The following is a 72,089-nucleotide window of genomic DNA, read 5'->3' on the forward strand; positions in this document are numbered from 1 at the left end:
AACTAAAGAGTCATAAGTCAATTTACTTGTGTTGAATACTTGCCTAGTATTCTTCCTGAGTCAGTCTAGTGAATGTGTTTTAGGAAATCGAGTTGTAATCAAGTGTTATAAACAATTAGTGAGTTGGAGTGAGTTTTTTATTTTACATGTTAGAGTAACTTGTGAATCAAATGAGAGTAGTAGGAGTACTGGAGAGTATTTTAACTACAGTCTTGTAATTGATATATTTTGGCTTATTGTTCTAGTGGAGTTGGAGTTAAAAATCCTACATGGTTGGTCGTAGTTTTTGCACCTTTTGAGCCGGGTAATTTTCCACGTAAAATTGTTGTGTTTATTTTATTGCTTGTTTACTTTACGCTTAAGGAACACGGTAAAGAACCAAGTTCTTTAGTGATCCATACGAGCACTCATATATATATATATATATAAAAAAAAAATTCCCTTTGACCAAAAACAAAACTATACCAAGATTATTTTATATATTCAATACAAAAATATTTTTTCTCTACTTGGTCCGTTCAATATACACTAAGTATACTAGCACAAGAAGTTGGAATAAAACCACTCCCATAATCAAGATAAATTATATTTTAATTTTATGCTACAATCATCAAGATATTTTGCCCAATAATATATTTGATTGTGAACATAATTTTGTTAATTATGAGAACCGACAATTTAATCTTTTGTGTATGACCTAAGACTCCATACACTAAATTGTCTACTACTTAATTAAAGGACACATATGTAACAAATCATCTATTTAACATAATATTTTATTGAATTGAATAAATTAAATAAATAATTATTCCATGAAGAATAAAATATAATACTATAGCTAAACTGTATGGTTAATAGTATATCTTAACAGTAATAAAAGTATAAGTGAAGACACGAATCATCTGTTCATATGGTGCAACACCTAGTGTAGATAATTTTTTTCAATCACCAATTTTTTGATTAATGCCCTAACTTTAAGAAGCATACCAAGAACCTTCTCTCATGGCAATTATGAATAAATGATGTCCTGGGGTCATGTGGAAACAAGCTATGGATTGCCTCAAATCTCAGATCATGCTCCTATACTATTAACCGTGACATCCTCTACATGGAAAGGTAGAGTGCCTTTCAGATTCTTTAACATATGGGCTGGACATGAGGACTTTTCTCAAATAGTTGCTAGCATGTGGAGTTCACATAGTCCACATAGTACTTTGAAATCAGTTTGGGCAAGATTAAAAGACCTTAAGCTTGCTTTGAAAGCCTTAAACTCTAAGGAATTTAGGGGCATCACTCAGAGAATTGAGAAGGCTAGAATAGAACTGAGGGACATCTAAGGGAAAATCTCACAAGGGTGCACTGATGCTTTACTGGATATGGAGAAAAAACACTACTGAACCTTGAGAAGTGATCTTTAATTGAAGAGAGTGTCCTGCAGCAGAAAGTTAGAGAAAAATGGATACAACTTGGAGATTCAAACTCTAAGTACTTCACAGCAGTAATGAAGGATCGAACTCAAAATAAGCAAATCACAGAAATTATAACTTTGCTTGGAGACAAGTTGACGGGCCCTGATGCTATCAAAAGAGAGATTGTTGATTTTTATAAAAGCCTAATGGGATCAGGTGTCACTTCCTTACCTGCCATCAACAGAATGTACATGAGGAATGGCCCTACACTATCTCATCAACAAAGAGTTGATCTCTATGCATAAGTAACTACTCAAGAGATTGTTGAGAGCCTTAAAGCAATTGGTGATGATAAAGCTCCAGGTATTGATGGCTTTAATACAGTTTTCTTCAAAAAACATGGGACATTATCAACACTCGGATCATAGATGCTATAAAAGAGTTTTTCTCAACTGGAAAGATCTATAAGGCCATAAACTGCACCACTGTTACATTAGTTCCTGAAGTGACTAAACCTACCACAGTCAAAGAATTTAAACCAATAGCCTGTTGTTCAATCTTATACAAGATGATCTCTAAAATCACGGCTTCCAGATTACAGAAAGTCATGACTTACATCATTTGTGAAGCTCAAGCAGGCTTCATCCCTGGTAGAAAGATTGCTGACAATGTTATCCTAGCTCGTGAGCGAGTTAAATCTTACACTAGAGCCCAGATATCTCATAGATGTATGATAAAGATTGATCTCCAAAAAGCTTATGACTCAGTAGAATGGATCTTCTTACAACAGGTGATGGAGGAGCTTAGATTTCCTGACAGGTTTATCAGATGGATAATGGAATGCATTAAGACTGTTAAATATACTATCCTTGTGAATGGAGAAACCACAGAACCTTTCAATGCTGCCAAGGGTCTTCGACAAGGAGATCACATCTCTCATTTTCTTTTTGCGATAGTAATGGAGTACTTGAGTAGATCACTACATAAGATTAAGAAGGAGTCTAGCTTCCAATATCACCCCGGATGTAGGAAGCTGGACATTACTCATATGAGTTTTGTTGATGATCTCCTGTTATTTGCTAAGGGTAACCTATCCTAAATGTCCACACTATATAAATGCTTCTCTCAGTTCTCTCAAGCATCATGCTTATATGCTAATCTAGGAAAAAGTTCAGTTTATTTTGGTGGGGGTGAAGCAGGATGTGAAGGAATAGATATTGACTCACCTGGGATTTGAAAATGGATCCTTACCCTTAAAGTACCTAGGAATTCCATTGTCTACAAAGAAAATAGCTCTCACACAGTGGCAACCTTTGATTGAAAAGATCACAACTAAGATTTCTTCCTGGATTACTAAAAAGCTCTGTTATCCTGGTCGTGTGCAACTGGTCCAATCTGTAATCTTTGGCATTCAAGCATACTGGGCTCAATTGTTTATCTTACCTGCTAAGGTATTGAAAATGATAGAGGCACTCTGTAGAAGTTACATCTGGTCTGGAACTAACACAATAACCAAGAAGTCCTTAGTAGCATGGGAAAAGATATGTACTCCCAAGTCAACTGGTGGACTTAACCTCATCAACTTGACTTTGTGGAACAAAGCACCAATTGCCAAAACTTGTTGGGACTTAGCATACAAACAGGACAAACTATGGATAAGATGGATCAATACATACTATATCAAACAACAATAGCTACAACAAATGCCAATACAACAACAAGCCAGTTGGATGGTGAGAAGAATAATTGGTTCTAGAGCAACTATACTGCAGACACAGAATATAAATGATAGCAGCAAGAGCATTATTAGACAAATATACCTACAACTTCTAGGAGACTTACCAAGAGTTAGTTGGAAATGTCTAATCTTCCAAAATACTGCTAGACCAAAGGCAGTCTTCACTATGTGATCGCTGCTTCATGGACGATTGCCAACTAAAGATAGACTAGCCAGGTGAGGTTTAACTGTTACCCCTCAATGTGTTATATGTCAAGATCAAGATGAATCAAGGGAGCACATATTTGTTAAATGTCCGTACACTAAAGAATTGTGGGAGAAAGTCATGAATTGGGTTCAAAGATCTCATATGTCTACCACTTGCTGGGATCAGCACCTTCAGTGGATCATCAAGCAAGGAAAAGGGAGTCCAAGAAAGCTAGCATCTTCAAAATGACATATGTTGAGATTTCACATGCAATATGGATTTAAAGAAACACACGTATATTTGAGCAAAGGTATCGACGCAGTGATGTTCTTGCGCGGGAGATAGCATATATTTGCAATGTTAGACTAGCTACTCGAGCTAAGAGTTACATACGGCAATTTTACCTAGGAACAGAGTAGATTCATTAGTTTTATCCGTAAATAGGTATGATTTGTTTGTCTCTTTTAAGCCTTGAGATAGTCAGCTAAGTTAGCTTGACTAAGGATTTGTACAGCTCTTCTTTGGTGATTATTACAAAAGAAAGTTAATTACCAAAGAAAAAAAAAACTCCTCTCAAATATTTGTGGAGAAATTTAAGGACTCTTTCAAACTTCAGTATCGCCCTCTCCTTTTCGTTTCAGCACTTGAAAGTCAAGTATCCAGACCTTATGTTGACTCTTGAATTTGGATGATGGCATAACAATTTCACCTTAGTTTACGGGATTGAACTAGTTCTTATAGTATGATTTAAAGAGTTACGAATGATATGTGCCACAAATTAACCCAAACTTGTATTTATTTTGGTCAACATGCCCTCCTGTGTGGGACAGATCGCGAACAGTTAAACTCGAAAGGGGTTCACTATGAAGTTTAACTTCGAGCAAATTTTACATTGTAAGATGAAAGTTAGAGATCTTAATAAAGGCAATTATAGATGCGCTTTTTGGATTATACCCAAGAAGGCACAAAAACAAATACAACTGGATTGCAGTAAGGATGAGTTAAATCCAAAACTTTAACTTTATTAGGACTATTTATTTGGGTACATGCTAAATTAATGTTCACTTACTCAAAAAAGTAAAGCTTTCCAATATAGTACCCCCAAAGAAAAGTAACACGAGACTCACGTTTAGTGTTATTATTATGCAACTTTTTCTAAAAAATATATTCATCACAATGTTATCTCTTATTAGAATATACTACAACAAATACTCCCCAAAAGTGAAATCGCCACATAATTTGGTGATGCAACTTTTGCTTTTTAGATAAAAAGCACCTAAAAACAAAGGTTTTTTTTTTTTTTTTTTGGCTGTATAAGATGCAAATTTTCTTGAAAGCAATAAAGAGGAGTTTAAGTAGTATTATTACAAACGGGAAAGTAACCAAATCATGTAAAACTTTTTAAATTGTATAACTTTTTGACCACTGAACTGTTCACGCAAAGACAACAATGTCTTGCTTGACAAAACAAAGAATTTTATTTTAGAACCTCAAAGTTTATGCCAATGAGACGTACGTTGCTAAACAGGTAGGAATTAAGGTGCCAAAATTTTCAAAAAATCTTATGTTCTAATCTTCGTGAGAGCAGGATATTGTTTCTATACAAACATACGGACAAACTTGTGAACGTCTAGTGAATCATCTGATTAATTATAATATCGATGAAGAATATACTAATCATGAGATAATATCAGATATCAGATTAAATCTATTTTTTCTTGTACTCCTAACCATATAACAAGAAGATAAGAAACTATAAATCTAAATTTTCAATCTAGAGTACCCTTCAACATAGAAGCCTAACAGAAGAATGGCTTCTTCTTTTCTAGGTGGAGATGAAATGGCGAAGCTAGAAATTTCGATAAGAATATTAAAAATTTAATATATATATATATATATATACAAAAAGTAACTTTTGAATGGGAAGAGACTTACAACAACCTGCATTGACATGGAACAAGAAGCCAATGTCTCGCCTTATGCAACTTTCAATGCAATTGTATTACTGTTTCACACCATTCATAAACTAAAGCAAGATTAATGTGCTATATAAAATACTAATAATGACTGAGTGGCCGGGAATAAACTTGTTTAAATGCACCATTAAATATGGATATTTTATACATCTTTCACACCATTTCTAACCCCAAGTAATATCTCGACTCAATTAATTTCCACATTAATGAAGACTTTCTTCATATATCCATATCCAACTGATAGATAAGGGAAAAAGAGAATGAAAAAAAGTAGACACTATAAGCTAAAAACTTTGCCTGAAATTAAGCCAACAATCTATGGGAAGGTGTTCAAGTATTCAAACATCACTAAGCAATGGGAAGCTTGACAAATTACTAAATATATTCTTTAATTACATTTACTAACAATATAATAGGTGTAAAATAACTTTTTATAGTAGATTACTTGTATTATTTTGAGAAAACTAATTTCACTTCTTATAGATAGACGTTACTTGTTATTGATCCTTTTATAGAGTAATAAAATTTAGATTGTCATTGCATAGAAGTTGAACTTTTAGATTGAATAAAAGTCATATATACTATATGAAAGCCTTTTTCTTCATTTACGACTTGTTAACAACGGACAAAGCTACGGTGGATAGGCTTTACACCATAGTCCATAGTGACTTCATATTTAACCTATTGTGAATTATTTTTCCTTTCTTCTACTTTTAGCACAAGGAAAATGTTCACCAACTGGCATACTTTAATTTAGAATTTTATAAAGAAGGTTAACATGATTCCAACTTGGTATATTGTCTCACTTCGAATACGCAAATGTCGGGGTATTTGCACAAATATTTATTTTTAGGGTTGTCATTGAAGTTATACCCGCGTTGCATTTAAATTTGCAAAAAGTACCTATCGGGGTTTGATATAGTTCAATCTTTTCAATGCACTTCAGAAATAGTTCAATCTTTTCAATGCACTTCAGAAATCAAATCTTAAGTTTTTTTATCTTTCAAATGCAGCTTCAGAAAATTCAGTTCAATCTCTTCAATGCAACTTCAGATTTCGAATCTTAAGTTCTGAAACATAAACTTGTTCTTCGAATTTTAACAATTCAACACACGGATTCAACACCAAAATATACTCCAAATGGGCTCAAATTTGAAACATAACTTTTAAATATTATTTTAAACAAAAAATCAATCATCAAATTGTCAAAATAACAATAAATTTAATAAACTAATTTTGCAACTTAGAAGAAGAAGAAACCAAACGTCTCTTGGATACATGGAACATAAATACAGAGAAAAAGAAAGCAACAACAAATCTCCCGGATTCATGTGACATGAATACAAAGAAGAAGAAAACATCAACGAAGAAGAAGAGAAAAGTGTATGTGTGTGTATCTGAAGTTAAATTACCCAAAAATTGGATATCAGTTGAACTTCTTTGAAAACATTGGTACATGTTAAATAGGGTGACCAAATAGGGCGTCTCATGATATTTTTACGCAAATGTCCCTTTTGTTGATTTATGCATAAGACTCCCCCCCCCCCCCAAAACCCCCCAACCCGAAGTTACTATTTAGATGTTGTCCCTATTTTTAAAAATTGTACAAATATAACCCTTGGATAATTATCCTTAAGGACAATGTTGGACTTGGGTATGAACTTTTGCTCATATAACTTTTAGTTTGCTTAACCTTACAACCAAAATATTAGACTGTGTTAACATTTGTAGTAATTTATAAATTTTAGACATGATTTAATATTTTTTTCATAAGATTTTATGTTTGCTCTAAAGTGATCCTTAGACCATTGTTTAAAACGTCTATACACTGCAGCAGCATCATCATCAACAACAACAACGACGACGATGACGACGACGACGACCAAAAAAAAAAAAAAAAAAAAGGATAATTTACTAAATGACAACTTGCGAAAATTTCTACATAATGCATTGATTCACTTAATCTGCTTGAATATAGAACTTTAGATAGGTAAATTTATTACTCAATTGCATATACGAACACCGGACTTGGTAATAGGTTACACAAGAAAATGACTTTCTATACATAAGATAGTGAATCCACTTTTACTCTTATGTTTTTTTAGAAAATATTTTCTTGTAATCAAATATTAGAAAATATTTTTTTTGAAAATATTTTCCGGACCAAAAACCCTTGAGAAAGTTTTAGGATATTTATACAAATTGTCGGATAGATTCACTATTTGTTTTTCCTAACTGCTATACATAGATTATAACACAGTTTATACATGGCTATACACATGTGTATGGATAATACATATATGAAGTATGCGCCAGCTATTTTTAGTTTAAGCGTTTGGGAGAGTGACTGTTTAGATTAAATCTTCCAGAATTTCAATATATTTTATTTTTTATTATTCTTCTCAATAAGTCTAATTGCAATTTTATTTTGATTTCTTAAATGGTTTTGCATGTAAGTTAATAAATTGGGTAGTTATATCGATACTCATGTCATAGGGTGTGCTATGTTTTCCAGTACAAAACAACACCAGAGGCCCAAACTAAGAACCCATATCCACTGATCTTCCACTACTGGACTACACAAAATGAAGAATTAACACAAATAGCCGCTTATCCAATCACTAAAATAAAAAATAGCCGGTGAAGATATAATATATACATAATTTATGTATTATATGTGTATATTGTGTTTGATTTATATTTGACTAGAGAAAATAAAGAGTGAATATGACCGGCTATTTATGTAAAAACAAAACCTACAAAATTGATGATCTTTATCTATTTAGGTTGTTGGGCTCTATTTCATTTTTTTTGGGTAAAGGTTGGGCTATATTTCGACTTCAATCATCAGGAGTGGTGCACAAACAATCTTTCTTATGGCTGCTATTTAGAGATTAGGTAACATTCATTTTTGTCCTGAAATTTTGAGCTAAATTTTTTAATTTCAAGACAATTCGAAGCATTTATGTCCTAGAAAATTGAATTGAAAAATTGAATTCAGGATACATTAGCTCATTCCTATATAACAGCCCTTTTCGGGGCGGAGCTAGAGTGTCTGGAGCAGGTTCGGCCGAATCCAGTAATTTTAGTTCAAATCCTATACTTGTCTTAAAAATTATATTGAATATGTATAGATTATTAATATAGAACCAAGTAAATTCGAAAGATTAAAGTTTCGAACCCATAAGCTTAAAATTCTGGCTTCACCTCCTCTTTAAAGTGGCTACTTGATGTCATTTCTACTACAATCATCGCCTCAATAAACTAGAAAGAAAAAAAAAAAAGAAATTTGGATGCCTTCATTTTGATACTACTCAATTTTCAAATCCAAGGACGGTACTAACGGCTAGTTTTTGTAATATGATATTTAAGGAAATATTTCATTAAATATTCTATGTATTGGTACTTTTAAAGTTGACTGGGGATATGTCTCATATAAATAGAAAGAGAGATAAGGGGAAAGGGCATGTAACACTTTCTGATAAGAGCATTTTTTGAGAAGAAAACTCTCTGAAGAAAAAATACAAACACTACCTTTCTAATAAGATTCTACCATCCATTATTCCATACTTTTCCATCAAATCCGAGAATAGTTTCGATATTCTAAGATTTGTCTGTCACTCATCAGTGTCAGAAAGAAGAATCATCCACCTCATTCAATATTGGGTGAATCATTCCCATTATTTACGTTAGTGCCATTTATTGTTATTTATTATTTGATATTCTTCCATCATTACTCCTCTTGAAATATTAAATACACACTGCATTAAATCCCTCACCTACATTATCCTGCATTATTGGTGTTAACTAGTTATAAAATTCAGGGATATTATTGTTAACTAAGCTTAATCCTTTATCACATAAAATTAATTAATTTTACAAAAGATTTACACATTTTGGTCAAACAATTTGGCGCCGTCTGTGAGGATTTTCTAGTTAAATTTTTAGTTTCCTCTAGATCTATAACTAGCACAGTTTACAAAAAAAAAATCATTTTTCGTCGTACACACAGATCTTACATGGCAGGTAATGGAGAAGAAAGAATGAAGGCAATGGCCGATCTCACCACCATCCTCTTGAACACCATCAATGAGATTTCTGAAACAGAAGGCGATGACGTAATGCCTAACGCCTCCCCTAAGAGAGGTGGATCGCCCCTCCCTCAAGGCAGTATCACAACATCCCGCGGTAAGAGAGCTTCCACATCCACGATGGAAGAAACGCCACCGGTAGTGAAAAAACTACTTGAAGCTTGGCTAACAAATACGCTAACCAGCATCCTCGACAAGCTCGCCCAGGAGGCAGCTAGAGAAAATGTAAGGACTTGCACTACATCGACAACGGTCGAGAAGCACGGCCCTCTCCCTCCAGTAATAGGTATCACTCACAATGTTAATAATGCAGGTGATGACACCATCACAACCATTTTGAGGAAAATGAAAGAAATGGAAAATGAGAACAAAATGTTTCGGGGCCAAATAAGGGAGCACCAAGAAAGAGTCGATAAAATATCGGGTGCCCCAAAACTCTTGCCGAAAAGAGACATTGGTCGGTTCGTGGAGCAACCCTACAGTGATGAAGTCACCTCGCATGCCATACCCAAGACCTTCAAGATGCCGCCTTACCTGAAAATATATGATGGTACGACCGACCCCAAAGATTATATGACTCACTATGTCACTGCTGTAAAAGGCAATGATCTCGCCAAAGAACAAGTATCCTCCATCTTATTGAAGAAGATCGCTGAGACCCTCACCAGATGAGCACTAAATTGGTATTCACAACTGCATGCGCGCTTCATCGAAACATTCGAAAAGATGGCTGACAAGTTCGTCACGGCCTATGTTGAGGCCAAAGAGGCGGAGGCGAGAGTGAACGATATATTTGCCATTAAATAATCGCCCGGAGAGGGACTGAGGGACTTCCTCGCTCTATTCAACCGGGTGAGGATGACCTTACCAAATGTATCGGAAGGAATGGTTGTAGCATCTTTCCAGAACGGGCTGAACATGAATGGTTCGAGGGCGACCAGGAAATTATTAAGTCGGCTTATGAAATATCCTCCAACCACTTGGGATGAAATACACAACGCCTAGTGTGCCGAGGTCCGTGCAGACAAAGACGACCTGAATGGGCCAACTCATTAGTTGACCTCGGTACAGGCTGAATCCAGGAAGGATCGAAGAAATGATGCTATAAGGGATCTTGCAGCTCCACGACCTAACCGAGAAAGGCATCAACCATATATCAGAAGCGCCATCATGCCCCCTCCCCCCCTCCCCCGCCAAGACTAGGGCCCATCTATACAAAGGACAGGGACTCACCGGTACGAGAGAGGTATGCCCTTTTTATTATCCACTCACAATTTTTGTGTCTCACCCTCAAAAATAGTCTACGCATTGGAGAAGCTCGGACCAAAAGTAAAATGGCCACAAAAGATGAGGTTAGACCCGAGCACTAGAAAGTCAAATGCCCTCTGCGAGTTCCACCAAGAGAGAGGTTAAAAAACTGAGGATTACATTTCCCTAAGGTAGGAAGTCGTTAACATGCTTCAACAAGGACACCTCAAAGAATTGTTGAGCGACCGAGGGAGGACCAACTTTCCCCGAGGACGTGAACAGCACCAGGGACCGTCGAAACTACCCTCACCGACCCGCACCATTCAAATGATCATCGGGGGCGGCGATAACGCTTCGATCAACGGCGTAAAGTTCACCACAACCCAAAAGCTCAAACGGTCGATCACTCACAAATGGTATGACGAACTCGAAAAAAGTATCATCTTCGATAAGTCAGATACCCACGGTTTGGTTTTCCCTCACTATGATGCCCTTGTTATCACCTTACGAATATTAGATACAGATGTAAGACGCATTATGGTGGATGATGGGAGTGGCGCGTGCATTATCCATCCTCGAGTACTTGCACAAATAAAACTCGAGGATAAGATAGTCTCGCGCTGCATCACACTAACAGGTTTTAACAATGCAGTTGAACGAACGCCTGGAGAAATCACACTCCCCGTCCTGGCCGGCGACATTTCTCTGGAAACCACATTCCACATAATGGACCAAGATATAGTATACAATGCCATAATTGGCCGACCCTAGATACACGCCATGAGGGCCATCCTCTCCAGCTTGTACTAAGTTATCAAATTTCCAACCCCATGGGGAATATTCAGTATACGGGGAGAACAACGCATATCTAAAGAATGCTACCGCATCGCCCTGGATTGTATGACCACCCAATAAATGAAGGGCAAAGCAAAAGAGGCATAGCAGTTAAGAGGGTCGAGGCCAAGATGTGACGAAAGAAAGTACGTCATCAGAGATCCAAAAACAATAGATGCCGCGGGATCAACCATAGAAGACCTCGACCCTGTTCAACTTGATGATAACGACCACAGCAAGAAGGCCTACATCGGTTGCAAGCTTCAAGAACCAGGTAAATTCCGTCAATTATTAACTGATAACGCAAACTTGTTTGCTTTTTCCCATGCAAATATGCCAGGTATCCCGAAGAAGATTGCTACACATAAGTTGAATGTCGACCCATTCCACCCCCGGTGAGGAAGGTTAGGTGGAAGTTCAATTCCACAAAAAACGATGCAGTCCGTGAGGAAGTCGAAAAATTACTGGAAAATGGCTCCATCAGGGAGTCAAAATACACCCAATAGGTCGCCAATGTGGTCATGGTGAAAAATAAGAACGGGAAGTGGCAGATGTGCGTAGACTTGACATATTTGAATAAAGCATGCCCCAAAGATTTATTCTCGTTACCTCATATCGACCATCTCATTGACGTAACGGTCGGGCATGAATTGCTAAGTTTCTTAGACGCCTAATCGAGCTACAATCAGATACTAATGGAAGAGGAGAACCAGGAGAAGACTACTTTCATCACCCATTAAGGAACGTACTGCTACCGAATTATGCCTTTCGGACTGAAAAATGCGGGAACGACATCCCAAAGGTTGGTGACCAAAATGTTCAAAGATCAACTCGGCAAGACTATAGAAGTCTACATAAATGATATGTTGGTCAAGTACAAAGGCAAAGAATATCACATCGACCACTTGAAAGAAGCCTTCGATATACTCAGGAGATACAGAATGAAATTAAATCCTGAAAATTGTGCATTCGGCATGACCTCAGGGAAATTCTTGGGTTTCTTAGTATCACAGCGAGGTATCGAGGTCAACCTCGACCAAATTAAGGCCATAGAAGGAATACCAGAGCACTTAACCACCAAAAAATAGGTTCAAAGGCTGACTGGCCGTATCGCCGCCCTGTCAAGATTCATCTCGCAATCATCCGACAGATGCCACAAGTTCTTCAGCGTACTTAAAAAGAACCACGGCCTCTAGTGGACCTCCGAGTACGCCTAAGCCCTGAAGGAGTTATAGGCTTACCTGTCAACACCGTCGCTGCTTTCCAAAGCAGAACTCGGGGAACACCTCCTCGTCTACCTCGATGTATCTGAAGTGGCGGTGAGTGTGGTACTGGTCCGAGAGGATAAATGTACACAATCTCCCATCTATTACATTAGCAAAACCTTAATCGATGCCGAAACGAGATACCCTCACCTCGAAAAATTGGCTCTGGCCTTGGTCGTAGCTTCACGAAATCTTAGACCCTACTTCCAGTGTCACCCCATTTAGGTAGTCACAACTTGCCCCTTGAGAAGCATTTTGCATAATCCCCAGCTATCGGGCAGGTTAGCCAAATGAGCCATAGAATTAAGCGAGCATGATATCACATATCAACCGCAAACGGTGATAAGACCACAAATCCTTTCCGACTTCAGCGCAAAAACAATACCCGAAGTCGAAAAAGAAGTCGCCCATGCTTCTCTACAAACACAAGATCTATGGATTTTGTACACCGATGGTGCTTCTAATGTATCAGGGTCCGGACTGGGACTTGTACTCGAAGTCCCAACAGGCGAAGTGATTCGCCAGTCCATAAGGTACCGGACATGACTAGCAATGAGGCCGAGTATGAGGTCATAATTGCAGGGTTAAGGCTAGCACTCAAGTACGGGGCGAGATGGGTCATACCACGCTGCGACTCTCAACTCGTTGCCAACCAAGTCACAGGGACTTTCCAGATCAAAGAGCAAAGGTTACAAAAATATCAGGTCGAGATCTACAAACTACTGCCCGAATTCAACGAATGCCAGCTCGACCAGATTCCTCAAGCACAAAACATCGAAGCAGACGGCCTCGCCAAATTAGCAGCAGCCAACTAAAAGCATAACCGGAGAAAGAAACGTGTTCACCCTCCTTCACTCATCAATAGATCAAATCGAGGTAAAGACCATAAATCTAACTTGGGACTGGCGCAACCGTATTATTACATACTTGCAGGATAGCGTACTCCCAGATGATAAAAGGAAGCCAATAAGCTTCGGATGCAAGAAGCTAGGTTCAACATCATTCATAACGACCTATACAAGAGGACGTATGGCGGCCCCCTGGCAAAATTCTTAGGCCCAAATCAAACGCAGCGCGTCCTAGAAGAAGTCCACGAAGGCCATTGTGAAGCTCATTCCGGTGATAGAGCTCTTGTCAGATGTCTCATACGGGCAGGTTATTACTGGCCCACTATAAAAGAAGATGTTGCAGACTTCATGAAAAAATGTGAGCAATGCCAAAAATACGCCCTAATGATCCATCAAACGGGCGAGCACCCCAACTCGGTCACTTCCCCTTGGTCGTTCATCAAGTAGGGAATGGACATCGTCGGCCCCCTCCCTGTGGGGCGAGGTAACGTACGATTTCTTTTGGTTTTAACTGACTACTTTTCTAAATGGGTAGAAGCAGGAGCATTCACCCAGATACGCGAACAGGAAGTGATCGCCTTCATATGGAAAAATATTGTGTGCCGCTTCAGCCTCCCCATAGAGATCAGTTGCGACAACGGACCCCAATTTACTGGAAAAATGGTCGCCGAATTTTTTGAAAAATGGTATATCAAAAGAATACTCTCAACACCGTACCACCCCACGGGCAACCGGCAAGAGGAATCTTTTCTCAATCAAGAGTTATTTCCCTTAGTGACTGACTCCTTTTTCCTTCTCGCGAACCACGGGAGCGCCTAGCGCCCAGAGGAGCAAAGCTCATTTTCCTTTCAGGGTAAAGCGGCGCATAAAAAAGGGCTGGCCCGTCAAAAGTCCGGTTCCTTCGCGAACGAAGTTCAGAATCAACAAGGGTTCGTAGAACGAAGGGAGTGTATAACTGGGGCGCAGCCCCACTTTTTTGTTCGTAACGAGGGAGAGATAGAATGGAGTTCTTCACGAAGTTCGAAACAAAGGAATAAAAAAAAGTTTCTCTATGGCCTCCTCGTTTTGAGACATTATGGCTTAGGGGTCGACCCCGGTAACAAAGAAGGAATCCATAAAAACTTAGGACTCTTGAGTAGATTGCCCATGGAAAGGAGCTTACTCCAAGATCTGACTCCGCCCGTGTAGGAGTTCGGGAAGGCCAGAAGTAAACAAAGAGCGGTAGAAGAGAATAAAGTGTTGCGCCCATTCTTTTCTTTCATAGCTGGAGCAAATGGAAGGAGACGTCGTGCAAGCCGAAGACTTTGACAGGTGTCGGTAGGCACGCCTCTGATAAGGGCTCGATCCTGAGAATCAATCCCAATCGAATCTATGGAAGGGAGACCCTCTATCCTCTTAATCTTTAGAGTAGATATTATATATAGGATAATCAGTCGTCTCTTAGGTCCTTTTTTTCAGTGTAACACAGGAAAGCTTCGTGCCGCACTGGAGTAATCCAATATGTGGTTCCGCACTTTTTAGTAACAAAATAAACCAAAAGTAGGACCAAACTGAGAGTTAGTTATTATTTCACTTTTATGCTTCAATCAGGCCTATATTCACATTTGAATGATACCAATCGAGATGGCTTTTTCAGGGACTGGCCTCTTCCCTAAGGCAATCCCTGGGATTCAAAAGAGACTTAATCTCCTCTTCCCTATCTCCCCCTTTTTTGCCTTCGGCTATTACCGGCTGGCAAGGCTTGGCCCAACATTGGATTTGTTTGAAAACTACCAAGGTGGCATTCATTCAATCAAATCTTTTATGCCTATGCCAGCCCAAACTAATTTACTTTTTTTGGAAAGGAAGGAATGCAGGGAATAAGTCTTTCCTTTCCACTAGTTCTTGAAAGCTATCAATCCCTGCTTCTCCCTCTCGCATCGGTTCTGCATCAGATGATGAGCCCATGCAAAAACTTTCTCTTTTATTGGCGCCCGATAAGTAGGCTATTAGATTGAGTCGAAAGCCTACCAACGCATAAAGGTTCCGATTCGAGTGAGGCGAGAAGATCTTGATCGAAAGCTCCACTGTTCTGAATAGTGAGAAAGACTTTTTGAAATTCGATCAAATCGATCGAGAATCTCATCATCTGTTAGGTGGGCCAACCGACCGATCGAGTTGGGTGATGGGTATAGAATCCGGTGGTACTTTTTATTGATCACAAATCGCTTGTTATCGCAATGCCCTAAGAGATATCGGGGACAAATCAATTTGCATGTCCTTAGAAAAATCTAAATAGAAAATTGTAGATGTCTTCTTCTTTACTGAGGGAGTAGGTATGGCGCCTCTCTACCTGCTGCCAACAGGCTTTCTTCGGAATTATCTCCTCCAATAAATCAATATTGAACATCATGAAGATGCCAAGAGACTATGGCTGAAGTTGTTACCAGAAGTGCTTTGGGCCTACCGTACAACGCCAAAGATGAGCATAGGAGAGATGCCTTACTCATTAGTATATGGGACTGATGCGGTAATACCAGTCGAAGTCAGAGAGCCCAGTTTGATATATTCCTATGAGAACAGGCCGAGGAATGATGAAAGCATAAGCCAAGAGCTCGGCTAGCAGAAGAACGAGGAGATATGGCCTACATAAGGATGATCGCCCAAAAATAACAGGCAGAACGTTATTATAACAAAAAGGCAAGGATCAGACCACTCAAAGTCGGGGATTACGTGCTCAAAGCCAAAACACAAGCAAACAAAGACCCGTAGGAAGGCAAACTGGGAACAAATTGGGACGGTCCATAAAAATCACGGTAACAGCAAACAAATGGTCTTTCCAACTAGAAACAATGGAAGGAAAACTACTACCAAACAACTGGAACATCACATACCTCAAGTACTTTAACTTTTAAGAAGAAGCGTTCTCCAAGTCGTACTCTTTTTTCCCTCTCTTAAGTTTTGTCCCAGTTGGGTTTTCTCAATGAGGTTTTTAACGAGGCGATAAGGGGGACACTTCAAGTTGAAATACGAATGGAAGGCACCGGATGGGCAGTTCATTGCCCAACCTCTCAACACTTCTCTGGGTCGCCCAATGAAGGGACTAGATAGACTAGGACTGGAATGCCATCCCGGAAAAACATGTAACTTTCTCCAAGTATATGAGCAAAACACAAATTTATGAAGTCCATACTTTCGCCATAGCAACATTGCCTCAATATCTAAGTACGGGTTACATTCGACCTTATTCGAATCAACACCCGTTCCGCCTCCGGCCACAATTAAATAAAAGTTACATTCGACCTTGCTCGAACCAACTAAGTACGGGTTACATTCGACCTTGTTCGAATCAACACATGCTCGGCTCCCGGCCACAATTAAATAAAAGTTACATTTGACCTTGCTCGAATTAACCCATATTTGACCTTGCTCGAACCAACTAAGTACAGGTTATATTCGACCTCATTCGAATCAACACCCACTCGGTCCCCGGCCACAATTAAATAAAAGTTACATTCGACCTTGCTCGAATTAACCCACATTCGACCTTGCTCGAATTAACTAAGTGCGGGTTACATTTGACCTCATTCGAATCAACACCCGCTCGGCCCCCCGCCATAATTAAATTAAAGTTACATTCGATCTCACTCGAATTAACTCACACTCGACCTTGTTCGAATTAACTAAGTATGGGTTACATTCGACCTTGTTCGGATTAACTAAGTTACATTCGACCTCGTTCGAATTAACTAAGTTACATTAGACCTCGTTCGGATTAACTAAGTTACATTGGACCTCGTTCGGATTAACTAAGTTACATTCGACCTCATTTCAAATTAACTAAGTGTAGGTCACATTCGACCTCGTTCGAGTTAACACATACCGGCCCCGGCCGCGATAGAAACTTAGTTCTGTTTTGACCTAGTTCAACACGCATAAACCAAGTTCTTACGACTAAAGCGACCAAATGGCAAAACAAAAGAAAGAGACATACAAGCCCGAACAGAAGGAAAAGAGTCAGGTACGAGTAGCAAAAATGGCATTTCATAAAATATATTCCTTACAAAGGCTAGAACAAATGCCCGCAAAAATATGTACAAAACCTACAAGAAAAAGAAAGAAAAGCAACTAGTCGCTACCTAACCTAGCAACATCATCTATCCGACTGCCTAGGTCATCTCCGCCCGCCTCTTCGCTGGTACCGTCGCCACCCCCTTCAGAATACTCATCCTCATACCAGGCATCTTGTTCAATCCCGTCCACGCCTGTGTCCTCCTCGCCATCACCAGCCTCCGGCATATCAAGATCATAGCCACAAGCAGTCCGAGCCGAGCGTGCCTTAGCGCGAGCATCCTCGAAGTCGGCCTCAGAAACTTTCCTCGCCGCCATCAATTCCCTAAATATATCCCTTTGGGCCTCGATATGGATCCATATCTCATACAGATCCCATTGAATATTAGGAAAGGCAGAGCGTGAGAAGAGGATGGTTGAGCCAATAACCGGGACTTCTCGGCTTCGAGGGCGACAACTCGTTCGTTAAGGCCCGAATTTTCTCTCTCCAACTCCCCTATACACTCGTCAAGTCGCTCATCTCTGAGCCTCGCCATCTCCAAATCACTTGCCCACTCTGAACGAAGAATGCGGATTACGGCCTTCGATGTCTCTACTTGCCTCAAAGTCACCAACCGGTCCGATTACGACTTCTTTAAGTCCGCTATCCTCTCGGTGAGCTCACCACCCAGAATATCCGCCTTGATTAGACTTTCTTCGAGCTCGGCCCGCAGTGAGCTCACTTGGGCTTGAAGGTCGGCGCATTGGGCCTCGACTCTCCTGCTCACCTCGAGTTCCTCTTCCTTATCCTTCAACGCCCCCTCGAGCTCACTACATTTTTCGATGACCTTCACCAATTCGTCATCCTTCTCCTTTAGCTCATTTAGGTGAGCTCGGAAGTTGCTACTCCTACCAAGCCGCCTGCAAAGCTCGCGATACTTATCACGATACTCGCGATATTTCCACTCTATATTTTGGAAAATGGCCTTCTGCCTCTCCTCTCGGTGGGAGCTTTCGATCTCTAAGATCACAGTCTGAAAATAAAACCAGAGCAAGTAAGAATAAAATTAGATTCGACATGAACGAACATACTAATGAAATACCAAACTTACCCTAAGAGCAAGGCCGACTATATTCCTCGACAATGTGGAATCTTTCAGTTTCTCAAGGGTTTTACCCTCCACGTTGGAACAGAGAGGACCAAGAGAAGGGACCACATCCTCAGTATCAACAAGCAGATCCCGGCCCAGAGGGATCGCAATGGTCTGCGTAGTTCCCTCCAATCTCACCTCGAGCCAGGTGAGTCCTTCTCCCATCATCCTAACCTCCTCAGGGTCCATATCGGAGCCCGTCTCGTAACCATCCTCAGCAACCCCCTTACCTCTCTCATCGGTAAACGAGGTGGGAACATCAAATGGTTGCGAGGACGATGGCACATCTTGCCGTATAGTACCCAGAACCTCCACGGACACTCAACCAGTTCCGACATTGGCATCAAGAAAGGGCACGCTCTCTGCGGCTTTCGCTGATAGCAGGACCCCAGATGGAAATTTTGCACCGCCTTCAGGAACAACAGAGGCCGGTTCGCATTCGTTCCTCGTAGAATATACGGCTAGGATTGTCCCATCCCCAACGTCCACTGACCTTCTTTTACGAGGGACCAAATCCTCCTCGATCGGTAAAGACTCTTCATCTATTATATGAAGCAAGGGAGAGGCCGGAGTCTCTGGTATTGAAGTCGCTGACGATCGAGCCGGTCTTGCCAAAATCGGAGGCCAAATAGAAGTGGATGACCGGGAAAGATTGGCCATAGTCACAGCAGGGGCGGACCCTATTGAAGTGTGCATCTGGCAAAACGCAGGAGTAGGGGCCTTCGATCTCCTCGAGGATCCCCGGGCTAGAAACCAAAGAGAAGAAAAAGAAGATTAGGAGGTCGATCCCCACAAAACAATAAGCAAACGACCAGAAGGCCACGACAATAAAGATTCAAAATGGGCAAACTCATCGGGCGCTGAAAGCTTGGGCCCGAACTTCTTGAAAAAGGCCGACCATTCGCTAATCCCCAATGTGTGAGGCAAGACCTGGCTAACCCAGTCAAGAATATCCACAACCAAAGGAGGGGGCAAAGTCTCAGCTGAACGAGATAAAGGCAGAATGTTAGGCTACAATCAAAATGAGCAAAATAAATGCTTAGTAAAAAATACTTACGGGCATAATTCCATGCCTCGGGAAATCCATTCGCATTTGTCACCATGTCCTCAATCTTGACGTAGAAGTAGCTGAGCCAAAATCGACGATTCGCTTTATCGTCCATCTTTACTACCAAGCTCTTACTTCCTCGGTGACGAAGATGTAATATCATCCCCCTATAGAAACTGGGCGCGAAGAGGTACATCAGGTGGCGAAGAGAGATCCCGCGGCCGGCCAATTTCGCGTACTTCATTAACATATGGATGAGTTTGTAGATTTTAAGAGAAAGTTAGGCCGGGCAGATGCCGTAGTAGCGGCAGAATTCCTCTGCTAATGGGAGAAGAGGAAATGAGTAGCTCACATAAAATGGATACGTGTAAAATGCGCAGTATCCGGGGCGATGAATCTGCACCACGTCACGACCAGCCGGGACCAGATCGATGTGGGCCAGAATTTTGAACTTCACCCTAAAATTAGCAAGAGCAACCGCATCCATCATCGATTTCGTGGCCTCAGGGTCGTCCTCGGGAGGTTTTGAAAAGTCAGATCTAGCTTTCTCGTTACGGGGAATTATTTCTTCCACCATAGGAAAGTTTTCATCCTCTACAACAATGGCAACCCTATCGTCATGGGGAGGCATACGCACTGCCAAAGGAACGGGGTCAGGTACCCCTACCCCCTACCCCCCAGAACTAGGAAACATGTTGACTATCCTTGTTTATGAATAAAAGAGGTGTAAACATAGAAGAGTCGAGTAGCAGGAGCCACCAGAATCAGTAAAAGCAAGAATATGGAAGTAAGTTCAAAAGAGTAAGGATTCTGAATGAGGAAGGAAGCAGAAGGTATGAAGGTCTAATATTTAGATTGCAAAGAGTAAGGCAAAGGGTTTTGTACCCCTATTTATAAGAGTTCAGGCATCAATATTGAGAAAGCAAACCGTCGTTACCCAGCTCAGGAATGGAAGCGGCAGAGGCATAGGAAACGATGCAAGGTATCGAGAAAACTCGTAGTAATGACGTACGATGACATGACATCACTCTTAAATGACGTGACCCTGGGTTCCGGCTCACAGAAGGCCACGTTTCCACCCCGTCTGAAAACTACTCGACCTACTCATCTAAACCTCTCAACCATAACTAACAGAGTCCGCTCATCGAGGTCGCCAAGGGTCGACACCAATAAGTGGAGAGACTAACTGTATAGGTCAAAATCTGCCTCAATGGGATTTAGCACAGAGTGGTATTATGAAAAATGATGTGGCCGAGGTCAACTAATAGATAGCGGGGCTCGTAGCCGTGCGGTCAATAACGGCCAAGGTCAAGTATCAAGGAAGGTACTAATGGCTAGTTTTTGTAATAGAATATTTAAGGGAATATTCCATTAAATATTCTATGTATCGGTACTTTTAGGGTTGATTGGGGATATATCCCGTATAAATAGAAAGAGAGATAAGGGGAAAGGGCATGTAACACTTTCTGATAAGAGCACTTTTTGAGAAGAAGATTCTCTGTAGAAAAAATACAAACACTACCTTTCTAATAAGATTCTACCATCCATTATTCCATACTTTTCCATCAGAGCCGAGAATAATTTCGATATTCTAAGATTTGTCTGTCACTCATCACTGTCAGAAAGAAGAATCATCCACCTCATTCAATATAGGGTGAATTATTCCCCTTATTTACGTTAATGTCATTTATTTTTATTTATTGTTTGATATTCTTCCATCATTACTCCTCTTGAAATTTTAAATGCACACTGCATTTAATCCCTCGCCTACATTATCCTACGTTATTGGTGTTAACTGGTTGTAAAATCCAGGAATATTATTGTTAACTAGGCTTAATCCTTCATCACATACAATTAATTATTTTAACTGAAGATTTACACATTTTGGTCCAACAATCATTAGGTGTAGCTTAATCATGAGTTCATGACTATTTTTTTGTCAATGATTTGACATGATTAGCTTAATGAACAAATAGAAAACTTATGCTTGGACATTTTTTTTGCCAGCTAAGCAGGAACAAAAAATAAAAAGTAATTCTTTTAAAATTTTCGAATACTCCAGTTTGAGCAGTAAAGGAATACTAGAACTGAGCGTGGCAAGTGGGGCGGGCCAGGCCCTAAACGGGCCGCTCTCATGGGTCGTGATCCTGGGCCGGTCCCGATCCTTAAATGAACGGGCTAAACGTGTTTTTGACCGGGCCCATGAACTCATGTTTCCGGGCTAAACGGGCCGGGCCCGCAGTTCCAACGAGCTAAATGGGCCCAACAGCTAAGCAGTAATCTTTTTAAAAATTAAATAGAAATTAGAGACAAAAAGATGTTAAAAAAAATATCTAAGGCAATGCCTTGTAATTTTATTATAGAATTGTGACCTAATTTTTTAATTCAAATTTAAAGATAAAAATATTATAAAAAGATATTCAAAGCAATGCCTTATAATTTTATTATCGCAATAAAAATATGGCAATATCTTTCTTAGTCTTCCTCCCCCAAGGTGCTAATACCACTATTGAGAAGAAAAAAGAACTAATCAAGAAGTGTCAAATACAAGTTACATAATATATACTAATTTTTGTTCATACACGTTACATGTTATATCTTAATTAATCAAGTAATAGCAAATAAATAAAACAAACAAAATTATAATATTAAGACTTAAGAGTTGGAACGAGTTTACCGAATTGACGAACAACTTGTTGAAAATTGATTATCGTTGAAGACTTGAGGACTCCAGTTCACCAACTTCACAACTCTTTCACAAATTGTAACGACCTCAATATTTTTTGACTATTTTTTGGAATAAAGTAACCAATAGTAGCAACCTCGCAATTTTTTCACTATTCTTTTTGATAAAGTAAACAATTGTAGCAAGTATAGAAGAAAAGTAGAGAGAGATTTTGATAGATTGATTTTATAAGAAAATGAAAGAATGAGGGGGTATTTATAATAGGAAATAGAAAAAAAGTGTAATAATAAAAAGCTGGGGTTAAAGCTAAGTTGGAGGTTAAATGACTATTTTTTAAATACCCAACGGCTTTTTTTTTCAAATGCCAAACGGCTCTTTTTTAAAATAAAAAAATCCGTTAGGCCCTTGGGCCTGCCAAGGAACCGGTCCGGTCCTAGTCTCTTGGCGGGCCAAACGGGCCCGGTCCTAACGGTTCCTAGCTAAGAACCGGCCCACAAGACCGGCACAAGCCCACCTCTAGTGGGTCAAACAGTCCCAGCCTATTTAGCCCGCGGTACCGGATCGGTCCTAAGCCCGACCCGACCCATTTGCCACCCTTAACTAGAACATATACAAAAGAAATACTTTTTTAATTTGTTTATGTCAATCTTTCTTTACACCACTCCAATTTCCAAAGCATGGGATATTTTATATGTAACTTAAGTATTAAAAATTTACGTTATTAAAGCTAAGTATCTTAGTTTGCAAGTTATACTTCAAAAATTGATCAAGATAATTTAATTTAAATAATTTAAAAAATCTATAAATATAACTTATTTGTCAGTTTTTTGGGCATTTAATAAACAGAGCAACTTTTCATAACTGATTTTGGGACTGAATCATGTGATAGTCACAAGAAAAACTACACATTGTAATCAGACTAGAAAGTTCATTAGTTTGATAAAGTGAAATCACAAGAAAGAAGAAAAAGGTAGTAGTTGTAGAAGTTGGACTTGTGAATATGCATCTATTATGCACAATCATCCACCACACATTAATTCCACCTTATTTTGCAGATCTAAGAACTTTAAATTCTATTTTTCTGGAAAATAAGAGAATTAATATATGAGATATAGGTATCCATTACTCAGAAATAACTAAATTGTAAAAGTTAAACTTCATTCATTCCAGCTTTCTGCCGGGGAATTTTCGCTCACTGTTTTTCTTTGTCGCTACAAAAAAATTAAAACTAGTTGTGAACTTCATCGTTAATATGTCGCTAAATTCGCTCGTAGCTAACAAAATTTCTTGATAATTTGTTGCTAATTTGTCGCTAAATAGGATTCGCGGCGAATTTCTATTTAGCTACAGAATTTGTCCGTCGCTAATTCATATTTTTTAATAGTGTATTATTTTCTTAAAAGTTTAAGTTTGGTGCGATCTAAATATATAGATATTTACAAAATTAGATTACATTTGACTAATAATATCATGTAAATCTTCACAAGATTGATAGTAACATGGAATTAATAACCTGCATAGTCTGTGTATTATAACTTAGATTTTTGACAGCACATAAATCTTTTACGCCATCAGATTAAGAATACTTACCATAATAGGTTCTTGACTGATATAAAACAGAATAAAAATGTGGAGCTTTAGTTATTAATGAAACTAAAACTTGACTAAGGTTTCTTTTCTGGCCCTCTCTCCCCTAAATCAGGGGCGTATGTAGTGTGTTGACGATTGGTTCAACTGAACTCATAACTTTTGATGTGCAGTAAAAATTTATATGTAAAAATTTATTAAAATTATATAAATAGTAGATATGAACCTATAACTTTAAAAATATAATGGGTTCAACGCTAAAAACCTTAGAAGTTGAACCCATGGGATTTAAATCTTGGATCCGCTCTACTCTCCTTCAGTTTAATGCCATTAGGGGTGTTCATAAAAACCGAACCAAACCGAAAACCGAACCAAACCGACCAAAAAACTGATACTTTTTAGGTTTGGTTTGGTTTTGGTTTTGAATTTTAAAAACAGATCAAATTTGGTTTGGTTTTGGTTTTAATCAAAAAATAACCGAACCAAACTAACTATAGAAGTAGTTATTTAAATTTATTATTACACCTATATATATGTATATTTTTATATAAAGTTTCTAAAATGTTATGGTACATATTAATCATTTGTATTTTAAGTCTAGTTCTTTGCTATTACAATAGTCTAATTCTTTGCCTTTATATTCTAGTTTAATTGGTAGTTTTCTTTTGCTAAGTACAAGAATTAGTTCATGTTAAAAATAATCGATTTTTAATTGAGTACTTAAATTATTCATCACTATTTGATTCAATTATCATCAATATATCATGGTAAATGATAGATTTCTCAAAGAGCAATTGATTTGATAGTGTTACGTTGAAAATGTAGTCGCCGGAATATGTGTTTTGGTAGTGTATGTCTCATATTTAAGAAAAAACCCGATAAATAACCGAAAAACCGATAAAAACCGGAAAAAAAACGAATCCCTGAAGAACCGATTTAATTGGTTTGGTTTGGTTTCAATATTTTAAGAACCGACTTACTTGATTTGATTTCTTTTTAGGGAAAAACCGATCCAAACCGAACCATTAACACCCCTAAATGCCACTTGATGAATTTGAACTATTGAAAAAAGAAGCTTTATTACTTTCAATCTCACTGTTAGATGATATTTATTATATCATCAAACTACAATGGGATGTTCTGTAATTTAAGAAACCTTAGTCTTCAAGTGAAATTATCTCTCAAATTCAAAATGGGAATCTTATAAAAGTACATGCAAGAACTCCTGAAAAAGAAAATTGGTTCTAATTTTATCGTATTTAAGTGGTTTAAATACTTTAGAAAATATTTTCCTCGTAAAATTATTTTCCAAAACTCTTTTTCAATCTTACTCACCATATTTCTCATCCCCACTCACCCCTACCCCTACCCCCTACCCCTACCCCTTATACCCCTACTTCCCCACCCCGTGCCCACTCCCACTCCCAGAGGCATATCCAGGATTTAAACTTTATGGGTTCAACATTTAAGATTCTTAGTATTTAACTCATTATATCTTAAAGTTATGGGTTCGTATCTACAATTTATTACGATTTAAGTAAATTTTTTGCACATAAATTTATGCTCCGCGTCAGAAGTTATTGGTTCAATTGAACCCGTTGCTATAGGGCTACATTCGCCCCTGGCCACCCCCACCCCCAGCCAACCCCTTCCCCCGCTACTCCGGCCCCTAGACCTCGGCCTACCACCCTCCTCCGCCCTTACCCTTTTTGTCTCATATAGTATTTGCCTAAAGTATATATTTTTCAAATGTATTTTTTATTACCTAACCAAATATTGAAAAAATAAATAAGAAAATCATTTATTTTTCAAGAAAAACAATTTCTTTCGTACCCAACACACCTAAAGGGAAAAAAATCTGAAGTCAACAACCTCTCTTGAATAAGATGGAATAAATACTTGAATCTAGAAGAATCAATTATGCAAAATTCATAATCACCTAAATCCAAGGTCAACACTGTACATGGGATGCACTACCCCCTAATATTAATTAAATATAATCAAACTAGAAAGACTCATTCCTTTACCAACCAACCAAGTCATAAAAACAAAAATCTTTACTGGCAAAAATCTTCTTCTTGGTCAATAAATAATTAAACTTCCATAGCTAATTTAAAATCCCTTCTTCCTATACAGAAACCACAAAGAAATTAGACATAAAAGAGTAGACAAAACATAGAGAATTGCAAAAACACAATGGCCACACTTATCTGAAATGTTCATTGGCCTTTTGATCATGTCCTCCATTTAGTTCTCCCTATATCTTTTGAACCCTCCAGAAAAATATAGCTTTATAACAAAATTTTGAAACAAAACTAAAGAGATTATTTCAAACTACAAAGTAATAGGTAGTTTCTTGAACATGTCTAAGCCACTAAGAAGCTTGATCAAAGTCATTGTTCTTGGTGATTGTGGGTAAGAATCTTCATTACCCTTTATTCATTTTATTTATAAAGATGCTCTCTTTTCTTTTGTTTCCCTCTCCTTTTTACTATTTCAAGCTATGTTGCTGGACTCTTCAAAAAATGACGTCAGATGCATGTTGGATCCTTCAAAAGTAGTGTATTTTTGGAGGAACTGACGTTGTTGCAGTAGCAGTTTTGGAGAGTCCAAGCAACACACGACTTCCATTTGCTAATTTTCTTGAAAGTACTGCATGGTTTTTGTTCTTATTCCTCTGTGCTAACTGCTAACACTTTGATATGATTTGCATTCTCAGGGTGGGAAAGACATCTTTGGTGAATCAGTATCCAACAACATTGGATAAACTTTTTATTTAACGTTGTTTAGAGGTGGAGCCAGAATTTTTTAAATCGGACGATAATTCATTTATATGATGATTTTTTTTCCTACAAATATTTGTTAAGGGTTTGGCTGATAAGGGAAGAGAGGATTTTCTCAAAGTAAGTTTAAGAGATAAAAAAATACTATGGACTAAGGTTTTGATCAAGGATTTTTGTAAATTTGTGTTTCATTAACTGCAATTATAGATATGTTTTCAAGAAATTTAGACAACAATACAAGGCGACAATTGGAGCTGATTTTGCTACTAAAGAACTAGAGATTGATGAAAGAGTAGCCACCTTGCAAGTAAGTGATTACTGCACCACAAGAAACATTGAACATTTTTTTTCAATCCACCTGCACGTCTTGCTTTTACTGTTATATCGAGAATTACTTCACATAATGCTTGACATAAAATGGATTGTGGATTTATTTCTCTTTTAATTTTTGGTAGATATGGGACACAGCAGGACAGGAAAGGTTTCATAGCCTTGGTGTTGCATTTTATAGAGGAGCAGATTGCTGCATTCTTGTTTATGATGTGAATGTGCCTAAGTCATTTGAGACTCTTCAACATTGGCATGAAGAATTCATCAAACAGGTGAGTGAATTAATTATCATTAACTTTTTTTCAAGTTGATAATAGGCATTTTTTTAACCTATCGGTCACGGGTTCAAGCCGTGTAAGCAGCCACTAGTGTTTGTATTAGAGTAGGTTGTTTATATTACACCCCTTGAGGTACGGCCCTTCCCCAAATCCTGCGTAAATGCGAGATACTTTGTGCACCGAGCTGCCTTTTTAATAGCCATTTTTTACATGGTTTCAAATAGTTACTCACTTTCTTTGTATGTGATTGATCTCAGGCTGACTTAACAGAGCCAGAAAAATTCCCCTTTGTCTTGATTGGTAATAAAGTAGACTTGGAAGGTGGCAGCATTGAGACAGTAAGTTTTTTCTTCTCATCTCATTTTTGTCAAACACATTTTCTTCATAGTATATACTATGTTTTTGCTTAGAGTACAACTTCTAGAAACATTAAAAAGGGTAGCCCGGTGTACAAAGTATCACACACTCATGTAGGGTCTGGGACGGGCCGCATTCCAAAGGATGTAATGTATATAGTCGACGCTGCTTCCATGGCTGACGGCTCGAATCCGTGACCTATAGATCACATAGAAATAATTTTACCGTTACTCCAAGGCTCCCCTTCAACTTTTATAGACACTGAAAGCGTAAAAAACAACCCAGTATAATCCCACTAGTAGGGTCTGGGGAGGGTAATGTGTACGCAGACCTTACCCCTACTCTGGGGTAGAGAGGTTGTTTCTGATAGACCCTTGGCTCCCTCCCTCCAAGAACTCCCCACCTTGCTCTTGGGGTGACTCGAACTCACATCCTCTTGGTTGGAAGTGGCAGGTCATCTAAAATATAATTAAAAATAACTGCCTATAATAAGTAGAATTGATTATCTAGAAAGCAAATTAGGTAACTTGCTAGTAATATTATAATATTTTATTTATTGTCGATGTATATAAGATTTTAGTTAAAGAATACTAGTATTATTTACAGGTTTCAGAGAAGAAAGCCAAGGAATGGTGTGATTCAAGGGGAAATATACATTACTTTATGACCTCAGCAAAGGAGGATTACAATGTGGATGCTGCATTCTTGTGTGCTGCACAACTTGCCCTTGCTAATGAAGATGATCACAACATGTAAGTACAAATTATTAAGCACTAATCAAGTTAACATTTAATTCATTTCTATGTGCTAATTTAGGTCAAGTACAACGGTCAATTCATCTAATTTTCGATATAAATATAAACCGGCGTTCATTTCTCTACTATTTAATTTGTAAGAAGAAATATATACTTATAAACAATATATATAAGATACAATAATAAACTCCAATTCTTTATAATTATGAAAATTAAAGCTTGTTTGTCTTAGTACTACCCCCATTGAGAAATCTAAACTCAATGGCATAAGGACTAAAAATCAGAGCTAATTAAGTGATTATTAAAGGACTAAAACTGCAATTCCTAGACTCTTTGTCCTCCTTGCTCGTCATGGTCATTGTTGTTATTATTGTTGAAGTTTTTATTTTTGTTATTTTGACATTTTTCTTGTTAAGTTACTGAATTACATTCTCTCTTTGTTTTTTCAATATTATCGAACCCTTTATTTACTCCAGATGGCAGCCAATAGTAGATGAAGAAACGCCTTCACATTGGTGAGTACATCAAATAATGCTGCAATATAAATTATATTAGAAAAACCGAGATTCTTTTTAATAAAAAAATTCTCTTACCTCGTAATAAACTCTAATTGTTAATTAATTTGTGGAATTATGTGGATCATAGAAGCTATATTTCTTTTTTTATTAATATAAAAAATCGTAACTTTTTGGTTTTCTTTATTTGAATAAATGCCGCTTATTTTAATTTATATTGAAACTTTTAAAATTTTGCAGCCAACTCCAGAGAATACCAGAGTCTGTATCAGGAATTGAGCAGCAAAGAGGAGGGTGTGCATGCTAAATCTTCAAAATACTAATGTCACAAAGACATGACGTCCTAACTAATTTGTTTGTTCTTCTATTCTTTATTGTTTTTAGATATTTGGTACGTTCATTATTTTCTCAAACTGTACTATTCTTTACTTCCATAGAATTTCACCTTCTTTGATGGATAAAAAGTAAACTTTTCTAGATAAATTTGGCATACCTTTTCCTTTTATTTTTTCTTAAAATATTCCTAATAAATAATGGCAAATGCTTCGAAATTTCTGCATTTCGTCAATTTGATTTTCCCTATAATATTGTACCCAGTAAATTTAAATTTTTTTTTTTTTTTGTATTTTCATTCTCATCTTGTATTTACATTTCTTTTGGGGTGAGCGTTGGATACACGAAGAGGGAAGCCTACCTCATCTTTTTTTTTTTTTTTTTGGCTTTTCTCATTTTGGGGTATGACTAATTTGGATTCACACTGTCAAATTCTACTTTGGGGCTAAAGCACTTCCTACCAAAGATAATTTCATGTTCAGGATTCGAACTCTAGACCAATGATTAAGGATGAAGGGGTAATAAACTTTTGATGACTGAAGTATGAAGCGTACATAACGGAATTAGAATGTCCAGCTACGCATGCAAAATAGATTAATAAATTTAATCTTAATGGCTTCAATGGCGACATTTTGACTTGATTAATAGGTCTCAATTTGTCTATGTAAGAAAAGCGCATCACTTTTTGCTAAATTTTGGTGGGGGAGGGAAGGGGGGGAGAGCTGATTCTAAATCTACAGAGGGATTAGGATTTAGGGATATAAAGGCTTTTAACATGGCCTTATTAGCTAAACAAGCTTGAAAATTGTTAATGCATTCCGATTCTTTACTTTCGAGAGTGCTTAAAAGGAAACATTTTCTCGATACCATTTTTCTTAATGTTCATCGTATCACCTTCTGGGTCTTGGATTTGGCAGAGTATATTATGGGGTCATGATTTACTAATTAAGGGCTTGAGGTGGAGAGTTTCACAAAGAAGGAATATTAATGTATGGATTGATAGAATGGTATCGGAATGTCAAATATGAACCAATTTGTATAGATATAATCTGGCAACTTTACCAGATTATGGTGGCATAGATATAATCTCTCTACTCTTAATTAAAGGTCTCAACGAAGATTGCATCCTCCTTTAATGGAACTAACGAGGCGCAAATTCAATTAGTAACCCCAATACATAAACCCAAACCGAACCAAAAAAAAAAATGCTTTAAAGATCTATTCTTGACATGGTGCAGAAAAATGCTACTTCGCTCTATTCTTGAGAATCCCAATAAGGAGAGAGCTTCTATGGACTGAAGGACGAGATAGCTAGTATTCCTAACCTATTACAAAGTAAAAGAATTACTCGGAGAAAATTTTGCAAAATTGGGTTGAAGGAACAGAATCTGTGGACCTATAAATGATTGCATAATAGTGGTGATGGTTGTGATTAAGATGGCAATATGCAACAAGATGTATGATCGAGCTCTGCTCCCCCTTGCCATAAATTAATAGGAGAAACAACCCAGGAAATGAAGCAGGCATTAGAAAACGAGAGGGAAGAACTTATTGTGTCAACAAGATCAACTCCTCCTCTTCTTATGTGATTTAGATCCAGAGTGGTTTTTATTTCTTTTCTTGTCACTCTTTTCAGTCTCCGGCTTGGAATGCTTTTCCGACTTGCTTTTGTTGGATTTTACACTAATTACACCGCCAGGAACTATCTTTCCGCCACCATTCTGGAGAGCATTTTCAAAATCAGCTTCTCTGTCCACTATAGCGAATTGCTGAAATAGTTCTGGGTCCAACAAACCTTCCGTCTTCGCTTTCATCTCATCCTAGATATGACCATAGATAATTAGAGACCTGTCGAGATGGGGGAAGCTTGCAGAGACAAGAGAGAGCAAATTCAAACCTGGACTTTCTTTGCAGCATCATTGAGATCTTCATCAACAGATATAGAATGTGGTTCCATCTTAAGCTGAAAACGGAAAAAGTGCCTCTTTGATTATACTTAATTGTTCATATCTTGAGATAAACTAACACGAGAAGTGTTGGAATATTTCCTTATGTTCACAATTGACACACAGCATGATGACGTGGAGATATTGTTCATGTTTTACTTTTTCATTTGTCTTAGCCTAGGACTCTCAGGATAATGAAATATAACTCTACTTACCGCTTTAAGCCGAGATTCAGTTGAGTCAATTTCTTTTGATGTTAGATTATTTAGGTATTTGCAAAGCCTCTTCATGACTTTCATGAACAAGGACAATATCTGCTGCCTTTCCAAATTCATTTCTCCCTGTAAAATAAGAATTAAAAAGAGTAAACTCAAAACACTGGAGTTTTATTGAATGAAAATATCTAGTATTTATTTTGGATGTGATAACGGATAACTAGTGGCCTTAACAAAAATAAAAAGTGTATTTCACTGCAGGCCTGACAATACAGAATAAACTATTCAAAATAAAGACTAGCAAGCCAGCAAACCTCTATTTCAGGGATGTCTTTGTGCTGCAGACCATAGCAAAGCAAAAGGGAAGCCTGGGCATATGAAAGTGAAACTGGCAAATGCTCCAAAAAATACATGCGCGCAAGTTTTTGAGCAACATCTCGAATCTGTGAAAAAATAGCTCATGCAAATAATTAACGTGGAAATAAGTTAAAAAAACAAATGTCGGCAACTTTTGAGATATTTAAACATCGCTTGCATTAGGAAAAAATAGAAAGGTAGTTTTGTCCTCCTTAGATGTTATGTTCACACAGTAAATATCGGGCACTTTTGAAGGATTTGTTTCTGCCACATCTTTTATCCCTTCATGTCTTTCCCATTTTTTACTATTGGTCCTTCTAATTCTATGCATCGGATAACAATCCCCTTCTGATCTCCATACTTAAAAGAATCATTAGATATCAAATGTCTAATTATTGGATTTTATTCGCATGTATCAAATTAGAACTTCAACCTTACCTAGACACAAAACAGACAAAGTAAAGGACAATCATGCACCTGTTATTAAATTATAGAAAAATATAAGAGACATATTTCACATGTCATTTTTGGTTCAGAATTTTCTTGTGGTCAAAAGTAATAGGCCAAATGCCTAGATAGCCCCTTAAACTTGGCACGTTTTTAAATTAGACATATAAACTTACGAAGTGACCAGATAGACACCTTAACTCGTCTTAAATGTGTCTTTTAAGCACAAGAGTCCTACATGGAATACCGCGTATTGTTTTATTTATTATAGGCGTGTGAGGCTTTTTTAAAGCTGCTGAATCAGCTCTTCTAGCAGTTAAAAAATCAATAATCCAAATCTACTCTCATCTCCCTCAAATTCATCTTCACCATTATTAAAAGAAAAGCCCCAGTCCTAAAACTTTCTTCTCCCTGTTTAAACAGCACAATCTACGACTGAATACCAAGCCCTGTATTTATATTTTATCCAGCGAACTTTGTAATCTTTTGACAACAAAATGAAGCAAATAAATGCCAAAATATTATTCGGACGGTGTGAAGCTATAGACATAGTAAACAGAGCCGACTCAATAAAATGTCAAGTTCAAGCTTAGGAAGAGCTCAAACGATTTTGTAAATTTTCTTTTTACTTTTGAATCAAAAATAATACCAGGAATCTTAAAATTTTGCATTGCTCTCCCAGTTAGTCTCTACAAAAGTTTGCCAAAAGCTCTTTACTTTCAGGTCTCCATCTACCAGTTAAAGCAAAACAGAAGAAAATATATGTTTTTCCTCACTTCAAGTATCTGATAGAGAGACAAAAACAGAGAGAACAAGCAGAGAGAGCGAGACAGGGGATGACTGAAGGAGAAGGGAGAGAGACAAGAGGTATTAGAGAAGAAAATAGAATAATTGATAGCTATGACTTACATGTGAATTTGCAGAAGCAAATAATAGAGATTGAAAGTAAACTTTGACTGGTTTTTACTGGAATGAAGAAGATAAAGATTAGAGCGGGGTGGGGAGGGTGAATTTTTTTTTCGTTTTTTCTTTTTAAGACACTTGTCTTTACCTTATTCGTTCTTTGACACATCATCAGCAAGTAATGGTCACACGCTTAGTTTTGCTAACTTGTGTCTTTAAGAGATACATTTCTAACGAATTAAAGAGCATGTTTGGTCACTAGTTAAGTTGGAACGTCTAACTTACAAATGGTGTCAAGGTTAAGGGGCTATCTAGGTATTTAGCCAAAGTAATATGTACCAATATGAGTTTTTCATCTATACTTGAACCATATACCAACGATATTATCAAATCATTCACCAGATCTGTCAAAAAGTGAATTCTAGTTGATTTATGATGCTTCAAATAGGAAAGATGACAACTTTAAGCTCTTTTCGGTGTTTCGAGTTGTTCCTGCATGTTTACCACAATGGTTGTCTTCTAAAGCACAAGCTCCATATGATTGTTGATATTGAAACATACATCTAGCATAATTTGATAGTAGCACCACCAGAAAGTCTTTTAGCACTACTCGATATAGCATATTTTCACTCTCATCACTAATTGAGATCTAACCAGGAGTGGTAATTAGGTTGTTTGAGTGGCTCACAGTACTCTTAGCCTTTTCCCTTTTATGACTGTTGATATAGAATGCCCATCCACTAAGTCATTTCGACAAGTAAAAACTGTATCACATGAGATCTTGCATCACTACTTAATATCACATATTTCCTCACTAATCATCAACTCAAATCTTACCAAGGGGTAGTCAATAAGGCTATTTGAGTAAGCTTCAAGCCTCTTCATCTCATGAGGTTCCAGAACAAACTTCATGAAGTTTAAGAATTCACTTGAAGCAGAAGAAGCAGGGTCCTGCTCCACAAAGTTGATCTTTGGATCAAAGACACTGCAAGATTATGGCCATCATAAGCATATGTAAAGAGACATACATATTACCTAACCACCAAAATGTTCAATTTTACCTCATAGCAAGCTTGTAGTTCATCCTCCGGTAGGTAGAACTCAACAGTTCGACTAACCTTCGCTTGTATTCTGAGAATGTTATAGGCAACATCAATATATCGAAATAGCAATAGAAGACAATACTAACATTAAAGAAAAAAAGAAGAGAAAAAACTAACAGAATAAATACCAGCTACTACAAGATCTGCAGCTCGTTAGATTGACGAGAAGTGGATAGAAAGGAAGGGAGATAAGAAAGTGAGGGGGCAACAACAACAACAACCCAGTATATTCCCACTAGTGGGTCTGGGGAGGGTAGTTTGTACGCAGACCTTACCCCTACCCTGGGATAGAGAGGCTGTTTCCGATAGACCCTCGGCTCCCTCCCTCCAAGAACTCCCCACATTGCTCTTGGGGTGACTCGAACTCACAACCTCTTGGTTGAAAGTGGAGGGTGCTCACCACTAGAGAACATATGAAAAATGCTAAAGAACATATATTAGGAATTGTAGAACTTGTGTTCCTCTTTATCATGGCAAAAGATTCTTCTCATCTCCTTTAAGTTCCTTTAGATGATAAGATTAAAAAAAAACGAGAAGAACAAAATCAACTGATCACCTCGATAGTAGGGACCATAAAAGCCCCACTCATCTGATCCAGCGGCTTCAACATCATCATTTTTCAATGCCTTCAAGACCATGCATGTGTACTCGCCAGTTACGCTATTCTGATTCATCCAATCACATGTTTGATGACAATTAATCCTCAATTGCAAACATCAAAAAGAATCTAAGGAACAAAGGACTCTGAGACTTACCGGGGCATTGCCGATGAAAAATGGAGCAAATTTATGTTTTCTCCAAAAGCGGAAAAGATCCAAGGTAAGTCCAAATGAGACCCCAAGGTAATGAAGCCTTTCAGGTCGTCTTTCACGTAAAGGGACAAGCAAAGGAGGAAGATCTGTTCTCGGTCTTATATTTTCTTCCTGCAAAGAGACCTGCAAGGAAAGTAGTTTGAATCCAATAACAAAAAACAAAAAAACCGTTCTAATTCCACATAGAAGTCTTTCTAGATTTTTCAACTATTTCACTTGCCATATTACAGCAAATGGTCAATCATAAGGCCTTAACACTATATCATGCACAAGACAATGTCTGCAGACAAACCATATCAATACGAAGGAAAGGCGGATTCAATGAGAAATAGTATTAAGACAATGATATAACTTTTTGCAATTTTTGAGCCGAATGATAACAGGAAAACCAATAACCTAAAGTACAAATTGCAAAAGTTAGATCAAATAAGAATACCTTCTCTGCAGCTTCAGTTACACTGACTTGAGGAGTCTCCAAACCATTTTCCATCTCTACTTCAGATAATTGAGTCAACTGACCCTCAAAGTACCTATTAGCGTTAAATTAAGTTATTGTGCCCCGAAGATCCATGTATGAAAGATATGCAATAACTGTGACTATGTCAAAATCAACACAGATGAATTGAGCCCATTAATAAGTTGAAGAAGCGTAACATGTACTTAACTGAAAACACTTATAAAAAATGTCACATCTTTAAATCTTGCATAATTTAACTAATGTATTATATACCCGGTGAAATAATAGGAACCTAGACTAAAATCCTAAAAGCCATGATACATAGTAATAAATATGCAAATTTGCAAGTGCAAAAGGAAGCCACACTTATGCAGATTTTGCAAGTGTAAAAGGAATAAGTCAACAATTGCACAACCCTTTCATATCACCATCAACAATCAACACCAACCACCACATAAATATCACAAAGAAGCAGATTTAAAATAGTTTTATCTTGTGCATACTCTCAGGCTTGTTGCTATCTCCGATGTCCATTCAATAAGAGCAACTGGGGGCAGCCCTGATAATTCATATTCGTCTTTTAAGACGAGCTCCTACGCAAAATAAACATTCTTCTTTTCCCATGAACAATCTAATCTTGATGATTGACCAAACAAGGAAATTACTCCTTTTTTGTTGAATGGTAACAGTCAAACAAAGAAATTACTCTAAAGTCCAACATGTGGGAGAAAAAGGCTTCTTGCTATCCAAAAGCTGTGATGATAGCTTGAGGGAGAGAAAGGGTTTATGATGTTTAGAATTTTTTTTTTTTGGTTTTGGACTAAAATGACATAATCATCCATGACCTCTATCAAGTGACTTTAAGAAGGGGCAGGGGTAGTTTGGAAACAAAAAATAGGGATGGTGCTAACCTGCTAAGCTCGTGTAGTAGGTTAGAATATATATATATATATATATATATAGAGAGAGAGAGAGTGTGTGTGTGTGTGTGTGTGTGTGTTGTTCCACATATTATGTGGCACCGGTATGCATAACAAGCACGACCTATGGAGTAGCTTAATCTTTCACAAATTATAAAAGCCAAATGTGATTGAAGCAACCGCCGAATCATATTGAAAACCGAAAATTGTGAGAATTGCAGTGAAATTTGTAGCTACCTGGTTAGGAGTTCAACGGCAGCAGAACCATATCCAAGCTGTAACACCACAGTGAGACATGGTTAGACATGCTGATAAACTTATGGAAATAAATTGTTCGATAATTTAAAAAACCTCCTTCCATGTCTGCTTTTAAACACAAACTTTCATTGTAGTAAGATATGCACACCGCCCTCATTTCGAACTTTTTTCCAATGAGATTGGGTTAGGATGACAAGATTCCTGTGATATTCCAAATCTGTCTTTTTGCAGCTTTAATTATTAGTGCTAAATTTTCTATCGCAAATCTCCCCATAAATTCTCTTTATACTACAAAATTGGTGTGAAACCTTCACCAATCTCTTCAACAATAAAAGAATGTAAAATAAATTCTTCTTTCCACATGATAGAATAGATCAACTAACAATGACAATGGGTCCAATTGGGAAGTACTTCTGTATTTGGGTAGCTATAAATATTTTGTTGCCTACTTAAGGTTTTTGAATAAGTACTATAATTATACTTTAGTTTATTCTTTAGGATGTAATTTTATGGCTCGACCAGTTTTACACGTGTTAGTGAATTTAACATTTGTAGTTTTTTTTTTGACATCATCTGACAAATACAACAATATATGCAATTTTAATAGAAATACCCCTGCCATAATTTAAGTACATGAAGCATAGTAATTAAATTACCAAGAAAGAATAAAATGAAATTCTTAAAGTTGAAAGTTATTATTGCTCTTCCAATAAATTTCGGTGAACTAATTTGTTTCTAAATCAATTATATCAAAGGATTTTGTCAATCTCTTATTATAACTTGATTAGATTACCCACAATTTCCCAATTGTGCAGCACAAATAGAGTTTGCGGGGTATGGAAATTTTATCATTTTAACCTAGCTTCATTCATTCAATCAATCAATTCCCCTTTGTTCCATGCTAATTGGGATCGTCTACGCAAATCCTTCATATCCAATACACTCCATTCAGGACCATTTCTTTCCAATACCAAACTATTTGTCTTTTAAGGCAAAATAAGGAGGCTACAGTAACATCATAAACCACGAAGGAGATCAATATTACAAAAATAAACCTAGAGAGCGGTCTCAGAAATTTTTCCTAAATTCATAGAATTGGTAAGCATTACCCTCATGGAACTCGGATGTGTAGCAATGCGTACGATGCGGGCACCTGAAAGGCTTGGGAATACATCATCAGCAAACTGCTGAGAGAACTTCCAAGGTATCTGATCTCCAAAGGGCTGGCGACCTTCCATCAGAGCTCTTTTGGCAGACTCCTGGGAAATTTGACCCTCCAGGCAGACCTGTGTGTTAAAGTTAAATTAAGACAGCTCAAAAACTCTTAGTGCTGCTTCTTTGATTCCAAGAAAATGTTAAGGTGAAATCAGAAACTCTACTATCCATATCAGAAAGGACTTATGAAATCAACCTTACATGATTGACTTATCAAAAATAAACTACTACTGCACATCAAGCCCAAGCTAGTTTTAGGTCAGCTTTATGAATCCTCATTAGGCATTTAGCTCCATTTAGACCCGTATCAATCCAATTTAAGAAAAAATGTGATCTTTGACGATGATTCAATATGCTATCTATTAAGTCAATGAGAAACAATGAAAGAAAATGCATTAATACACGCACTCCCTCCAAGAAGAGGCAGAATCAGTGACAGAGCAGAAGATGAGGATCAATAAGTGGCAAAAAGAAAAACATGATCAGCTCACATCAGGGGAAGAAAACAAAGATAACATTGTGACCAGATACAGATGAACTTTGGAACCAACTGATTTAGATGATTTACAGATTCCAAACCAAATCTACCCAGACAGAAAGAACACACATGGCCTAGTAAGAGGAATTGAGCTAAGATTTTGCCCTTCCGAGAGTTCTAGAGCTGAATAGACCACAAAACATGGACTGGAGCAGAATATACTACGCATGCAACAACACAAATTACTAACTGGATATTTTGAACATAATGATGACATATTTGAAGGCAAAACTAACCCGAGGCAATTGTAGTTGTGATTTCGCATTTTAGGACCAAAATATTACACAAATAGAAAGTCAATCATGTATCAACTACCAGGACCTTATGTAGAGGATATTCTATTTTTCTATCACTTTTTTATAAGGTAGGTAGTTTTATTAATGAAAACAGTACCAAATAGGTACCAAGAGGGAGTACACAAATTGTACAAAATCTACGTCAAAACAGAATTTAGCAAGTCCAAAAGGTCGTATATGCTCAATACAAGATTTTCCTCATGCCAGCAGAGTAAATGTTGCAAACAGCTATACTTTAAAACATACATCAGTTCGTTTTCTCCTCCAAAACATCTCTTGCTCTCTATCACTAACGTAATAGCGCAAGAAAGAAGGCTGCATATAAAGATGAGGAACTACTGTAATTGTGGGCATCCTGCCAATTGAACCACCAGATAGAAGTTACTCCTTCCATCCCAATTTATGTGGGATGTTTGATTGGGCACAGAGTTTAAGAAATGAAAGACTTGAAACTTGTGTTCTAAATTGACTGGGCATAGAGTTTAAGAAATAAAAGACTTTTGAAACTTGTGTTCTAAAACATGCCACATTCATTTCTATGGCAATAAATCATCCTATTTAGGGTACAATGGGAAGTTTAAAGTTAAAAATTGTTTTTCACTATAGGAAGGTGTCGTTACTCGTACAAACTAAAAAGAAAAGAGTGTCTCATAAATTGGGGCAGAGAGAGTAAAACTGTAAACGCAAAGAAGAATTAGCTAAATATAAAAGAATACTGAAACTAATAGTAGCACAGTGATTGTCAGAAGATTTCTAACAAATGTAGCATCCCAAAGAGAACATTTGCATAGCAACTACAGACATGACCACTAACCTGGATGACACAAAGAATATCAGGAAGACGATTTTCTGACTCATCAACAGGGCCTGTGAAAACAATTAGATAGGCACTCTTGCATTCACTTAATTCAAATTTAATCTCGTGTTCTATGAGAAGCATCAACTGGTAAAATTATACCTAGTAGCACAAACAAGTGGTGAGCTGGAGCATCAGCCATCAATTGTAAATCATTTGGAGAATTTTTGTAATGAGAAGCAACATAGAGGGCCATCATTCGCTGCAATTTCAACACCAAAGGGTCACCATAAATCAAAGCTGAGCAGGCAAAAATCAGCCTAAACGGTGAAGAATACATTACTTCAAAGGCATAGGTGATTTACCTGCAAAAATAACTCACTATCCTTATGATAAGAGAAAAGTGTGTCCCGGTTAACATAGTAGAGATCGCAATCACCCGGTTGTGGTAACCTGATTGAAAAAAAGAGAACTGTAACTGGAGATAGAACATGATTGACTTCTGCAGGAACTAGGTTAAGCCAAAGCAGATTTACCTTCTGATACTTGGGATAGCATTTGTAACATCCAAACAGAGCAATGCATTAAGCCATCGCTCAATGGTATCACCAGAAGCATATCTAATGGATTCACTCAATTCTATCTTCTTAAAAAGCCGACCTACATTTGATGGGAAAACTTAGATTTTAAACAACTAGATGAAAAACCAAGCTTTTGCAGAGACCTTGGACAATTTATCATACTACTCAATCATGGATAATCATGAGAGGCAAAGGTACACCGAGAGAAAGATTCTCATGAATGAACACAGCCCTGAAGAAAAGTAATATTTTTAACGACAAGGGTGTAGTATCAGCATTCACTTAACTAACTCCAGCTTGATTTATTATAATACTTGGGTTTACTTTAGAACATCCAGTCATAGAAAACGTTCCATTATTTAAATTTCGCAAGTGGATCTGCAAGAACTTTGGAGTTTGAATATTTCAAAAGCATGTATTATAAGTGTTTATTTTGAAAGACTCCATCCTTATTCACCATAATACTTGGTTTTACTTGCAAATCCAGTCATAGAAAAATTCCCCAAGATCTAATTTAACAACCAAAAGTGCATTGCCAAGGCACAAATTAAGGCATGAATTAAGATAAGAATTAAGAAGGCCTATGTTTTTCAACAAATACAATCACAATTCCAGATGTATCTCCTGCCTTTTAGTAACTATAAGGAGCTTCCAACCCAATGTATGCGCTCTCTCATCTCAGTTTTCTTTGCTTTCCTAGTTCCTCCTGATACAATTATATTTCAGACCACATGGACTCTACACACCTCAAGCGATCAACTACAGAAAGTGGGCTGAAAATACCTGAAAGTGCACTATCTGTGCTTTTGGACTTCTGACTTTGCTCCTCTAGTTGCTGCAGCAACTTCAATGATAAGGATCTTCCAGTGCCTTCATAGCTTTAAGAAGATAACAAGAATAGAATGATTATCAGCTCTGTTAACCCCAGGGTAAACACACAAGACTCTGTAGAAATAATTCTTCTGTCATATAAGTAAGAACAAAACTTCAAGAAGCAACATATATTGTCAAATGAGTGGATAGGTTCTTTGGAGAGAATAAAAATACTAGATGGAATCTAAGCAGAACACTGTCTCATACCCATTGACAGTTGATGCAAGGAAGACGAGGTAAGGACCAAGCAAAGATTTGACGACAGGTAATGGAATAGCTGCTGCTTCATCAACCACCAACAATTCCACTTGTGATAGCTTTTCATGCTCATGTGGTAGTATATACTGACATTGCATAAATGATGTCGAGAACATCAGAAACTCAAAAAAAGAAATAGTAATTGCATTAGACATGATAAAGCACATCAATGATCATATACTTGCAAGAAGTTTTTGCAAAGAATGAACAGTATGGGTGTAAAAGATATGTTTGTAAGAAGAGGAACCAATATATTGACAACCTTTTAAGAGAACAGAGAAGCACAAGAGATGGAGCAATACAAGAAATCTATCCAGCATACAGACACCAAGCGGAACTAAATTGAAGCAAATTTTCAAAATGCCTTCTAATGTTCAGGGACAAAGGGAACAGAAGGTGCAGAAAGTGAAGGAGAAAGAAATTGATTTCAGATTCCAGGATTATTCACTGCAAGAATGAGCTTGGAAAATGGAAGGAGCCATTATCACGAATAAACTCCTCATCAATATTACTGACCTGAATTGTCTGTCTGTGCTGCTTATAGATGTTGATCCTCACGGTAGCTTTTTTAAACTCTGGGTTATTGCTTTTCACAATATCATAATCAAGGTGTTCCTGTAAGAAAGAAGCATATTGAGTTACAATCTCTATGAAACCTATCTCACCAACTATATATGAGACGCGAAAAATCCCTTACACGAGAACTTCAAGAAAATTTTAAACCATGCTTATGTTTCTACACATATTTCAGCAGGGGAAGCATTTTGTCACTTAAAAATACTTGAAGGGCCAAATGGCCGACTCAAAGGAGAAAAAACATCCCTGGGAAAGATCGATTTCATTGAGAATATGCAAATCGACCCTGCTCAAACAGATATATTTGCATCCTACCTTGTACTCGAGCATGTCGAAACCCTTGCAGACAAAGGCAAACAGAGTTTTCAGATTTTCAGGACTAGGCGCTGTTACAAATATATTAGAATACCTGTAACAGCAAACTATAGAAGTTAGTAAAGCACAAAGTAGGATCACATAGAGGAAAGGATATTGAAACCCAAACGGCCAAACCAGATTTACCCTGCGGCAACAGCCCCTGCAATTGCCAACCCAAGAGCAGCTGACTTGCCCCGGCCACGAGCAGCAAGCAGAGCAACAGTGCTTCGGAGCGTCTTATCCAGAATAGCGTCAAGAAACGTGATCACTGCTTTTCCCTATTTCATATTGTTGGATTAATAGCATCATGCAGTGGCAGGACAAAAAATTAAAATTGCAGTGGACCCACAACTGCTATTTATGGTGAACTCAGTATTATAAGTTAAATATTTTGATCTACATCAGCACTTGAATCCATCCATTTAAGCTAGTAAAAATAGTTTTTTAAAATTTAGTATCAGATTCAAATTACAATTAGAAAAAACTAAGATGTATTTAATGAAAGCACGGAAGAATAGGCAACTATTTTTTATGAAAGGGAAAAGCAAGAGCTTTAGCATACAATAATTGCAGGAATGAGGATTTAACATGCTAGTTAAGCCGTAACAAAAAATCCTAACTAACTTCAAGATCAAGCCGACATGTGATATTTCTTTATCAGCAAGTCACATTCGTTTACTTAGCAAGTGATGCTCTGCTCTATTTATAATAGTTGATTAAATTAAATTATCAATGATTTAATTTAATTAACTGATATTTGTAATCTTAACATGGGGAGTTACATAAGTGTTGATGAATTTCGAAATTCATATTGAGGAGTTCAATTATAGTTTTTTAGTAGAATAAACTGTGATTAATTATAGTAGGATTTAATTCACTTCAAATTTCTAATTAATATTATAATTGGTAGCCTCTTATTATTTTGTGGTCCATGCTATGCCTAGTAAAATTAACAGACTTGGGAAGAAAGTTACTTGGGAGAAAAGTTCTCTACTCGGCCTAGGATTCTACAACCCTAGTAGACTTGTACACGTTTGTAGCTTAATTTTGTGTGCTACAAATAGAGCACTAGTTTCCCCCAAAAACTTACTCTTTAGAGTAGCAATACTTGCTCACACAAGTATTCCCTTTAAGGCTAACTAGGATCATTGCAGAAGATTGCAGTCACGGATCCCTGCCCTTTGAACGAGTTGTGCACCAGTTTCGAGAGGTTAGTGTTTTTAATCTCGGTTATTAAGTCATTATCTAGATTACATGTACGTGATACCTGCGTTCATGCTTGCTTTCGTTGCACATGTTCTAACAATAACTATAATTATTAATGAATATTTTTACCTCAATATATTTCTTTGGTGTAAATACTAGGTGAGTGTAAAATAGATTTGTCCTAATTACTACTCCTACATTACTTGATTGTGATAGAATGCACGGTTAATAAAATAATTAAGAAGATTATAGTTTTCTTAGAAAAAAATTACTATATGCAGTTAAAATATGTATCTTAACAGCTTATTGAAATGTCTGCTGAAATTAATGGTTATTCAACAGATCTACTATCATAAATTTGTATTTCAGAATTAGTTAGATGCATATCTCTCTACGGTAACATCTTATCCAATTGCTCAACAGGGAAATATCATATGTTCCTAATTCCTTAGGTTCTTAATGTTAAGTACAATTAGGGTTCGTTTGGTAGGATTTATATAAAGACAGAACTGCTCTTTCAAAATTACCTTTTGCAAATCCTTCCCAACATTTTTGGAGGATAATTTTGTAAACGAATATTTTTTTTTAAAAAGAATTATATAGTGCAAGTTATATTTAATACACTAAATCAAAGAATCAATAAGAAATAATTCTACCATAACTACTTTCAGCATTACGAATACACCATATTACTACAATTCTTATACACCCTACCAAACGAACCCTTATATGTGTGCTAATAGTATTTATGATTCTATTTATACTTGGCCAGCGTTGATATGGCTAGGTATTTTTTCCGAACACTTGCTAAACTTGATCTAAAATTAACAAGGCCTTAAGCCAAAATTTGTTGTAGTGAGGTACATAACTCTAAAGCCCTTTGGTTGGAGGGATTAAGTGGGTTGTATTCTGGTATTGAGATTAAATCTATCATGTGTTTAGTTGAAGGTATTCGCTAAAATCAGAATAACCTTTATATTACAATCATAGGTTTATGTGATGACCCGATAGTTCATTTTGAGTATTAGTCCTAATTCCGTGTTCTGAGACCTCTGTTAGCTTCGTTTGATGTTTCTTGCTTTGCGTGCGTGATCCGTGACACTATTTGAAAAGCTTTTATGTAAAAAATTGAAGAAAACATGATTTTTAGCTTTAAAAACAATATGAGTTGACCACGGTCAACATTTAGTGAAAACGACCTATGATCGGTATTTTGACGATTCTGAAAAAAACTAGGAAAAGAATTATTCAAACAAAGAAAAGAAAATGATCAAGCACCAATAATGATTAAGAGCCCGTTTGGAAGGACACCTTGTAAAGTAATTATATTGTATAATAATCACACAAATCTGTTTGTTTGTCATAACATAACTACAACGTAATGTTTGGTTGCACAATTGTAATTACATAGTTAGATCTATTTAAATTTTAAATTAAATTTTATTATCAACAACATACCCAGTATATTCTCACATGTGAGGCCTAGGGAGGGTAGTGTGTACGCAAACCTTACCCCTACCCAGTGAAGGTAGAGAGGTTGTTTACATAGTTAGATCTATTTAAATTTTAAAATTAAATTTAATTATCAACAACAACAACAACAACATACCCAGTATATTCCCACATGTGCAGTCTGGGGAGAGTAGTGTGTACGCAGACCTTACCCCTACACAGTGAAGATAGAGGTTGTTTCCAATAGACCATTGGCTCAGAAAGGTAGGGATGAGAAGAAGCATAGGGAGAAAAGAAGAAGAAAAAGAAAGAAGGAGAGGGGAGGGGGGAGAAAAGAATAAGTAGTACCAAAATAGTAAAAACAGGAGAATATGATAATTGAAACAAACTAAACAACATGATTTAATATAGATATGAGAGATAGGAAAGTACAAGCGAGCTACTAGTACTACTGGTAAAAAATGAGGAAACTCTCAGCTACCTACTAACCGTGTACCCTAATCCTCGACCTCCACACCCTAATCATCTCTCCCCAGTACTTCTTAGGTCTGTCTCGACCTGTTCTCAAACCCACCAGGGTCAACCTCTCACACCTCCTAACAGGAACGTCAATGCTTCTCCTCTCAGTGTTTAGAAAAGCGATCGCTTCGTCGCTTTAAGCGCGAAGCGACACGACGCGACCCAGTGTCGCTTCTAGCTGCCTGAGGCGACTTGACCGAGGGAAGCGCACGCTTCAATGGAGGAAGCGACGAAACGAGGAAAGCGATGAAGCGATGAAGCGATGAAGCGATCGCTTCTGTTAAAAAAGCGCAGAGGGCCCTTTTTAAAAGAAAAAAACTTTGGGTCTGTTTTTTTATTATACAAAACAGACCCTAAATCGACAAAAACTGACCATTTCTTCTTCTTTCTTCTTCGATCGACGTCGACCAAAGCTAGGGTTCAACTTCATCGTCATTGCTGACCAGTCCAGGTAATTTTCTTCTTCTCTTTTTTTTTTCCTTCTTTCTTCCTTCTTCTTCTTCGTTTATCTCTGACAGTCCAGTTTGCACACTGTTGACTGTTCAGACTTCAGCGTCTTCTTCTTCTTCCTTTTATCTCTAACCCGTCCAGATTATGTTTTTCCCCCCTTTTATTCTTCTTATTTATTAATTTTAATATGTATTATTTAGTTTATAAAATTAATTATTATTTATATATGTTATATTTTTCAGTTTATTTGATTTTTTTAATGTATATTTCAGTATATAAAATTAATTATTATATATATGTTATATTTTTAGTTTATTTGATTAATTTTATATGTATTTCATTTTAGAAAATTATATATGTTATATTTTAGTTTATTTGATTTTTTTAATGTGTATTTCGGTTTATAAAATTAATCATTATATATATTATATGTATTTTCAGTTTATTTGATTATGTATTTTCTTATATCTTAATAGGGATTTCAAAATGTCTCAAAGATCGAAAGATAAAGACCCGGCTTGGCGATATGGCGATAGAGTTAATGAGAAGAATACAAATGTTGTATGCAAGTTTTGTAACAAGATTACAACGGGTGGAATTTATCGCTTTAAATTCCATCTTATTGGTGGCAATAGAAACGTCACAAGTTGTACGAAATGCACACCGGAGGTGAGGGATGAAATAAAGAATTTTGTTGAGAAGGAGCAAAAAAATCAAATGAGGTCATCAACCATTGATGACCAATCTTGATGATGATGATGATATTGAAGAATTGTCACTTCCAACAAAACGGGGAAGAGATGCAATCTCTTCAAGCCATGGATCGACGGGTACGAGTAGGACTAAAGGTCCTATAGATTGCTATTTCCCAAAGAAGCCGGAAGGAAAGAGCGGTGGAAAAGATATACAAAAAATTGCTAAGGACATTTTGAGGGATCGTGCAGTTAGAACTTTTGCACGATGGGTCTATGATGTTGGGCTCCCCTTCAATTGTGTCAACTATACTGACACTTTTGGAGACTTTATTGAGGCCGTTGGTCAATACGGACCTGGAATGAAGCCTCCCACTTATCATGAAATCAGAGGTCCTTATCTAAACAAGGAAGTGGAGAAGACTAATAAAATTGTGAAGGAACATAAAGTTGCGTAGAACAAGTATGGTTGCTCCATTATGATGGATAAGTGGACGGCAAGAACTGGAAAAATGATTATTAATGTGTTGGTGAATTCTCCCAAAGGAAGTTTGCTTCTTGAGTCAATTAATGCTAGCGAGTCATCCACTGACCACATTAAAATGTTCACCTTGTTTCAGAACACCATTGAAAAGATTGGCCCAAGCAAAGTTGTTCAAGTGGTCACTGATAATGCGAGTGAAAATGTGAAAGCGGGTGGCATGGTGGAAGGAGCGTACAAAAATGTCTAGTGGACTCCATGTGCGGCTCATTGTATCAACTTAATATTCGGGGACATTTTCAAGGAAAGCCCCTTCTCTACAGTTTTTGGCCAGGGTGTTAGGGTACATTCTTATATTTCTCAGCGGCCCTTGTTATTGAATATGATGAGAAGATTCACCAGACAAAAATATTTGGTGAAACCGGGCAAGACAAGGTTCGCCACTGCTTTCTTGACTTTGCATAGTATCCACTTGCAAAAATCCAATTTGAGAAAGTTGTTCACTTTAGAGGAATAGAGCAAGAGTAAATTTGCAAAGGAAAGTGCGGGGAAAGATTTTGCACGCATTATTCTTTCTTATTCTTTTTGGAATAATGTCCTTCATGCTCTTAAAATTGGTGGCTCTTTGGTTAAAGTACTCCGTTTGGTGGATGGGGAGCAAAAACCACCAATGGGCTACCTCTATGAAGCTATGGATAGGGCCAAGGAGGCTATTCAAGCATCATTCACTGATGAGCAGAAATATGCAAAGGTCTTTCAGATAATTGATGCAAGATGGAGTGAGCAACTTCATAGACTCTTGCATGCAGCTGGACTTATTCTGAACCCGTCACTCTTTTATGATCAGCATGAGAATAATTCATTGGCTAGAGAAGAGTGGACAAGATTCCATGAGGTTGTTATCAAGTTGACCCCAGATGAAGGCTTGCAAGAAAAGATAGTAGATCAACTTGCTATTTACAAGGCAGTTGAGGGACTTTTTAAGCTCTGACTTGCTATTAAACAAAGAAAGACGAAGTCGCCAGGTGACCAAGTGCTTCTATATTTTATAGCTCTAACTTTAATATTTTTTTTATACTTATTAACTCTTGAATATTTTTTTTCACTTCTATAGTTAAGTGGTGGGACCAATATGGTGTAGAGACTCCGGATTTACAAACTTTCACCATCAGAGTTCTAAGTTTAACCTGTAGCTCATCCGGATGTGAAAGGAACTGCAGCGTTTTTGAACACGTGAGAAATAAAAAGAATTATTTCGTGTTTTGAGATAAAGTAAATTATATCTCAATTGTCCCAACTCCTACTAATTAGTTGACACATCTTGTTTGTAGATTCATACAAAGAAGAGGAATCGACTAACCTTGAAGCGCCTCCATAATCTTGTGTTCATAAAATACAATAGAGCATTGAGGCGTCGCTACAACCACCGCAATCTAATTGATCCAATTCTTTTGGACAATATTGATGAGGCTAATGAGTGGCTAACCGGAGTCCCCGAAAATTGTAAAGATGAAGAAGTATTTGAAGGCGACTCTAATTTCACTTGGGGTGATTGTTGCGGTTGCTAGTGGAGTTGGGGAGAATCCTTATGGTTTAAGGGGGAATACTTCAAGTCCAAGCTCGATTAGGAAGGAAAAAAGTGTGGCGACTACAAGTCGATCCCTATCCCTAATTGATGAAGATGAAAGTGATCATGAAGAGGAAGAGGAGGGGGAAGAAGAAGATGACGAGCAATATGAAGATAATAGAGGAATTCAAGATTTTGACAATCTTGAAGAAGAACAAGAAGAGTAGAAGAATAAGATGTTGATTCTAATAATTTAGTAGCTTTGATTTTGCTTGTCCTATGGTTTGTGGAGGATTTGGTGGTACATAGTACCTACTTTTAAATTTTTAAATTGAACTTTTTGATTATTTATAATTTTATATTGTGTCTTTGCAAGGTTTACATTATGTTTTTTAAGAATTGCGCTTCACTTTAATAAAGCGTGCGCTTCGCTTTTGAAGCGAGGCGAGCCCTTGTCGCTTTTTTGCGCTTCTCGCTCTTAAAAACACTGTCTCCTCTTAACATGCCCGAACCATCCCAGCCTCGACTCTCGCATAAATTTATTTTTTTTCATATGAACAAGTAAATAAACATTAGTGTTTGACAAGTAGGTGTCTACATAAGAAATATTAGGTAATCATATGGATTATGTGGAAAGAGAAATAGGAGAGCTTTTGAAGGGGTGGAACAAGACTTTGTAAAATTGCAAAGTAGTCTTTACTTTTTAGTTTCTTTTTGGTGTACTCATGAGGTCCCTACTTGTATAGAGGATTGGGTCTCCTTTGTTGAGAGCGATATTTTGGTGCAAGTTCTCTTCTTTTGGTATACAACGTGCATACGGGGTTTCCCCAATTGTTAATAAAACTACTTACCTTATAAAAAATCCATATCATTTCTTGAAAATATAGTATTAAATAATTACAGATTTGTAACTAATATTGTAAAAGATAATTGGAAGCTCCAAAATACATGATATTTCAATTTCAATTCATTAGTAAAAGTTCCAATTAAGAATTTGAATTGTTTACTAATTCATGTGAATATAGTATTAAGTTCATGCTTCGTTGCATTTTTTCAAATAACAAAAGATAAGAATTTATGAGTTTAGAAAGTATATTTTGTAGTAAATATTTATATTAATTTAAAGATAATTCAAAAGGGAAAAAAAAAAAGCACAAGGCTAAGACCTCATTAAACAATGAACCCAGCTTTAATGGAATCTTAATATAGTTCAGTTTGTTGAGAACTCAGGAGACATGACTTCAAGAAATTAGAATAATAGTAGTTCAATTAAGCAAAATGAAGAAAATAAAGAAAAATAAATAAGGAAGAAAGCAATGAGAAGTTACAAAGTTACATGGAAGCACTAGAAGAAAGGTTGAGAAATGAGAAGAAAAGAAATGGGTTGAGAAATAATGTAAAAAGAATAATTTATTTATTTTTTAAAAAATTAAAATTTAAAATGTTACCTTGTTACAAGCAATTCTCACCTCCCTGAGAATTGAAGAATGTAATTGCTCCCTCTTAATTACACCCAATTACATGTTGATCAAGTAATTACTTAAGAAAAGGACAGAATGTCCACTGTAAATATTCAATTTCACCAGGTATTAAATCATTATCCCCTGTTAATCCTGTGTTCTATACAACAATTCAGTTATAACGCTATCTTGCACGCGAGTAACACTTTATCCTGGGGGTTAGTTCCAAGTAGACTATTAATTAGCTACGCATGACATACTCAGAGAACAATTGAGAAACAAATGCCAATTCTCACAGCTCAAGCACAGTAACTAACCTGGTCCAAGGTACAGCATTTCCGAATAAGAGGACCAACAGGGAAGTCGTCATTCAATTGTTCTTTTAAATTCCTTAACTCCCTTTCTGCTTCCGAAAGCCCCTCAGAATCCTTCATCAAAGTAAATCAACGAAAGAATTATGAATGCTTAATCAAGAGATTATCAAAGATAGTTTACCCTGTACTAAAAGCGACTCCAGAAAGAGTAATTTTTTCGCAGTTCAACATCTGATATGGTGTAATTATATGTGAGAACCATAATTTATATGGACTATCATCTGAATCAGTGCATATCATCTAAGATAAAGAAATCAGTAAACAGAACAATCACGACCATACTGATCCAGGGAGAAGTTTACCTCTTGAACTGGAACAGCAGTAATACTCTTCATGTGGGAGGAGATAGGTAAAATATTTAGTTCATCATCCATGACAATACAGGATTCACATGATGCAAGGGAGAGTATAAATCGCTCATTAAAGCGAGGGGTAGCCTGTGAATGGGATTCTGTACGAAACCTGTCATGAACATCCTGCATTTTCACAAACCTTATGAGTATTAAGATTAAACACGCATAGAAAATCAATTAGCAATCTGAAAGCTAGTAGTAGCTTCTTCATTCAAATACTCTTCTTTTTGTTTGTGTATGTGTGTGTGAGATAAGTTGAAATCTTATTTAACAAACAAAAGAGCAAGAAAGAAAAAACAAATAAGAAGTAAGAAGGGAAGAGACATCATTAATCTAATATTTATTCAAAGTTTTCCAGCCCAGAAAGCAGAGCAGTTGGGATTGGAGCTTACCATGACCATGGTGCAGAGGCTCTTAAGAGAGGACAAAGTGCGAATCAACAATACAATTAGCCCACCACCCTCAACTGTCTCTATTGTTCTCGCAAGAAGATTGGGTGTCAAAGCCTCGAAATCCTAGAACATCATAGGGGAAAAGAAATGAAATTTTCCAGAAGATCACAATCACATAGAGGCCTTGAAAGAGGAAATAGGTAGTCGATCTGCTTCAAATATTTTATGGAAATTTAAAACCTCTCATTTACCTGCAATATACACATGCCAAAAGTGTTTCCTAGAATTCTTTCTGAATCTCTATACAAGCAATAGCTGACGCCTCCAGTTTCAACAAAAAGTTCAAAAGGCTCTACTTTTTCAGGGTCCAGTAATCCCCTCTGCATATATTTTTTCACTTGCTTCTTTCTCTTTTGCTTGTGACTGCAAGAAGATGTTTGACTCTATCATTGATGACAAACTGTCTAAATGACTAATAACATCCACTGAAAAACTGAGGCGAACACTTCTTTTCCTAGGAAACGTTGGAAACAAGCTGCTACAAAACTACTGAACAGGGGTAAAAATACGATAAGTAGATACATAATTTTGAGTGTGATCAGACAACCAAAAAACAAACAATGACAGAAGAAGAAAACTTTACGACAACTTTTTCGTAGGCGTTCACTTGCATCACATTATCTTCAATCAACCTCCACCCGAGAAGGTGTGGTATCAAGGTTCGGTTTATTTGGAAAAGAGGTCAATCGTAGGGGAGACCATTCGAATGGTTGAATTGATGACTTCGCTTCGATCTCTTCGACTGAACCTAAAGGAGACTTCATCATTCAACTTTAGCTTCTGAAGGAGGAATCATGTTACTTGGAATTTCAGAAAGTGAATCCTCTGAAGATAATAAGATGCTTACGAGTCCTCCTAATATGGAAGAAGTTCAAAAGGCAGCCACAAAGGGATAGGTTTGAATGTTGATATGTACAGTCTTTCAACTGACCTTTCCAAACCATGCTTCTCAATCAAGCTAGAAAAAGACCAAGCAAGTGTTGTCCTAATGAAATGGCATTGTCACCGCACAGCAAGCAAAGGATTGGGGATTCAACGGTATAATGTTATGAGGTTCTGGGGTATGCTGGGATTTGTGAAAAGCAGCACCTTACGATGTTCATGACCAATTGGATCCTGACATACCAGTAAGTACCAGAGGAGATCGCTATGATCGTTACTATATTCGTATCGAAGAGATGCGACAAGGTGTTCGGATCATTGTGCAATGTCTTAATCAAAACAACCTATTTTCTGTCAGTCAAGCTCACAAGATAATCAACCCAATATAATAACCTCTAAAAAACAATGACCTAGCATTCGTTCCACTCACCTGCAATTTGCCAGTAAATTTACGCCATATATATAGCTAAAACTAATTTTTTACACAACAAATAGAGTGACTAAAGTTTTAATATTCAAAATAGAATTTTACATTTCTTCCCTAACATCTAACTGAGGAAGTGATTTCCTACACCCACTTTTAATTTGAATAGAAACAAATGACTCTACAAAGATCTCCTCTGTTTAATTTACAAATCCCTGTTTTTGTTGATGTCCTGTAGAAAAGGTCATATAACTAAAAGGCGGAATATATCTTAAGACACTCGAACTCAGGATCGTTCAAACTGAGCACCTGAACACATGATAAAGTGTTCTTATTAGACACTCATTGGGGAGAGTTTGGCAAATGGCTCTTGGTTTTCTTCTTTTAACAGAGCGCGTTTTTTATTTAACGAAGCAGGAGTTTGTTTTTAGTTGATTTGAGTTTTATTTTTTAACTGACCTATCTTGTTTTTGTTATTACAGCAAAAGCTTATATATGATGTGTATAATTAAAGGAGATGGCACACTTTAAGTAGTTAAGTTATCCACATAATGGGAATTTGAGAACACACGCATAAGCTTTTCCAAAATTTGACCTGGAAGTGTCTAATAGGAACACGTTATCATGTATTCAGGTGCCAATTGGAACATGTCTTAGTTCGACAAGTTTAATGGGGTGTCGATGTATTCCACCTCACTAAAATAACATTTGTAATGGACTATAAAACCAGATCTCCCAATCCATATACCAACAAATAACTATACAGAATAACTGCTACATCAAAGTCAAGAATTTTGGTGAAGCAGCTTCATTGATCTTTTTCAAAGTTTCATTGTATCGAATAAAATCCACGGTAGCTAATTTGAGTTTCCGTTACAAGATTTAATCTAACTTCCCCATGGAATTAACCAATTCATATTTCATACAGAGGACAAAACTTAACAAGAACAGATTATATCCACTATGGAAAAAGTAAAAAAAGCAAAATTGGAGTAAGTAGCGAACCTGCTAAGTTCAAGTTTGTCCTTATAACACCAAAGCACAGTAGGCCGTGACCTCACTACAGCTTTGCTCAACATGTAATGCAAATTAACAATCTGTTTTACAAAATAAATAGAAGTGAAGAATTAGAAACAAGTTCAATTTTTTTCACAAAATTTACAGAGATATAATAAAAGAGGAATTGGTAAGTGCCTGGTCACGGGATTTGTCACCGATAATGACAAACATAGAACGGTGACGATTTCTAACTCCATTTTCTATTAGGGTTCTTATGCGTTCATCCACTTTCTTCCTCATTTTTTCTTTTGCTTAGGGTTTTATCTTCAAGCTCAACTGTTGTAATATTTTTTAGGACTGCCTCTGTTTCTGTATGTTCTGGTCTTACGTTCTTGTACTAGGGTTTAGAGAGGGTTTATTGAACGTAAGAAGAGGATGACCGGCCCGACCGGATTTAATTCTGTGCAATATTGTAACTTTCAGTATTCTATATAGGGTGAAAATCATTTTTCGTCCCTCAAGTTTGCCTTAAAATTAAACACGTCCCCCTTAGTTTAAAACAATAGCATTTTCAACTTCCGGTCAGTGATTACCTGAGGGGTCAAATGTTATTTTATTTAATAGGGTGCTCTAATTAATCATAAACAATATTTTACAATTTTTCTTCTGATGATGTTCTGCCTGCAATTGATTATTGATGCATTTCTTTTATGAGCAAATATCTAATTTCAAGGAATTAATTAGTTAACCAAAAAAAAAAAGACAATCTGTCATCTCCGGTCCATGAATAGTACAAAATGTGAAGCACTTAAAAGTAAATATTTGGTCAAACTTTTAGTATATTTTTTTTAAAGTGTTTTTCAAAAAATTATTTTTGGAAAGAAGCTATTTGTTTTTTGCTTCTCAAAAAGTATTTCTGTTTTTACTCAAAATCACTTTTTTTACCTTTATAAGTTTGGCCAAACAAAAGCACGTTTCACCAAAAAAAAAAAAAAAAAAAAAAAATTGACTCAAAAGAAGCACCACCAGGCTATTAGCTCTAATATTTGAAATAATGTTTATCATGGAAAGCCTTTGAAATCATTATTTGTGCTTCTACAGAGTAAATACTCCATCTGTACGTTTAGTTGTCTACTTCTGAATTTCTTCCTTTAATAAAAAATAAATGAAGTGCGTATTTTACAATTTTACTCATAATAATGATAACATTTTAAAATGTCTTGAAAAATAATTCGGGGAATTATTAATTAATGATAAGGATAAAACATGAAAAAAAAATTATTTTTCTCTTGATTTGCTAAAATAGACAAGTAATAGTGAAAATATACTTTTAAATAGTGAACAAGTAAAAGTGAATAGAGAGATAATATATTTAAAATAAATCTTAAAAAATAATAGTATAATTTCTTTTTTAATGAAGTTGTTGGCAACTTTGATGCAGAAACATCTTCAAGTACTCATCAATAAGAGCAATCGCACAAGTCATGAGAGCAATCCACATTGGCAAAACAAACTACCTAAGGGTTATTAGGAATGGAACAACAAATAAATCACTCGTGAAAACATATCACAAAACTTGAATGAGTTTAAACTTAAAAATGTGATGATCCGATATGTCATTTATAGTTTTACCCTTTATTTTTGTGTTCTGAAACCTCGAATAGCTCCGTTTAGCCTTCATCGATTTGTGTGTGAAGTCCATGTCTTTTTCCGGAAGGTTTTTATGAGAAAATTTATGAAAATGTGAAATCATGTCTTAAAACTCATTTGAGTTGACCTAGGTCAACGTTTTGAGCAAACGAAAGTGAATCAGTATTTTGACGATCCCGGTGGGCCCGTATCGTGATTTGGGACTTGGGCGTATGCTCGAAATTGAATTCGAAAGTCTCTAATTTGATTTAACATAATTTATTGAAAACTAGAAATCTAAAGGTTTAAAGAATTCCTAAGTTTAACTATAAGTTGACTTTATTGCTATCGGGTTCAAATTTTAGTTTTGGAACTTGATATAAGTTCATTACGGCATTTATGACTTGTCTACAAATTTTGGTGCAAAACGGAGTTGATTTGACGTGATTCGGACGTTCGGTTGAGAAATTGTATGTTCTTAAGTTTTTTTGAAAATTTCATTCGTTTTGGTATCTTATTCATAGTTCTAGGTGTTATTTTGGTGTTTTGATCACGCGAGCGAGTTCGCATGATGTTATTATACTTGTGTGCATGTGAACCCGGGGGCCTCGGGTGAATTTCGGATAGGCTACAAAGTGGTTTTTGACTTAGAAGCATAGATGATGCATTTTTGTTTCTAGTGTTATATGCACATCTCGCAAATAGTGAGCTCTGGCTCGCAAATGCGAGCCTCGCTTTTGCGAAGAACATGTCTCATTTGCAAGCATGGGTTGGTTGGGCTGGACTCGCAATTGCGAGGAAATTGTTCGCATTTGCGAACTTGTTGTTGCCGCTTTTGCGAAGGCAGAGTCGCAATTGCGACTCAGTGTGTGCTGGGCTACCTTCACATATGCGAAGGAATGGTCCGCATTTGCGAGTGGCATGGGTTCGCATTTGTGATGAATGACCTTTTGAGAAGGGTTCGCATTTGCGACCTCATTCTCGCATTTGCGATGTTCACAATTGCGAACAAGATATCGCAATTGCGACATCCGCAACTCGTAAAAGAGGGGTAAAATGGAAATTGGCTAATTTCTTTCAAACTCTCAACCCTAAACACCCCATAAGTGATTTCCCAAAAGATTTTCTTCCTAAACTCATTGGTAAGTGACTTTAATCTACTTCATTTCAATTACCCATTATATTTAACAAATTTTCGATATCAAATCTAGGATTTTCATTGTAGAAATTAGGAATTTTTGTAAATTTGGGATTTAGACCTCAAATTGAGGTTGGATTTCGAAGCAAATTACATAACCGGGCTCGGGGGTGAATGGACATTCGGGTTTTGTTCCGAATTTTGATTTTGACCAAGCGGGCCTGGGGTTAACTTTTGTTGACGTTTTCAACAATGATCTAAATTGAACCTCTTTCATTCGTGGGTAGTTTTTAAGGCTTATTTTGAATTGTTTGGTTAATAATTTGTTAGATTTGATTGGTTTGGAGACTTGTTCGAAAGGCAAGATCGTGATTGAACTTTGAGTTGATTGCGGAGTGAGGTAAGTGTTGGGTCTAACCTTGATTTGAGGGAATTAGGAACCATTGAGCTATGTGCTATGTGAATTGCATATATAGCGGCATATATGCGAGGTAATTAGTGTATATACGCCGTCGAATTACTTGTTTTTACGCTTTTCCGTATTTCATTAATTACTTTATTTCATGACTTAATTGTTACATTACTTATTTTTCCTATCTTCATTGCTTCATATTACGTCTTGTTTCATGCCTTAATTACTACATGTTTTTTTTACTTCCATGCCATAATTGCTACTTGCTATTTAGAATTTCTCATATTAAATTGTTCATCCCCTCCCTAATTCCATACTTATTTACTACTTGTCTCTATTTGTTTCCCTCATATATCTAATTGTCTTATGCCTTGTTGGCTTGTTTCCTTTTAGTTTCGTATTAATTATTGCCTTCATTGAAGTAGTTTCACTGGTACATATTGTTAAAAGTAGATACTGTTGAGTTGGTAAGTTGATACATCCGAGCAGTTCAAGTCTCTTTGATTATCATGTTATTCTCCATTGCTCGTACATTTGTTCTCTTGATATATGAATTCTTGTAAATCTTAATTATTGGGTTACTATTGTTAATTGATATTATTTGGGGAGCGGGTTGCACGTAGCAACGGAAACTGAAAAGAAATGAATTGAGAAGGCGGAACAAGGATGGACTATGATATTGACAGATGATTATATGGAGTAGGCGGGTTGCGCGTCACAACAATTTATTTAAAGTTTATATTATGGGATCGGGTTGCAAGCCGCAACATATTGATAAAAGTTATATTTGTTCTGATTGTTGGTTTGGCCTCAGTTGTTGATGTGAGTTATATGGCTTGTCATTTGGGACTCTCTGTTAGTTGAGGTTGAGTTCGTTGATATGAGTTGCCTGCTTTACTTCCATTCCTGTCTTTTCTGTTATTATTATTATTATTATCACTACATACAGGTTAATGTAAGTGACTCGCCTTAGCCCCATCACAACTTCGTCGAGGTTAGGCTAGACACTTACGGAGTACATGGGTTGGTTGTACTCATACTACACTGTGCACTTCTTGTGCTGATTTTAGAGTCGGTCTTAGCGGCGGTCAGTAGATTGCTTGGATTGATTGCCGGTTCAGAGACTTAAGGTACATTTGCATGATGTTCGCAGCCCTGAAGTACCCCCTTCCACCTATCTTTAGTTGTTCATTTAATTTCAGACAATTATAATTTCATTCAGATCATTATTTGTATTATTCTAGTCGCTCGTGTACTTGTGACACCAGTTCTAGGATTGTATCTAGATATTGCTATTATTATGAGTTTTCTCACTCTATTTCAGTTTTATTTCAGTCCACTCAGTTTACTCGGTATTAGTTCATTTGAATTATCAAAAATGGCTAAAAACTCTTCTAACGTTGGCTTGCCTAGCAAGTGAAATGTTAGGTGTCATCACGATCTCGAGCGTGGAAATTCCGGGTCGTGGCAAGTTGGTATCAGAGCACTAGGTTGCGTATGTCTCACGAGTCACAGGAAAGCTTAGTAGAGTTTGGAAGATCAGTAGAGAGACGTCTGTAATTATCTGTAAGGCCCCGTAAATTTTACCTAAAGCTCATGCTTTCATGGTGCCGAAGTAGACTTTTGGGTTGAACAGTGCGTTGGGGAGTTGCAGAAAATTTTTGGAAGTGCAGGGCGTTTCTATGATCTATTATGCGGTTGCAGAACTGATCTGCGGACCGCAGATTGAAGCAGAAACTTGGGCAAATATTTGGACCATTATGCGATCCATTATGCGGCCGCATAATCATTTTGCGAGTTGCATAACCCATCGCAGACCCGACACAAAAACATTCCGGAGGGAAGTTCTGCAGCACATTATGCGACCGCATAATAGGTCTGCGGACCGCAAACTGGTCGCAAAGTGAGGCAGAAGTGCCTAGTTCCGGAGGGCCATTATGCGGTCGCATATGCGACTGCATATATGCATTGGGGCTTCATTTTTTTTAATTTTTGAACCCGACCCCATTCTTATAAAACAGTCTTAGAGATCATTTTAGAAGGTTCAAACTTATATTTTAGAGAGATGAACATGGTCTAGAGTGAGAAAAGGAATTTCCAAGTCACTTGTTCATCAATCTTTGCTCAAGCTTTGAAGAATTCTCTAGGGTAACTCACAAGGTCTTCAACCAAAAGGTAAGGTTCTAGCCCTAGCCTTAAATTTCAAAATTTGACTGAAAATAGGTAATAAGCGAAGAAATTCTTGGATGTGGGAGTTGTTCATTATGAATGCATGTACTATATAGGGTTGTGGGAAGATTGTTGAGCTCAATTGGGTAGATTTTGGGTAGTGAAGTAGAGGAATCCTCTATAGGAGAAGCTAGAAATAATAATGTCCACCTAGTGTTTGATAAAATGCTCAAATGAGCTAGAAGCATGAACTCCTCCCTAATTTGTGTTCAGATTTTCCATACCTCTAAATAGATCAAAGTTGCTAAGATTTCCGGAACGGTGTAGTGAATTAAGAAAAGCTCAAAGCGAGGTATGTTGGCTAAACTCTTCTCTTAGAATTGAACCCCACAATATCCTTATAAGTCCCGTGTTGCTCATTATAAATTGATTATTTCGAATAAGCCTTGTGTCAAAAGATATATGTGTTCAATTTGTATTCCAAGTGTAATTGTTATGTTGAGTTACTATTGGGGAAGGTGATTAAGCATGGGTTGTGTGTTATTATGTTATGATTTAAAAACGAGATTCTAATGAAAAATATCATGTCAAATTATGTAGGAAATCACATGTGCCTAAGACCCTAAATTACTCAAATATGTGTTTAAAGTCTTAATTTGAAAGGCCTTGTTGTTAATTATCCATGATGATATTTGAAAGCGAAAGAAGAGAACATGAAACATGAGGTGCGACCAGCGTGCCAAGAATGGTATTGCATCATGGCTATTGGTGTCAATGAAATGAAGGATATCCAAAAGATTACGAAATAAGTGGTAAATCCTTTTAATAGTAAATGCTTTGGGAGTATCGATTAGCCACCGAGGAAGGGTAGGTCAAAATAACCTAACCCCGAAACTACATGTACCGGTGTAGGAGTGTTTGAGGGGTAAATCCTCGTGTTAATGTGATGAGATTGTTTCTCCTTATATGGGATGAGATTGATGTGTTGAGTTATTTTCCTTTATATGAGATGAGATTATTGCTAGCAAGATGTGATGTGATGTCGACCCACACGACATTGTGGCGAGACAGCTTAGCCTATCGGTATGACATCGGATGTCATGCCACGCACATGGTGGTATTGTGAATGGATGTCTCGGGGTGAGACGGCTTAGCCGGTCGGGTTGAGATCGGACTCCATGCTAAAACACAATGGTGTATCGGTGCTAAAGATCTCCCAACTTAAAAAGATTGGAACTTACTTGAAATTTGCCTTTCCCCTAACTTGACACCTTAATACTATTTGATTCTCTTATTGATTTCCTGTTTCCTTCTCCGTTTGTTGTTACTCGTTCTATTGAGAGAGAGTTTAGTTTTACATACTAGTACTATTACATATTTACTAACGTCCTTTTTGCCGGAGGTGTTGCATCTTTAATGGATGCATGTGGTTCCATAACAGGTGGTATTGATCAGTGATAGCAGCACACCCTCTCCTCAACTGACTTGGTGAGCCCCACTTTATTTCAGGGTCTTGTATCTCTTGTCCTTTGTACGTAGTATTTGAGGTATAGTTGGGGCCTTGTTGACGGCACTATCGTAGCACTCTTTTGTTTCTGTTAGAGGTTACGTAGACATAGTGTGGGTTGTATCTTGTTTTGGAAAGGTTGAACTAAACTTGTTGTAATGGTATCATCTGTCCCACTTTAACTACGAATGTATAATGCACTGTTTTGGGAATTTGTTAATGACGTAACTAATAAAAATGAACTGGTGCTATTCACATGACCTCTTAATGTTTAATTAATGATAGAAATGTATCTTCTCTTTATTCATTGTACATGCTTGCTCGGCCGGGGTATCTTGGTTGAGCGCCGGTCAAGCTCCCCATGATCGGGGCATGACATTATCTTCCAGAGGTTATGGAGTTTAGGAACAATTCACTTCTTTCTTTCTCTATCGTGCGAATTTATTCTATCATTGATGATTGAACTATTCTACTCTTGTTCCCTCGTAAATGGCGAGAACAGGCACTGTATCTATAGTCGGGCAAGAGCCGGAGCCCCCTGTGGTAGATCCTACCAGGGGCAGAGGTCGAGGCATAGGCAGAGCTTAGCCTAGATCTCGAGTAGCATCACCCACAGTGGAGCCTCAGATTGACCACGAGGAGGAGGTTCCAACTCAGACTGTACCCGTCGGACTAGCTCAGGTCCCAGAGGGGTTCATAGCCACTCAAGTGCTTCAAGATGCTCTAGTCCGTTTGGTGGGACTTATGGAGAGTTTGTCCCAGACCGGTACATTTTCGGTGGTACCGATCATCTCTCGGGCTGGAGGAGGAGCACATACTCCCGCTACTCACACTCTAGAGCAGGTGGCTCCCTAGTATCAGACTCCAGCAGCCCCGCCAACTGGGGTGGTTTAGCCGGTTATTACGGCACAAGCCGGTGATAGGCCCACTTTGTCTTTATGTTGAGGTTGGATAAGTTCACAAGCCTTTTCCTATTCATTTCAGTGGTGCATCTTCTGAGGACCCACATGATTTTCTGGATAGTTGCCATGAGATACTGCAGAACATGGGTATAGTTGAGACCAATGGGGTCGATTTTGCAGAATTTTAGATGACCGATTCCGCCAGGAGATGGTAGAGAAACTATATGTTGGCTACACCAAATAGTTCGCTTGCACTTACATAGGAGAGGAGTACCGCATACTGTTCGAGCGTCTTCAGCGAATTAGTATGACCGTCACCCAGTATGAGACAAGATTTGTGGACCTAGCTCACCACGCCACATCTTGCTTCCTATTGAGAGAGAGAGAAGGAGGAAATTTATTGATGGACCCACTTATACTATTAGACATCAGATGGTCAAGGAGACCGAGAGTGATATTTCTTTTCAGACGACCGTAGATATTTCTAGACGGATCAAGTTGGTTTGTGCTCAGGAGAGGGGGCCAATGTCCGACAAGAGGCCATATCATTTCGGTGGGTTCAGTGGTGCCTCATCTGGAGGCAGGTTTTTTTTTTTGGTAGAGGCCATCCTCCTAGGCCGTTCAGTCAACTCTTCAAGTAGCCCACGATGCTTTAGGCGGTTATGGTTCTTACGGATCTCATTCTAAACAACCAACATTCAGTGCACATTCGGCTCCTATCATTACACCACCCCTCCAGAGTTACTATATCGATTATTCGGACCGTAGGGTTAGTCCTCGTTTCAGCAACCGCGAGAGTGCTTTGAGTGTGGGGACATAGGTCACATCAAAAGGTATTGCCCTAGATTGTTGAGCAACAGATCTTAGCAGGGTTCTCGTGCCATCATACTGGCACTGGTTACCCTACCGCCCGCGAAACCAGCTAGAGACGGGGGTTAGATTGTTAGAGGTGGAGGTCAGGCCACTAGAGGTGGGGGTCAGGCCATTAGAGGTGGAGGCCAGCCAACCATGGGTCTCTCTAGGGGCGGAGTTCAGAGTGGCGGGGCATAGCCCCGATGCTATGTTTTCCCATCTAAGCATGAGGCCGAGTCATCTAACATCGTTATCACATGTATTGTTCTAGTTTGCCATAGAGATGCTTCCATTATATTTGATCCGGGATCTACCTATTCCTACGTGTCATCCTATTTTGCTTCATATTTGATTATACCTAGTGATTCTTTGAGTGCTCATGTATATGTGTCTCCACCTGTGGGAGATTCTACTGTTGTATAAAGTGTTTATCGCTCGTGTGTGGTTTCTATTGGGAGTCTTGAGACTATTGTAGATCTCTTACTTCTTGATATGGTGGACTTCGATGTTATCTTGGGTATGGATTGGCTATCACCTTACCATGCTATATTGGACTGTCACACCAAGACGATGACCTTAGCCAAGCCGGGGTTGCCTCGATTAGAGTGGAGAGGCACCCTTGGCCATTCTACTAGCAATGTTATTTCTTATGTGAAGGCTCGACACATGGTCGAGAAGGGTTGTCTAGCATATTTGGCCTACGTTCGTGATTCTAGTGTGGAGGTTCCTTCCATGAATTTAGTACCAGTTGTTCGTGAGTTTCCAGAGGTATTTCATGCGGATCTTCCGGGGATGCCACCCGACAGAGATATTAATTTCTGCATTGATTTGGCTCTGGGCACTCAACCCATTTCTATTCCACCATATCGTATGACCCTGCCAGAGTTGAAGGAGTTAAAGGAGAAATTGCAAGACTTGCTTGATAAGGGGTCCATTAGAACTAATGTCTCGCCTTGGGGTGCACCTGTGTTGTTCGTGAAGAATAAGGATGGTTTGATGAGCATGTGTATAGATTATTAGCAGTTGAACCAGGTTACTATCAAGAACAAGTATTCGTTGTCGAGGATTGATGATTTATTTGACCAGCTTCAGGGTGCCAAGGTGTTTTTGAAGATTGATTTGAGGTCCGACTACCATCAATTGAAGATTAGGGCATCCGATGTCCCTAAGATGGCTTTTCAGACACGGTATGGGCATTTTGAGTTCCTAGTGATGTCATTTGGGTTGACAAATGCCCCAACAACATTTATGGATTTGATGAACTGGGTATTCAAGTCCTATTTGGATTCCTTTGTGATTGTATTCATTGATGATATCTTGATCTACTCCCGAAGTCGAGAGGAGCACGAGCAACATCTTCGGATTGTACTTCAGTCTCTGAGAGATAGCTAGTTATATGCCATGTTTTCAACGTGCGAGTTATGGTTAGACTCAGTCACCTTTTTAGGACATGTTGTATCAGCATATGGCATAAAGGTGGATCCAAAGAAGATCGAGGTAGTTCAGAATTGGCCTAGACCTATTAGAGCTACAAAGATTCGGAGTTTCCTAGGTTTGGCGAGTTATTATCGTTGATTCGTGGAGGGGTTTTCATCCATAGCAGCCCCATTGACCAGATTGACCCAGAAGGGTGCCCCATTCAGATGGTCGGATGAGTGTGAGTTGAGTTTTCAGAAGCTTAAGATTGCTTTGACTACGATGCCAGTGTTGGTGTTGCCCACATGTTCAGGATCCTATACGGTGTATTGTGATGCATCTTGTATTGGGATCGATGCAGTATTGATGCAGGATGGCAGGGTGATTGTATACACATCGCGGCAGTTGAAGGTTCATGAGAAGAATTACCCTGTTCATATTAGCCGTCGTTCATGCGCTGAAGATTTGGAGGCACTATCTTTACGGCATATCGTGTAAGGTATTCATGAATCATCGCAGTCTATAGTATTTGTTCAAGCAGAAGGATCTCAACTTAAGGTAAAGGAGATGGTTGGAGCTGTTGAAAGACTATGATATTACCATTTTGTATCATCTCGGAAAGGCCAATGTGATGGCCGATACTTTGAGTAGAAAGGCGGTGAGTATGGGTAGCCTTACGTATATCCTAGTTGGTGAGAGGCCGCTTGCAGCATATGTTCAGACTTTGGCCAATCAGTTCGTGAGGTTAGATGTTTTAGAGCCTAGTCGTTTTTTAGCTTGCACAGTCACTCGGGCTTCCTTGTATGAGTGCATCAGAGAGTGTCAATATGATGATCCTTATTTGCTTGTCCTTAAGGACACGGTGGTGCCACGCAAGTTACTGTTGGAGATGATGGGGTTTTACGGATGCAGGGTCGTATTTGTGTGCCCAATATGGACGGGCTTCGTGAGTAGATTCTTAAGGAGGCCCACAGTTCCCGGTATTCTATTCACCCGGGTGCTGCCAAGATGTATCAGGACTTGCGGTAGCATTATTGGTGGAGGAGGATGAAGAAGGATATAGTTGCATATATAACTCGATATCTAAATTGTCAGCAATTAAAGTACGAGCATCGGAGGCACGGTGGTTTGCTTCAGAGTCTAGAGATTCCTGAGTGGAAGTGGGAGTGTGTCACTACGGATTTTGTTGTTGGACTTCCAAGGACTCAAAAGAAGTTCGATGTTGTATGGGTCATTGTGGACAAGTTGACCAAGTCGGCACAGTTCATTCCAGTGGCAGTTACCTATTCTTCAGAGCGGTTGGCTGAGATCTACATCTGGGAGATCGTCCGTCTTCACGTTGACCTGTGTCTATTATTTCTGATCGAGGTACGCAGTTCACCTTGCACTTTTGGAGGGTTGTACAATATAAGTTAGGTACACGTGTTGAGTTGAGTACGGCATTTCATTCCCAGACAGATGGGCAGTCCGAGTGCACTATTCTGATATTGGAGGATATGTTTCGCGCTTGTGTTATGGATTTTGGGGGTTATTGGGATCGGTTGTTGTCACTTGCGGACTTTGCCTAAAACAACAGCTATCAGTCGAGCATTCAGATGGCTCCTTATGAGGCATTATATGGGAGGTGATGTCGTTCACCAGTTGGAAGGTTCGAGTCGGGAGAGGCTCGGTTGTTGGGTACCGATTTAGTTCAGGATGCCTTGGATAAGGTCAAGATTATTCAGGATCGACTTCATACATTTTAGTCTAGGCAGAAGAGTTATTCCGACAATAGAGTTCGTGATGTCGCATTCATGGTGTGAGATAGGGTATTGCTCTAGGTTTCACACATGAAGGGTGTGATGAGGTTCAGAAAGAAGGGAAAGTTAAGCCCTAGGTATATCAGATCCTTTGAGATTCTTGATAGAGTGGATGAGGTGGCCTACAAGCTGGCATTGCCACCTATTTTATCAGCAGTCTATCAAGCGTTCCATGTATCCATGCTCCGGAAGTATCACGGTGATATGTCCCATGTGTTAGATTTCAGCTCAATCCAATTGGGTAAGGATTTGACTTATGAGGACGCGTCGGTGGCTATTCTAGCCCCGCATGTCCGACAGTTGAGGTTTAAGGGTAATCATTTAGTTCTAGTGCAGTGTAGAGGTTAGCCGATCGAGGCAGTCATGTGGGAGTCCGAGTCTGATATGCATAGTAGATATCCAAACCTTTTCACCAGTCCAGGTACCTTTCTATATCCATTAGAAGACGAACGTTTGTTTTAGAGGTAGAGAATGTGATGACTTGATAGGTCATTTATAGTTTTACGCTTCATTTTTGTGTTCCAAAATCTCGAATAGATCCGTTTAACCTTCCTCAATTTGCATGCTCAATCCGTGTCTTTTTTCCGAATGGTTTTTATGAGAAAATTTATATAAATGTGAAATCGTGCCTTAAAACTTATTTCAGTTGACTTCGGTCAATGTTTTAAGCAAACGCATCCGGATCAGTATTTTAACGGTTCTGGTGGTCCGTATCGTGATTTGAGACTTGGGCGTATGCCCATAATCGAATTCGAAAGTCCCTAACTTGATTTAACGTAATTTGTTGAAAACTAGAAATCTAAAGGTTTAAAGAATTCCTAAGTTTGACCCTAAATTTACTTTGTTTCTACCGGGTTCATATTTCGGTTCCGGAACTTGGTATAAGTTCGTTACAATATTTATGACTTGTCTGTAAAATTTGGTGTAAAACGGAGTTGATTTGACGTGATACAAACGCCCGGTTGAGAAATAGTATGTTCTTAAGTTTCTTTAAAAATTTCATTCGTTTTGGTGTACGATTTATAGTTCTAAGTATTATTTTGATGTTTTGACCACGCGAGCGAGTTCGTTTGATGTTATTACACTTGTGTGCATGTTTGGTTTGGATCCCAAGGGCTCGGGTAAGTTTCGAATAGGCTACAAAGTGGCTTTTGACTTAGAAACATTACTGATACATTTCTGTTCCTGGTGTTACCTACATATCTCGCAATTGCGAGTTCTGGCTCGCAAATGCGAGCCTCGCATTGGTAGTTCTGGCTCGCAAATGTGAGCCTCGCTTTTACAAAGAATACATCGCATTTGCGAGCATGGGTTGGCTGGACTCGCAATTGCGAGGAAATTGTTCGCATTTGCGAACTTGCTACTACCGCTTTTTCGAAGGCAGAGTCGCAATTGCGACACAGTGTGTACTGGGCTACCTTCACATATGCGAAGGAATGGTCCGCATTTGCGAGTGGCATGGGTTCGCATTTGCAACAAAAATATCGCATTTGCGATAACTGGCCTTCTAAGAAGGGTTCCCATTTGCGACCTCATTTTCGCATTTGCGATGTTCGCAAATGCGAACAAGATATTGCAATTGCAACATCCGTAGCTAGTAAAAGAGGGGGAAAATGGGAATTAGCTAATTTCTTTCAAACTCTCAACCATAAACAACCAGACGCAATTTTCCCAAAAGATTTGCTTCCTAAACTCATTGGTAAGTGACTTTAATCTACTTCATTTTAATTACCCATTACATTTCACAAGTTTTCAACATCAAATCTAGGATTTTCATGGTAGAAATTAGAGATTTGGGTAGAATTAGGGATTTTTGTAAATTTGGGATTTATACCTCGAATTGAGGTTGGATTTCGAAGCAAATTACATAACCAAGGGGGGTTGAATGGGCATTCGGGTTTTGGTCCGAATTTTGATTTTGACCATGCTAGCACGGGGTTGATTTTTGTTGACTTTTTCAACAATGATCTAAATTGAACCTCTTTCATTCGTGGGTAGTTTTTAAGTTTTATTTTTAATTGTTTGGTTAATAATTTGCTAGATTTGATTGGTTTGGAGGCTTGTTTGAAAGGCAAGGTCGTGGTTGAACTTTGAGTTGATTGTGAAGTGAGGTAAGTGTTGGGTCTAACCTTGATTTGAGGGAATTAGGAACCCTTGAGCTATGTGCTATGTGAATTACATGTATAGTGACATATATGCGAGGTGATGAGTGTATATACGCCGTCAAATTACTTGTTTCCATGCTTTTCCGTATTTCATTAATTACTTTATTCCATGACTTAACCGTTACATTACTTATTTTCCCTATCTTCATTGCTTCATATTACATCTTGTTTCATGCCTTAATTGCTACATGCTTATTTGACTTCCATGCCATAATTGCTACTTGTTATTTAGCATTTCTCATATTAAATTGTCCATCCCCTCCCTGATTCCATACTTATTTACTACTTGTCTCTATTTGTTTCCCTCATATATCTAAATTGTCTTATGCCTTGTTGCCTTTTAGTTTCGTATTAATTGTTGCCTTCATTGAAGTAGTTTCACTGGTACATATTGTTAAAAGTAGATACCGTTGAGTTGGTAAGTTGATACATCCGAGCAGTTCAAGTCTCTTTGATTATCATGTTATTCTCCATTGCCCGTACATTTGTTCTCTTGATGCATGAATTCTTGTAAATCTTAGTTACTATGCTACTATTGTTAATTGATATTGTTTGGGGAGCGGGTTGCACGCCGCAACGGAAATTGAAAAGAAATGAGTTGAAAAGGAGGGATAAGGATGAACTATGATATTGATAGATGGTTATATGGAGGGGTCAGGTTGCGCACCGCAACGGATTTGTTTAAAGTTTATATTGTGGGATCGGGTTGCACGCCGTAACATGTTGATAAAAGTTATATTTGTTGTGATTGTTGGTTTGGCCTCGGTTGTAGAGGTGATTTATATGGCTTGTCATTTGGGACTGTGCTAGTTGAGGTTGAGTTCGTTGATATGAGTTACCTACTTTACTTATATTCATGTCTTTTCTGTTATTACTATTATTATCATTGCGTCCATGTTAATGTAAGTGACCCGCCTTAGCCTCGTAACTACTTCGTCAAGGTTAGGCTCGACACTTACGGAGTATATGGGGTCGGTTGTACTCATACTACACTGTACACTGTTTTGTGCAAATTTTGGAATCGGTCCTAGCGACGATTAGTAGATTGCTCGGATTGATTGCCGGTTCAAAGATGTAATGACTCGATCGGTCGTTTTGAGTATTACAACCTTATTTTCCCATTTACTGCTCAATTTGTGCTTTACAATTATTATATGACTTGCCAGGGTAATTTGTTCGGGTCCGGTGAGGTATTGGAATGAATTGGAACACTTAGTTCTAAAGTTTAAAACTTAAGTTAAAAAGGTTGGGTGGATGTCGACCTATGTGTAAACGACCCCAGAATAGAATTTTGATGATTCCAATAGCTCCGTATGGTGATTTTGGACTTAGGTCCGAAAAATTATTTGGAGCTACGTAGTTAAATTTGGCTTGAAAAGGCGAAAGTTGAATTTTTTGGAAGTTTAACCGGGGAGTTGACTTTTTGATATCGAGGTCGAAATCCAGTTCTGAAATGCGAAAGTTGACTTTTTGTGTGCAAAATTTGAGGCCAATCGGACTTGATTTTATAGGTTTCGACATCGAATGTAGATGTTGAAAAATCTTAAGTTTATTAAGCTTGAAATAGGGTATGATTCGTGGTTTTAGCATTGTTTGATGTGATATGAGGTTTCGACTAAGTTCGTATGATATTTTAGGACTTGTTAGTATATTTGTTGAGGTCGGGGGCCTCAGGTGAGTTTCGGATGGTTAACAGATCAAATTCGGACTTAGAAAAAAATCTAAAAGTTTTTGCCATCTGATGCAATCGCACATGCGGAAATTGGCTTGCAGGTGTGAGCTCGCAGAAGCAAGCATGGCAAGCGCAGAAGAGGACGAGGGGCTGGCGAGGCAGTGGTCGCAAGTGCTGACATGTGGTCCGCAAAAGCGGCGTCGCACCTACGAAGGTTCGATCGCAGAAGCGGAAATGAGGGGGGTCAGGTAGCTTCGCAGAAGCGAACTTCTTGTCCGTAGAAGCAAAGGATTTCTCGCATCTGCGACACCGTATATGCGGCTAAAAATCTCACAGAAGCGGAAACCCTTAGACAGTACAAAAACAGAGGGGTTCCGTGTTTTTGCCATTTTTGGGCATTTCAAGCTTGGGTTGGGCGATTTTGAGCGAGGTTTTCACGGGAATCCTTGAGGTAAGTCACTTGTGATAATTTATACTCCATAATATTGAATTATTATTGAATAATCCAACTAGATTACATGTTTTTGAGGTGTAAATCGGGGATTTGGGCCTAGGGATTTGGAAATAAGATTTGATGATTTGGAGGTCGAGTTGATATCAGGTTTGGATAATTTTGGTATGGTTGGACTCGTAGTTGAACGGGTTTTCATATTTTGTAACTTTTGTCAAGTTCTGACACGTGGGTCCCACCGGCAATTTTTGAGTTAAATTTCGGATTGTTATTGAAAAATTTGTATTTTCATATGGACTTTATTCCTATAATTTGTATTGACTTAATCAAATTAATTATGACTAGATTCGAGCCGATCAGAGTCAGAAAATCGAGGAAAAGGCATTCTACTTGACTGATTGAGCGTGATTCGAGGTAAGTGACTTGTCTAACCCTGTGTGGGGGAAATTACCCTAGGATTTGATAGTGTTGTAACATTTTGTGTTATGTGAGCGCCGTGTACGCGAGGTGACGAGTGCGTACGCGGGATAAATTTGGAAATATCAGTTCTTGCTGAGTAATCTTCTTTTAAATTCTTTAACTGCATTACCTTAGTATATGTAGTGATCATGATTAGCCTAGTATCACATGTCTACGTGCCTTAACTCTTACTTGTAATACATGCAACATGCTTAGCTGATTTACCTGCTTATTTGATTTGATTTAAATCTTTAACTATGAGATTCTTGCTGTAAATTCGTTGTTTTCTTCGGATATCTGTTGCATATTTACATTTGAGACTACGAGGCGGTTCCTCGGGAGACCCCCTTACTGCATATTTACTTTTGGGACTATGAAGCGGTTACTCGGGAGATTCCTCTATACTGCATATTTACTTTTGGGACTACGAGGCAGTTCCTCGGGATCCCCCTGTATTGCATATTTACTTTTGGGACTATGAGGCGGTTCCTCGGGAGATCCCCTTGTACTGCATATTTACTTTTGGGACTACGAGGCGGTTCCTCGGGAGATCCCACTGCACTGCATATTTACTTTTGGGACTACGAGGCGGTACCTCAGGAGTGCCCCTGTTGTTTACCTCTATTTGCTGTGTTATTCACTTCTCAGTCATTTCGCTATATTATTATATCCTCTGTCTTACTCTTCTATTATTTTCAGTAGGGCTTGAACTGACCTCGTCACTACTCTACCGAGGTTAGGCTTGGCACTTACTGGGTACCACTATAGTGTACTCATACTACGCTTCTGCACATCTTTTTGTGCAGATCCAGGTACTTCTTACCAGCCCAGATATCAACGTTCTACCCGTGTGCGGAGACTTCAAGGTACATATGGCAACGTCCACAGACCTCAGAGTCCCCCCTATCCTTATCATGTTCTTTTACTTATTTTAGTAGACTCTGATGTATAAAGACATTAGTATTCCACTTAGAAGCTTGTGACTTGTTTCTACCGAGTTTTTGGAGATTGTAGTTCTTTGACTTGCAGTTTTCATCTATTACAGCCATTTAGGTTTTAGTTTTAGACTCTTATTATGTTATTCTGCAATTTGTTAGGCTTACCTAGTCTTAGAGACTAGGTGCGTCAAGACCCAAAAGTCACACATGTCGTGATGGCGCCTATCCCGATACTAGGCAAGCCGACAATATCAATAACCCATAATTTCTTTTAAATATTGGAAACATAATAATTAATTTAAAGGGGGAAAATCCCACCAATACTGAATATAGATTTACTCCCAAAATCCGGTATCACTGAGTACATGAGCATCTATACATCACAAGTCTGGAAAAATATAGTCTATAATAGTCTGATACCAATTAAAGTAAACAAGGAGATAAGGAAGGAGAGACAAGGTCTACGAAACATGAAAACTACCTCGAAATCTCCGAAAAATCAACTGTGCGAAAGAATCAACACCCATGATATCTGATATCACTTGGATCTGCACACGAAGTGCATGGTGTAATATGAGTACAACCAATTCAGTAAGTAACAATAATAAATAAAGAACTGAAAGTAGTGACGAGCATCACATCTAAGTCTAAATATAGTAATTTCCAACACGAAAAGGTAGGCATGCTTTCAAGTTCAACATTTAAAACTACACAGTAATTTCATATCAAATTTGATTGAAACAGAAAATAATGTTTTTTTGAAATTTCCAAAATAGTTATATATGACAGCTGAAGTGCAGCAATAATGAAATCAATGTGTCATCTCAGAGCAACAGTCACTCAGTCCTCCCATTCACTCCAACCTCCCAGTCACTCTTTCCTCCCAGTCACTCATTCCTCACAGTTACTCATT

General features: G+C 37.8%; 2 protein-coding genes across 3 annotated transcripts; one reads left to right on the top strand and one right to left on the bottom strand.

The window, feature by feature from the left end:
* The first annotated feature begins 26,125 nt into the window (after window positions 1–26,125).
* On the top strand, window positions 26,126–29,683 carry LOC104119395 (ras-related protein Rab7-like). Of its 2 annotated transcripts, XM_009630882.4 has the most exons (8): window positions 26,129–26,512; window positions 26,817–26,843; window positions 27,088–27,187; window positions 27,336–27,482; window positions 27,746–27,826; window positions 28,452–28,597; window positions 29,077–29,115; window positions 29,356–29,683. In XM_009630882.4, the coding sequence occupies exons 1-8, from the start codon at window positions 26,460–26,462 to the stop codon at window positions 29,420–29,422; spliced, it is 660 nt and encodes a 219-aa protein (XP_009629177.1). In that variant the 5' UTR covers window positions 26,129–26,459; the 3' UTR covers window positions 29,423–29,683. The 2 variants fall into 2 exon arrangements, with proteins under 2 accessions (XP_033508224.1, XP_009629177.1); XM_033652333.2 differs by lacking the exon at window positions 29,077–29,115 and having other exon boundaries at window positions 26,126–26,512.
* An 866-nt stretch (window positions 29,684–30,549) lies between these two features.
* LOC104119394 (RNA cytidine acetyltransferase 1-like) lies at window positions 30,550–54,111 on the bottom strand. The gene is made up of 26 exons (XM_009630881.4): window positions 53,863–54,111; window positions 53,674–53,765; window positions 51,554–51,725; window positions 51,303–51,425; window positions 50,860–51,033; window positions 50,501–50,611; window positions 42,501–42,634; window positions 42,315–42,408; window positions 41,940–42,038; window positions 41,373–41,509; window positions 41,076–41,170; window positions 40,248–40,371; window positions 40,077–40,164; window positions 39,874–39,973; window positions 39,730–39,782; window positions 37,976–38,152; window positions 36,846–36,883; window positions 35,668–35,761; window positions 35,175–35,354; window positions 34,976–35,084; window positions 34,378–34,447; window positions 34,154–34,301; window positions 31,924–32,052; window positions 31,610–31,735; window positions 31,346–31,411; window positions 30,550–31,268 (listed from the first exon to the last, which is right to left on the bottom strand). Exons 1-26 carry the CDS (start codon window positions 53,965–53,967, stop codon window positions 31,014–31,016), a joined length of 3,093 nt encoding a protein of 1,030 aa, XP_009629176.1. The 5' UTR covers window positions 53,968–54,111; the 3' UTR covers window positions 30,550–31,013.
* Between the last annotated feature and the right edge of the window lie 17,978 nt (window positions 54,112–72,089).

The sequence above is a fragment of the Nicotiana tomentosiformis genome, chromosome 5, assembly GCF_000390325.3.
Source record: "Nicotiana tomentosiformis chromosome 5, ASM39032v3, whole genome shotgun sequence".
NCBI lineage: Eukaryota > Viridiplantae > Streptophyta > Magnoliopsida > Solanales > Solanaceae > Nicotiana > Nicotiana tomentosiformis.

Excerpts from the sequence above, each read along its gene's own strand:
- LOC104119395 (XM_009630882.4), top strand. The coding sequence starts at position 26,460 with ATGTCTAAGCCACTAAGAAGCTTGATCAAAGTCATTGTTCTTGGTGAT. Across the intron at positions 26,844-27,087 it reads AAGACATCTTTGGTGAATCA|ATATGTTTTCAAGAAATTTA; the intron begins GTATCCAACAAC and ends CTGCAATTATAG. Across the intron at positions 27,188-27,335 it reads AAAGAGTAGCCACCTTGCAA|ATATGGGACACAGCAGGACA; the intron begins GTAAGTGATTAC and ends AATTTTTGGTAG.
- LOC104119394 (XM_009630881.4), bottom strand. The coding sequence starts at position 53,967 with ATGAGGAAGAAAGTGGATGAACGCATAAGAACCCTAATAGAAAATGGA. Across the intron at positions 40,372-41,075 it reads CACAGATAGTGCACTTTCAG|GTCGGCTTTTTAAGAAGATA; the intron begins GTATTTTCAGCC and ends CATCAAATGTAG. Across the intron at positions 39,783-39,873 it reads CCACTTGTTTGTGCTACTAG|GCCCTGTTGATGAGTCAGAA; the intron begins GTATAATTTTAC and ends TTGTTTTCACAG.